Here is a 70,866-nt window from a genome sequence, read left to right as displayed (position 1 = left end):
TCTCTTTTAAACAAGATTTTCATGAAATATTAATAAAAGACTTTTTGAGTAGGCCGGGCGTGGTGGCTCATGCCTGTAATCCCAACTCTTTGGGAGGCTGAGGTATGAGGATCACTTGAGCCCAGGAGTTGAGGCCAACCTAGGCAACATAAAAAAAATTAGCTGGGTGTGGTGGTGCACATCTGTAGTCCCAGCTATTTCAGAGGCTGAGGTGGGAGGATCACTTGAGAGGGAAGTTGAGGCTGCAGTGAGCAATGGTCCATGCCACCGCACTCCAACCTGGGTGAAAGAATGAGACCCTCTCTCAAAAAAACAAAACAAAAAAATATAAACCAGTCTGGGAGTGATGGATCATGCCTATAATCCTAGCACTTCGGGAGGCTGAGGCGGGGGGGGTGATGAGGTCAAGAGACAGAGACATTCTGGGCAACATGGTGAAACCCCGTCTCTACTGAAAATACAAAAATTAGCTGGGCGTGATGCTGGGCACCTGTAGTCCCAGCTACTTGGGAGGCTGAGGCAAGAGAATTGCTTGAACCTGGGAGACAGAGGTTGCAGTGAGCCAAGATCGTACCACTGCACTCCTGCCTGGGTGACAAGAGTGAAACTCTTGACTCAAACGTATAAATAATATTTTAATGTTCATGCTGGTCAGCTGGGCCTAAACTCCAAAAGGGAGAAGGTATCATGAAGTGTATCTGACCTCCCTTCCCGTCATGGCTGGGAATTCCATTTTTCAGGTTTCTCAGGGATCCTCTTGGCCAAGAGGGGATCTATTCAGTTGGATAGGGGGCTTAGAATTTTATTTTTGGTTTACAAGAGAGTTGGAGAATGACTTGGTATAGGCAACTCACACAGTTGATGTCAGAAGTGTTGTAAGAGTAGAAGGAATGTATTTTTCTTTATATGGATTTCCTACCAGAGTGATGTTTTCTAATTTATAATTATTCCAATTTGAAGAGATCCCACTAGTATTAAAAATGCTGGACCAGGTGTGGTGGCTCATGCCTGTAATCCCTGCACTTTGGGAGGCCGGGGCAGGCAGATAACTGGAGGTCAGGAGTTTGAGACCAGCCTCCAACATTGCAAAACCTCCTCTCTACAAAAATATAAAAAAAAATTAGCCGGGTCTGGTGGTGGGCACCTGTAATCCCAGCTACTCAGGAGGCTGAGACAGGAGAATTGCTTGAACCCAGGAGGCAGAAGTTGCACTGAGCCGAGATGGCGCCACTGCACTCCAGCCTGGGCAACGAGTGAAAATACCATCTCATTAAAAAAAAAAAAAAAAAGTGCTGGCCGGGCATGGTGGCTCACGTTGGTAATCCCACCACTTTGCAAGACAAGATGGGAGTATCACCTGGGAGTTCGAGACCAGCCTAGGCAATATAGCAAGACTCCATCTCCACAAAAATAATTTTAAAATTAGCCAGTCATGGTGGCACACACCTGTAGTCTCAGCTACTCAGGAGGCTGAGGTGGGAGGCTCTCTTGAGCCCCAGGACTTCGAAGCTACAGTAAGCTATGATCACACTGTTGAACTCCAGCCTGGGTGACAGAATGAAACCTTGTCCCTACAAAATTAAAATTTTTAAAAAGAAACACCGTGTGAGGTCTGCCAAGCTCAAATAATTTAGTAAAGTTTTTGATCCTAAATATAAAACAGGGTCCTTTTTACATTTTGTCAGGGAGCACACTAGTAAGCCTGTGAAACCCTTCATAGCTCAGCTTTTTAGCCACCATTGTAGGTTTTTACACGAATTTTTCAGACCTTCCTAATTGTACTGTCAGAAGGATGCATAAATAGAGCTAGTTAAATTAAATATTTATGGATTGAATAAAAGCTTGGATTTGATCACACTAGCAGATCTTTCTTCCTTATTCATCAAAAATGACAAGCCCAGAAATAGCCCTGGTTGGAAATCAGTATTATTGTGCTCATAACTTTGGTTTGAGGATAAATTGAGGCCTTGCATAAATACTCTGTCTTCATTATAGCATTGACCATCTTAGCTATATTTTACAGATTCTTCAGATGGCCACAGTGAATGGTTTGGTCATGAGTGTGTTCCTTGGGAAATAAACGTACAGCTGGAGATCCCTATGAGGCTGAGGACATAAATAAATCAATGTTTTCTAGTTTGCACTGTAGCTCCAACATGTTAAAAGAAGAGAAGGAGGTGGAGGAGAAGGAGGGAGGGAAAGAGGGACGGGAGGAAAAAAATACAGAGAAGAAAATACTCAAATCATAAAAGAAACTTTAACCCAAAATATATGTGGATTGGAAAGTATTATGAATAAACCCTAAACATAGTTCTTAAAACTGGAAATTTGGCTTGGCATGGTGGCTCACACCTGTAATCCCAGCACTTTGGGAGGTTGAGGCAGGCGGATCACCTGAGGCCAGGAGTTTGAGACCAGCCTACCAACATGGCAAAACCCCATCTCTATAAAAAACACAAAAATTAGCCAGGCATGGTGGTGCATGCTTGTAGTCTCAGCTACTTGGGCTGCTGGGGTGGGAGAACCGCTTGAGCCTGGGAGGTGTAGGTTGCAGTGAGCTGAGATCGCACCACTGCACTCCAACCTGGGTGATAGAGTGAGAATCCATTTCAAAAAAAAAAAAAAATCTGGAAATTAATAGGGGCATTCAGAGTGCTCCCTAGACACTGTGTGTGCCTGATAAAACCAGGAGCCCGTGGGTATTTCCGCCTCTAAGCAAACAGGAAACAATAACTGCTTGGGATGTAGAGGCCTTCTTGCCATGACGTGTCCCCTGAGCTTGAAGTTATGCCCAAAGGTCTCATTTCCTCAGAAGAGATGAAAAAAAAATTGTAGGTGGCTGAATGAGGCAGAGAGGGAAGTTGATATAAGAAGAAAAATTGTTTAGGATTGTCAACCTAAAGGAAAAAACAGAAGCACTGCCGCCACGAGTAGCTATAAATTGATCGAACAATGCTGCACACTGGACACCATAACTCATACCCTATAGTTCAAAAATGAATAGCCAATCATCAATCAATGTTATTTCTGTAAATCAATGAGAATTCCTAATAAACAACTTTGCTATCAACCCACTCCTTGTGCCCCCTTTTGCCTTTAAAAACCAACCAGAGGGCCGGGCATGGTGGCTCATGCCTGTAATTCCAGCCCTTTGGGGAGCCGAGGTGGGCAGATCACAAGGTCAGGAGTTTGAGACCAGCCTGGCCAATATGGTGAAACCCCGTCTCTACTAAAAATACAAAAATTAGCCGGGCATGGTGGCACGTGCCTGTAGTCCCAGCTACTCAGGAGGCCGAGGCAGAATAATCGCTTGAACTCGGGAGGCAGAGGTTGCAGTGAGCTGAGATCGTGCCACTGAACTCCGGCGTGGGTGACAGAGTGAGACTCTGTCTCAAAAAACAAAACAAAACAAAAACACACACACACAAAAACCAGCGAGAGCTCATATCAAGGTTGCTTGGGTCTGAGTCTTCTGGGCAGCCGTCCTTACCTCTGCCCAAAGAAACTCTTTAAAATTATATTTTGTGCCTCTGTTTTTTCCTTTAGGTTGACAATCCTAAACAATTTTTCTTCTTATATCAACTTCCCTCTCTGCCTCGTTCAGCCACCTACAATTTTTTTTCATCTCTTCTGAGGAAATGAGACCTTTGGGCATAACTTCAAGCTCAGGGGACACGTCATGGCAAGAAGACCTCTACATCCCAAGCAGTTATTGTTTCCTGTTTGCTTAGAGGCAGAAATACCCGCGGGCTCCTGGTTTTGTCAGGCACACACAGTATCTAGAGAGCACTCTGAATGCCCCTATTAATTTCCAGATTTTTTTTTTTTTTTTTTTTTTTGAGATGGAGTCTCACTCTATCACCCAGGTTGGAGTGCAGTGGTACTATCTCAGCTCACTGCAACCTATACCTCCCAGGCTCAAGCGGTTCTCCCACCCCAGCAGCCCAAGTAGCTGAGACTACGAGCATACACCACCATGCCTGGCTAATTTTTGTGTTTTTTATAGAGATGGGGTTTTGCCATGTTGGTAGGCTGGTCTCAAACTCCTGGCCTCAGGTGATCCGCCTGCCTCAACCTCCCAAAGTGCTGGGATTACAGGTGTGAGCCACCATACCAGGCCAAATTTCCAGTTTTAAGAACTATGTTTAGGGTTTATTCATAATACTTTCCAATCCACATATATTTTGGGTTAAAATTTCTTTTATGATTTGAGTATTTTCTTCTCTGTATTTTTTTCCTCCCGTCCCTCTTTCCCTCCCTCCTTCTCCTCCACCTCCTCCTCTTCTTTTAACATGTTGGAGCTACAGTGCAAACTAGAAAACATTGATTTATTTATGTCCTCAGCCTCATAGGGATCTCCAGCTGTATGTTTATTTCCCAAGGAACACACTCATGACCAAACCATTCACTGTGGCCATCTGAAGAATCTGTAAAATATAGCTAAGATGGTCAATGCTATAATGAAGAGAGAGTATTTATGCAAGGCCTCAATTTATCCTCAAACCAAAGTTATGAGCACAATAATACTGATTTCCAACCAGGGCTATTTCTGGGCTTGTCATTTTTGATGAATAAGGAAGAAAGATCTGCTAGTGTGATCAAATCCAAGCTTTTATTCAATCCATAAATATTTAATTTAACTAGCTCTATTTATGCATCCTTCTGACAGTACAATTAGGAAGGTCTGAAAAATTCGTGTAAAAACCTACAATGGTGGCTAAAAAGCTGAGCTATGAAGGGTTTCACAGGCTTACTAGTGTGCTCCCCGACAAAATGTAAAAAGGACCCTATTTTATATTTAGGATCAAAAACTTTACTAAATTATTTGAGCTTGGCAGACCTCACACGGTGTTTCTTTTTAAAAATTTTAATTTTGTAGGGACAAGGTTTCATTCTGTCACCCAGGCTGGAGTTCAACAGTGTGATCATAGCTCACTGTAGCCTCGAAGTCCTGGGGCTCAAGAGAGCCTCCCACCTCAGCCTCCTGAGTAGCTGAGACTACAGGTGTGTGCCACCATGACTGGCTAATTTTAAAATTATTTTTGTGGAGATGGAGTCTTGCTATATTGCCTAGGCTGGTCTCGAACTCCCAAGTGATACTCCCATGTTGTCCTGCAAAGTGGTGGGATTACCGACGTGAGCCACCATGCCCGGCCAGCACTTTTTTTTTTTTAAATGAGATGGTATTTTCACTCGTTGCCCAGGCTGGAGTGCAGTGGCGCCATCTCGGCTCACTGCAACTTCTGCCTCCTGGGTTCAAGCAATTCTCCTGTCTCAGCCTCCTGAGTAGCTGGGATTACAGGTGCCCACCACCAGAACTGGCTAATTTTTTTTTTGTATTTTTGTAAAGAGGAGGTTTTGCAATGTCGGAGGCCGGTCTCAAACTCCTGACCTCCAGTTATCTGCCTGCCTCAGCCTCCCAAAGTGCAGGGATTACAGGCATGAGCCACCATACCTGGTCCAGCATTTTTAATACTAGTGGGATCTCTTCAAATTGGAATAATTATAAATTAGAAAACATCGCTCTGGTAGGAAATCCATATAAAGAAAAATACATTCCTTCTACTCTTACAACACTTCTGACATCAACTGTGTGAGTTTCCTATACCAAGTCATTCTCCAACTCTCTTGTAAACCAAAAATAAAATTCTAAGCCCCCTATCCAACTGAATAGATCCCCTCTTGGCCAAGAGGACCCCAGAGAAACCTGAAAAATGGAATTCCCAGCCATGACGGGAAGGGAGGTCAGATACACTTCATGATACCTTCTCCCTTTTGGAGTTTAGGCCCAGCTGACCAGCATGAACGTTAAAATAAAGATTATAAGCTGAGAAAATGAACTATGGCAGTGAGATGCCAAATTCCAAGTTGACTGGTGTAGCATGACATGACAGATGGCAAACCCTGAAGGAAATAAAAATATTTTACTCCAAAGTAGATGTCTTTGAATATTTTGAAATGGTCCTACAAAGCTGTCTTTTGGGGTGGGAGTGGGATTTGCATCTGCAGAGAATTTTCATTAATGCAGCCAGGCCTTCCCTTTCTAGGCTTTTCCTGGACCTAGGAAAGACTAAATGAGGGTCTTGACACCTTTAAGATCTGAAAAGAGACATTCACCATCTATTCTATCTGAGGGCTGCTACCTAGGAGGCTTCATCTACATAACAAGAACCTTGGCCTCCACAACCCACCTTATCTTAATGAAAGCATTTCTTTCTACTGAGACAAAGCTTAGCTCTTTCAACCAATTGCCAATCAGAAAATCTTTGAACGTACTCATGACCTATAATAGAGTCCCCACTTCAAGACATCCCACCTCTTTAGTCTGTATACACTGATTTATGATTTTACCTAAAATTCCTGTCTCCCTAAAATTTATAAAACCAAACCATAACCCAACAACCTTGGGCACATTCTCAGGACTTTTTGAGACTGTTCCCCAAGCCATGGTCACTCGTATTGGCTCAGAATAAACCTCTTTTAATATTTTAGTGTTTGGTTTTTCTGTTAACAGTCTGCATACAACAACTGGGTCTCCCACAATTTAATTCAATTTTACACTACCCAGAGTTAGGGGAGACCCCACAGGTTAGGAGCTTACTTCCCACAAGACTGCCCCCCCTTCAGATGATGACACAAGTAGTGGGTCCCCAGGTGGCCCACAGTTCCATCTGACATGGCTATAAATCAAGGGTTCCCCTAAGCCCCCTTCATGTTCAATAATTTGCTAACAGCTCAGACAACTCAGAGAAACACTTTACTTATGTTCACCTGTTTATTATAAAGGATGCAAATGAACGGTGAGATGAAGAGGTACACAGGGCAGAGGTCTCTGGAAAGGTCCCAAATGCAGGAGTGTTTGTCCCTGTGGAATTTGGGGTGTGTCAACCTCCTGGTTCGTGGATGCATTCACCAACCTGGAAGCCCTCTGAACCCCATCTCCATCATTTAGGGTTTTTATGGCAGCTTCATTACATAGGCATGATTAAGGAAAGCACTGATCATGAGTGATTCACTACATCTCCAGCCCCTCTCCCTTCCCTGAAAGTCATGGGGTGGAACTGAAAGCTTTAACCCTTTAATCACGCCTTGATCTTCCTAGTGATGGTATGATGTGGCTGTGTCCCCACCCAAATTTCATCTTGAATTGTAGTTTCCATAATCCCCACATGTCATGGGAGGGACCTGGTGGGAGATAATTTAATCCTGGTGATGGTTACCCTCATGCTGTTCTCGTGATAGTGAGTTCTCATGAGATCTGATGGTTTTATAAGGGGCTGCCCTCCCACCCCCTCGCTCTCATTCTTCTCCTTCCTGCCACCAGGTGAAGAAGGACATGTTTGCTTCCCCTTCTGCCATGACTATAAGTTTCATGAGGCCTCCCCAGTCCTGTGGAACTGTGAGTCAATTAAACCTCTTTCCTTTAGGCCAGGCAAGGGGGCCGAGGCAGATGGATCACTTGAGGTCAGGAGTTCAAAACCAGCCTGGCCAACATGGTGAAAGTCTGTCTCTACTAAAAATACAAAAAAATTAGCCAGGCATGGTGGCAGGTGCCTGTAATCCAGGCTACCTGGGAGGCTGAGGCAAGAGAATTGCTTGAACCTGGGAGGCAGAGGTTGCAGTGAGCCGAGATCGTACCACTGCACTCCAGCCTGGGTAAGAGAGGGAGACTCCATCTCAAAAACAAACAAACAAAAACCACCAGCAACAACAACAACAAAATACCTCTTTCCTTTATATAAATTACCCAGTCTCAGGTACTTCTTCATAGCAGTGTGGGAATGGACTAATATAGGTGACTACTCACGTGTGGCAAATGCAGACAAGGGCACTCTGTGCTATTGGGATGCTGAGGTGGGGGTGTGATAGGAGTTCGGCAGGACTTGTTTCCAAAGACATAGGTCACAAGGACCCCCCTGATAAAACAGGATGTGGTAAAGGAGCCAGCCAAAACCCACCAAAACCAAGATGGTGATGAAAGTGACCCCTGGTCCTCTCACCGCTCATTATACACTAATCATAATCCATGATTTGTCCATGCTAAAGGAAACTCCCACCAGAACCATGACAGCTTACAAAAGCCACGGCAACATCTGGAAGTTACCCTATATGGTCTAAAAAGGGGAGGAACTCTCGTTTCTGGGAATTCCCTGACCTTTTCCTGGAAAATTCATGAATAAGCCACCCTTGTTTAGCATATGAGCAAGAAACAAACATAAAAATAGCAACCTGCAACTCTCACGGCTGCTCTTCCGATGGCATAGCCACTCTTACTCCTTTAGTTTTAAAATAAACTTGCTTTCACTTTATTCTGTTAACTCTTGAATTCCTTCCTGTGCAAAGCCAAGAACTCACGTGGCCTCCTGGGCTGAACTCCAATGTGGGGGTTCATCCTGTGACAGGTGGATGGGCTTGAGTCCAGGAGTTCGGGTCCAGCCTAAGCAACATAGTGAGACCCCCATCTCTATTTTTTTCTCAGACAGTATAAGAGACAGATGAAGCAAAGTGCATAAATGGCTGTGAGGAGCATGTGGTTTGTCAAAGCTGGAACTTTATTTACAAACAAGTTCCAGCATTATCTGAGTGGGTGCTGCTAACAATCATAGCGTGTTCTTTAAAACTGCAGACTGGGATTAGACGGTTTGCCAAAAAGCTACTGAGTACACGAAAGCGAGAATTCTGATTTCTCAGTTTATCTTCAGGTTTATCACTCCCTCCCTCTGTGCCCTTCTCTGCATCTGCTGTATGTGAGTATGGAGAGTCCATACAATGTCAGTCTGCACCAGTGGTCTAGGTTTTCAACTACATCTCACTGGTCAAGGATGTTTGCATTCACAGAAAGAACCCTACCCCCATTTTTGTTTTCCTGTTTTATTTTTAGTACATTTTAGGCCTTAAGAATGTAGGGTTTTTGTTTTGTTTTGTTTTGTTTTTCCTGTGAGGCGGGAGTCTTGCTCCATATCCCAGGCTGGAATGCAGTGGCATGATCTTGGCTCATTGCAACCTCCCCCTCCCAGGTTCAAGAGATTCTCCTGCCTCAGCCTCCCACGTAGCTAGGAATACAGGCACGCACCACCATGCCTGGCTAATTTTTTTTTAATTTTTTTTTATTTTTAGTAGAGACGGGGTTTCACCATGTTGGCCAGGCTTGTTTTGAACTCCTGACTTCAGGTGATCTGCCCACCTTGGCCTCTCAAAATGCTGGGATTACGAGCATGAGCAACCGTGCCTCGCCAAGAGTGCTTTATCATACAGAAATAGAAATCACAAATCTCTCAGAAGTTCTTTGGAAGTGCAGCTTTAAAGACATACTTTTTGACCCCCACTGTTTTCTTTTGCCCAGCTTGGATATGTGTTCTGCCTTCATTATCTCTTCAAGGAGGCATTCACAGGCAGCAGAGTTCTTTTGTGGAGGAACTTTTATAACATTGTCAGTTGCTTTAAGCAGATGTTCTCAAGGCTGATCTGTAGGCTGGATCCAGTGGCTGACAAGGATTTTACTGATTTGTACAAAATGAGAAAAATAAGAACAATGCAATGAGTTTTTCATAAAGGATTTTTTTTTTTTTTTTTTTTTTTTTTGAGATGGAGTTTCACTCTTGTCGCCCAGGCTGGAGTGCAGTGGTGCAATCTTGGCTCACTGAAAACTCTACCTCCTGGGTTCAAGTGATTCTCCTGTCTCAGCCTCCTGAGTAGCTGGGATTATGGGTGCCCACCACCATGCCTGGCTAATTTTTGTATTTTTAGTATTGATGGGGTTTCACCATGTTGGCCAGGCTGGTCTCAAATTCCTGACGTCAGGTGATCCGCCCGCCTTGGCCTCCCAAAGTGCTGGGATTACAGGTGTGAACCACCATGCCCAGCCTCATAAAGGAATTTATTTGTGTCACTTTGATGTATTCTCAGATTGCATGCCCTCTTCTTTTTGAGTTTAAATGTCTTTTATAATAGTAGGATAATAAGGGATAGGTGTTAAAAAAAAAACCCATATATATTTACTTAATAAAATTAACTCAAAGTTAATGCTTAAACATATTTGCAAATTTTGCTACTCTGTGAAATCCAAAAGTCCAGAGAACTACCATTTTAATGAATGCAGCTTGAGATTTAATGTGATATAATGGATTTAATAAGATTTAATTAAATTCCATTCTGATGAGAAAGGTTTTAGATAATCCAACTCTCCATATTCAGAAAAGTCAACCTACCAGCCCAATTTAATGCTTAGATCCACCACAGGGAAGCAGAAATCAGTCTGGATAATGAAGACCAGAGAGCCAGACTCTTAGACCTAAAGGAACTTCAGAGATCACCTCTCATTATACAGCTGAGAAAACAGACTTGACGGTTTGTATTCCTGGTCCTACCATTTACTTGCCATTGCCTTGAGCTAGCTACTCACCACAACTGCAAAGGGTCCCTTCAGGTCTGAAATTCTGAAACTTAACAAGTAACATATTAAGAAAAAGAGATGAGGCCAAGCACGGTGGCTCACGCCTGTAATCCCAGCACTTTGGGAGGCTGAGGCAGGCAGATCGCTTGAGGTCAGGAGTTCCAGAACAGCCTGGCCAACATGGTGAAACCTTGTCTCTACTAAAAATACAAAAAGTAGTTGGGCTACTAAAAATACAAAAAGTAGTTGGGCGTGGTGGCGCATGCCAGTAATTCCAGCTACTTGGGAGGCTGAGGCAGGAGAATCGCTTGAACCTGGGAGGTGACAGTTGCAGTGAGGTGAGATTGCACCACTGCACTCCAGCCTGGGTGACAGAGTGAAACTGTCTGAAAGAAAAAAGAAAAAGAAAAAGAGATCGATCCTCATGGGTAAGGGGTAAAATTCAGGGAAATTCAAGCTGATGCAGAAAACAACAAAATACTCATTTTTTTACTGCCCCAAATGGCCACGATTTATAAGGCTTTATTGTAGCTTGGTATGGAGGGGAAAACCAGATTCCTTATCCCACCCACCTGCCTCTTACTTTCCTAATAAAGGTGTCACGGTATTTCAAGGCCTGCGGGTCAGTGGATCCAAATGCGAACAGTTACTGCCCCCTAGTGGACTTAACAGTATGGTGCTCATTTATAAATTCAGATTAAAGCTTGACTCCCCCGTTGCTGAAAGAATTCATCCTTGGCGGTGGAGGGACCTTAAGAAGCCACCTTCATTTTTATGTCTTAAAATGTTTTAATGCCCTCATTCTGCAGATGGGGACACTGGTCTTCTAAGTCACATAGGTGCCCCAGGGCTTTTTGTTCCAAGTCCGGGGCCCACGCCACTGCACCACAGTTTCACTAGGCTGCACGAGCTCCAGCTATTTCTGGAGCTGCTGGGGAACCTACCATGACCCGTCCTTCTGTGGCAGGCAAAGCAAGATACCACCTCATGTTTGGTTTGCCTCCCACTGCGACTTTTGCTGTGGAGGACACCTCTGACACAGCTACCTGACCTAGTAAGGCACACAGGGAGAACGCCGTGGGATCATGAAGGCAGATTTTCAGCAAAACACCAGAGCCAGGCCAGTGTGGTAGCTCACGCCTATAACCCCAGCACTTTGGGAGGCGGAGGCTGGTGGATCACCTGAAGTCAGGAATTCAAGACTAGCCTGACCAACATGGTGAAACCCCATATACTAAAAATACAAACATTAGCTGGGTATGGTGGCAGCGCCTGTAATCCCAGCTACTCGGGAGGCTGAGGCAGGAGAATCATTTGAACCCAGGAGGTGGAGGTTGCAGTGAGCCGAAGATCACACCATTGCACTCCATCCTGGGCGACAAGAGTGAAACTCCATCTCAAAAAAGAAATACAACAATAACAACAACAAAATACCAGAAGCCACGACAGCTGCACCGAACAGATTCACCCTTATGGCTCTCAGAAGGGACTGAACCAACCAACACCCTGATCTCAGACTTCTGACTTCCACAATCATGGGATTACACATTTCTGCGGTCTAAGCTGCTCCGTTTGTGACACTGTTACAGCAGCTCTAGCAAGTGAATACAGATTTTGCAGAGATTTATCCCTCAAACACTTTTCAGTGGTTACTTTGATTTTGCTGAACCAAATTAAGTTGACTTCCCCAAAGCAGCCAACGACTGGAAAACTTCAAATTGTAAGGATATGTGAACTTCGAATCTCCAGTCCAGTGACTCATCCTGAGCAGGAATTCCTTATACAATGTCTTTGTCAGCCAGGGTAGAAAAGGGTGCTGTGCCCTTACAAAGAAAGTATGACAAAGAAACAGAGAAAGCTGGACTGCCCACAGCCAGAAAAACTATTCTGTAATAGAAGTTAGGCTTAGAATGCAATGAAGAATTAATGTGCTCGACTGCCTTCGATATTTGGAGCTACAGAGAGGTGCTCCTAATGAAGCTGGAAATGAGGAAAACGGAAAACAAAATTGTCACCTGGGAGCTCAACTCTGAGATCACTTATAAGGGATCAGAGCAGAGACACGCAAGGTCACCTGAGCAAAGCAAAAGGAAAGTCAGAGAGGCAAATGTTGGCATTTCCTATCCAAGCGCTGTATAAGGGAGAATGAGTTTCAGTCACCAAACCTGAAGTATCTCCTGTTCCAAAGGACAGGTTCTCCTTTTAGGTGGAGATAGATGGAGGGAGTTATAGCTGGAGGACTTCATGTATTTCTGATTCCATCGGCAAGACTCTCTCTGATATAAGTGGAATGCACTAAGCTGTCATAATTTGATGCCATTAACCATTCCTCAAATTGGCCTTCTTCCTTCGTGATCACATGGCATTCTCCCTGTGTGCCTTACTAGGTCCCTGGCTGTGTCTGAGGCATCCTCCATAGTTTGATGCCATTAATCATTCCTCTAATTGGTAAATATTCCTCTAAACTATTAGCAACCCCATGCTAACTCCGTGAGTACTGACAACCTTCAGATTATCCGTGGCTTCCGTTGTGCCTTAGAGAGAGAACACACTGGATTGCCCCCAGGTTAACTGGCTACTCATGACAGTAATTCTTCACACTAAACCCTCAATAAAAGCCTCTGGCCAGGTGCAGTGGTTCACGCCTAAAATCCCAGCACTTTGGTGGGCCAAGGCAGGAGGATTAGTTGAGGCCAGTAGTTTGAGACCAGCCTGGGCAACATGGTGAGACCACATCTCTACAAAAAAGTAAAATATTACCTGGGTGTGATAGCATGTGCCTGTAGTTCCAGCTACTTGGGAGGCTGAGGCAGAGGACTGCTTGAGCTCCAGAGGTTGAGGCTGCAGTGAGCTATGATAATGCCACTGCACTCCAGCCTGGGTGCCAGATTGAGACCCTTTCTCTGGAAAAAAAAAAAGGGCTGATTATGATTTTCCTCATGTGCTCTGCTTATGAAAGAGACTGAACAATGATATGCACACGAACATTCTAGTCTGATGAAATTTTATTCTTTACTGCAAGTTGATGAAAGGCACTCTTTTTTTTATTTTAATTTTTATTTTTTATTTTTTTTTGAGATGGAGTCTTGCTCTGTCGCCCAGGCTGGAGTGCAGTGGCACGATCTCAGCTCACTGCAACCTCTGCCTCCCGGGTTCAAGCGATTCTCCTGCCTCAGCCTCCCAAGTAGCTGGGACTACAGGCGCCCACCACTATTCCCGGCTAATTTGTTGTATTTTTAGTAGAGACGGAGTTTCACCATGTTAGCCAGGTTGGTCTCCATCTCCTGACCTCGTGATCCACCCGCCTCCGCCTCCCAAAGTGCTGGGATTACAGGCGTGAGCCACCGCTCCCGGCAAAAGACACTCTTATTAACCTTCCGTCTGCACATTTTTTAGTTAGTGTAAATGAGCCTCTCAGCCATCATCATCATCATACGGCAACAACTAACAATAGGGAGCCTTGGAGACTTCAACACACAGGCCCTCAAATAAAATACAGTACGGGTGACTTCTGCTATCATCTATGATGGAGGAACCGGTACAGAATTAGCCTTCCCACCATAAACAACAGAAAAACTAGATGAAAAATATGAGGCAACTCTTCCAGGCACTGGATCACAGGAAGAGAAAGACTGTAATTCTGGAAAGAATGGGGTTTGAGACCAGCTTGGCCAACGTGGTGAAACCCTGCCTCTACTAAAAGTACAAAAATTAGTCCCGTGTGGTGGCAGGCACCTGTAATCCCAGCTGGGAGGCTGAGGCAGGAGAATCCCTTGAACCCGGGAGGCGGAGGTTGCAGTGAGCTGAGATTGCGCCACTGCACTCCAGCCTGGGTGACAGAGGGAGACTCCTTCTCAAAAAAAAAAAGTCCTGTAGAGCTGAGGAGGCAAAAGATGCCAGACTCGAGAGCAGACAGTAGGCTACATTATTATAAGTATTATTATTATTATTATTTTGAGACGGAGTTTCGCTCTGTCACCCAGGCTGGAGTGCAGTGGCACTATCTCGACTCACTGCAACCTCTGCCTCCCAGGTTCAAGCGATTCTCCTGCCTCAGCCTCCTGAGTAGCTGGGATTACAGGTGCCTGCCACCATGCCCAGCTAATTTTTGTATTTTTAGTAGAGATGGGGTTTCACCATGTTGGCCAAGCTGGTTTTGAACTCCTGACCTCAGGTGATCCGCCCGCCTCGGCCTCCCAAAATGCTGGGATTACAGGCGTGAGTCACTGCGCCTGGCTTATTATTATTATTATTATTATTATAATATTTTGAGACGGAGTCTCACTCTGTTGCCCAGGCTGGAGTGCAGTGGCGCAATGTCGGCTCACTGCAACCTCTGCCTCCCAGGTTCAAGTGATTCTCCTGCCTCAGCCTCCCAAGTAACTGGGACTACAGGCACATCCGCCACCACGCCCGGCTAATTTTTGTATTTTTAGTAGGGACGGGGTTTCGCTAAGTTGGCCAGGCTGGTCTCCAACTCCTGATCTCAGGTGATCCACCCGCCTAGGCCTCCCAAAGTGCTGGGATTACAGGCGTGAGCCACTGCGCCGGGCCATAAGTATTATTTTAAAAGCAAACTAAACTATAATGCTTAGGGATGCTGCTTGGATGGTAAAGCAATAATATGATTACCATATTTTTAATTTAAGGAGGGCGGGTATCGGGAGGGCTCAGGAGGCGTCTGGGAGGGTATGGAAGCTTTATTACTTGACCTGGGAGGTGGTTTTTCAGGAATGTTTTTGATAAAGTAATAAGCTGCTTAACTGTTTTGTGCACTTTTTAAAAGATGTGCTCTGTATTTCGCAACACAAATGGATTTTTTTTTTTTTTTTAATAAAAAGAAAACTTCATTCGGGATAAGCTGGGGGTGTCCGAGAGAAGCCAGGACCCACTCCCAGGCACATCACCATCTGCAGCCCGACCCCCTCCTCAGGCCGGGTGAGTGGCCTCGCGGGTCGCCAGACTCCCAGAACGACGGCTGCAGGCCCCAGAGTCCACGAGGGTGGGTACAAATCCCCTGGGCATAAACAGCCCGGGATGGACACCATCCAGCTCTGCACCCCCTCTTCCAGCACTCCGCTGGCAAACTCAGTAGCCTCGGACCGTCTGCGCCTGCGGGGACGACTCTGCTGCGCATACGCCCTCTGCCCCGCAGGAGCTGTTAACAGTAGCTGCAGTTTAAAGAGAGGCTGGCTGTGGGGTTGGGACTGCAGTCATGTGTCCCTTGGACTGCGCTGCAGGTTCCTAAAGGGGCAACTATGTTCAGTTCTAGAAATGTTCCTTTTTTTTTCTTTTCTTTCTTTTTTTTTTTTTTTTTTTCCTGAGACGGAGTCTTGCTCTGTCGCCAGACAGAAATGCAGTGGCGCGATCTCGGCTCACTGCGACCTCCGCCTCCCGGGTTCCAGCGATTCTCCTGTCTCAGCCTCCCGAGTATCTGGGATTACAGGCGCGCGCCACCACGCCCGGCTAATTTTTGTATTTTTAACAGAGACGGGGTTTCACTATGTTGGCCAGGATGGTCTCAATCTCTTGACCTCGTGATCTGCCCACCTCGGCCTCCCAAAGTGCTGGGATTACAGGCATGAGCCACCGTGCCCTGCCCCCCTTTTTTTTGTTTAGACGTATTCTCCCACTGTCACCCAGGCTGGAGTGCAGTGGTGCAATCTCGGTTCACTGCAGCCTCCTCCTCCTGGGTTCAAGTGATTCTCCTGCCTCAGCCTCCCCACTAGCTGGAATTACAGGTGCACCACCACACCTGGCTAATTTTTGTATTTTTAGTAGAGACTTTCGCCATGGTGGTCAGGCTGGTCTCGAACTCCTAGCCTCAAGTGATTTAACAGTCTTGGCCTCCTAGAGCGCTGGGATTACAGGCGTGAGCCACCGCACCCTGCCAGTTCTAGAAGTGTTCTAGCGCTGGGGTTAGCAGACTTCTGTAAAGGGTGAGATAGTAACTATTTAGATTTTGTGGGCCAAGAGACAAAATCCAGGACACTTAAGAGAGAAAAAATTGCCACAATTTTTTAAATTGATGAAATTAAAAATATTATAATAGAGTACATATATTTTTAGTATAGGCCTACTAATGAAAAGTATGGAATTCTTTTTTGGGAGTGGGGTATGGAGGATAATATTTTCCTTAATAGTGGCTCAAAGTTAGTGTTCTCTAGCTCTAAAACACAAATTGATTGCAATGTTCATCTGTTAATACAGATTTACTGTGAGATTTTACCCACTTCATTTTTTAAATGTCCTTTACTGCCAAAAACTGGTATGGGGCCCCCAGCATATGACTTCAATTGATCATATGCATCGCCAGGATAGGAGAGAGGCATTTATAGAATTCTATTTGATTCTTCTCTTGATAGTTGGCTTTTTGCAGGTCATTATATTGCAGATTAATCACTGCCAATAGAAGGTTAGGTGGAAGTGTGGTAGGAAGTGGAACTCCAGAGGTGGGGCTTGGACATCAGACCTAATTGAGGACTAGTTAAAACAGGGATGGGGCAAAAGCACCACCCCGTAAGACACACCCACCAGCAAAGGACATGAACTGACACTTCTCAAAAGAAGACATACCTGTGGCCAAAAATCATGAAAAAAAGCTGAATATCACTGATCATTAGTGAAATGCAAATGAAAACCACAATGAGCCATTCTCACACCAGTCAGAATGGCTATTATTAAAAAGTGAAAAAATAACAGATGCTGGTGAGGTTGTGGAGAAAAAGGAAAGTTTTTACACTGTTGGTGGGAGTGTAAATTAGTTCAACCATTGTGGAAGACAGTGTGGGTGTGGCAATTCCTCAAAGACCTAGAGACAGAATTACCATCTGACCCAGCAATCCCATTACTGGGTATATACCCAAAGGAATATAAATCATTCTGTTATAAAGACATATGCACATGTATGTTCACTGCAGTACTTTTCACAACAGCAGACATGGAATCAACCTAAATGCTCATCAATAATAGACTAAAGAAAATGTAGTACATATACACCATGGAATACTCTGTAGCCATAAAAAGGAACAAGGTCATGTCCTTTGCAGGGACATGGATGGAGCTGGAGGCCATTATCCTTAGCAAACTAACGCAGGAACAGACAACCAAATACTGCATGTTCTCACTTGTAAGTGGGAGCTAAATGATAAGAACACATAGACACATGGAGGGGAACAACTCACACTGGGGCCTACCAGAGGACGGTGGGTGGGAGGAGGGAAAGGATCAGGAAAAATATCTAATAGATATTAGGCTTAATTCCTGGGTGATGAAATAATCTGTACATCTGTATTAGTCCGTTTTCACACTGCTATAAAGAAATACCCAACACTGGGTAATTCATAAAGGAAAGAGTTCCACATGGCTGGGGAGGCCTCAAGAAACTTACAGTCATGACAGAAAGTGAAGGGGAAACAAGCAGCTTCTTCACAAGGTGGCAGAAGAGAGAAGAGCGAAGGAGGAACTTCCAAACACTTATAAAACCATCAAATCAGGTGAGAACTCACTCACTATCATGAGAACAACATGGGAGAAACCTCCCCCATGATCCAATCACCTCCCTCGCTCGACACAAGGAGATTACAGGTCCCTCCCTCAATACGGGGGGATTACAATTCGAGATGAGACTTGGGTGGGGACATAGAGCCAAACTATATTAACAACAAAACCCCATGACACACATTTACCTATGTAATAAACCTGCACATCCTGCACATTTACCCATAAAATTAAAACACATGCCCACCAGTGTGCCATGCCAGTTGACCATTGCCATGGCAACACCCCAAAGTTCCTGCCCTTTTCCATGGCAGAGAGACAACTGGGAAGTTACCACCTTATTTCTAGAAATTTCTGCATAATCTGCCTCTTAATTTGCATATAAACAAAAGTGGTTGTAATTATGACCGCAGAACTGCCTCTGAGCTGCTGCTACTCTGGGTGCACTGCTTATGGGGCAGCCCTGCTCTGCACACTGCCACTTCAATAAAACCTCTGGCTGGCCCTTGATTTGTTTCCTAGGCAAAGCCAAGAACTCTTCCAGGCTAAGCCTGCCCTGCATTAGAAGCTCCTCAGTTGCACAGTTGACTGGAACTGTAGCTTAAATTTGAAAAATGTATCTGCTGCGAATTTGTGTGGGAATGGAGATTTTGATTCTTGTTTTGACTTTTGACATCATAAGAACCATGTAAAGCAGTTTGACTTGTGATTCAAACAGTGTAGCCATCATAAAAATGACATTACCGCAGTATAAGTTTTGCATATTAGTGCTGTTTTGCCTGGTAATTTTAGGTTGAATTCATTAAGAAACATTACCAAGTCTATAGCAAAAGCTAATTTCCAAAGCCACTCAGTGTTCCTTAATAAGGGTTGAGGGCAGTTCTTATTCAGAAAAAAATCAGCTCTGAGCTTTAACAATCACTGTGAATCCCTTGAACTGCTGTGTAATAGGGCAAGCAAAGATATTCAGTTTCTATTTGGACAAAAATTCGTGGAGCTGAAGACGGCTACGGCACGAGAGTGAATTAAATTTCCTGTTGAAACTACAGGTTCAATAACACATGATAGATTCAAATATTTTCAGGAAAGTATCTACTGATATACAATATGATGAATAATCATAGGTTTTTAACACCTTACACTGTCACAAGGTTTGTAAATTTGTCCAATTAACCTTTTATCTGCTCTATACATTTTTACCACCATCAATTGTAACACATCCTAGCAGATTCCACTACAGGTTGTACTGAATTAGTGTTTCCTCAACTTCTATGAAAATATTCCCTCCTATAGTTATTCCATGCAGTCTATTCATAGAGGCTAACCCTGCAGTCATGCCAGCCTCAGCACTGACTCCTCAAGTAAAAAACAACTGAGAAGTATCAGTAACATCTGTCAATTCATGAAGAGCCAAGAAAAACCACCTAAAATCACTTTACTTGTTTTTTTAATTAACTACTGTATTAGTTTCCCAGGGCTGCTATAACAAATTGCCACAAACGTGGTGGCTTATAACGACATTCTTCTGGAGGCCAGAAGTCTGAATCATGGTGTTAGCAGGGTCATGCTCCCTCTGGAGGCTGGGAGGCAGAATTCTTCTTTGCCTCTTTCAGCTTCTGGTGGTTGCTGGTTTCCTTGGCTTGTGGCCACATCACTCCAATCTTTGCCTCCATTTTCACATCATCTTCTCTTCTTCTCTATGTCTCCTACAAGAAAACTTGTCATTGGATTTAGGACTTACTGAGGTTATCCAGGATGATCTCATCTCATGAACCTTAACTTAAATACATCTGCAAGCGTCCTTTTTCCAAATAAGGTCACAGTCACAGTTTCCAGGGATTTGAAGTGGATGAATTTGACATGAATATATATTTTAGAGGGCTTTTCTTTGGCCCACCACAACTATTGATATTGCTCCCAATGTCCTCAACTCTCTGAGCAACTGTTCTCACCGAAAGGCTAATAGTTTTATTTTTTTAGAGGCAAGGTCTTGCTCTGTCACCAAGGCTGGAGTGCAGTGGCATGATCATAGCTGACCACAGCCTCCTGGGCCCAAGTGATCCTCCTGTCTCAGTCTCTCATGTAGCTGGGACTACAGGTGTGTACTACCATGCTCAGCTAATTTTACCATGCTCAGTTTTATTTTTTGTAGAGATGGAGGTCTCACTTTGTTGCCCAGGCTGGTCTCAAACGCCTGGCTTCAGGTGATCCTCCCACCTTGGCCTTCCAAAGTGCTGGGATTACAAGTGTGAGCCATCTTGCCTGGCCTGGGCTAAGAGTTTATTTTCTCTGGACACATTACTTGGCTGCTGCAATCAAACACAATTTAATCAAATTACCTGCAGAAAACAGTTTTCCTTGCTTGGTTAACAAATGAGGCACTAGGAAACTTACTTTGGTTGCACTCAAATTTTCATTTTTTATTTCTGTGAAGAAATTCTACCATGATAAGATATAATGTTTTATATTTTATAATTTTTTGAACACTGCTTTCCTGTGAGTTGGGAATATTATAAGTGCTTAGTCTGATAATGCTGCTATATATCGTATTCCTTTAGCACAGCTTACTATCATTGCCTAATAAACACACTGCTTTGCCATCTAATTAGATAAAATAATCCACACTCCACTATTCCTTAATAGCACAACATTCTAAATCCACTTTTTTGTTTTGTTTAGGCTGATGGGTTTGCACTGGTAATTTTAAAATACTGTAGTATGGCTGGGTGCAGTGGCTCACGCCTGTAATCCCAGCACTTTGGGAGGCCGAGGTGGATGGATCACGAGGTCAGGAGTTCGAGATCAGCCTGCCCAACATGGCGAAACCCCCTCTCTACTAAAAATACAAAAATTTGCTGGGCATGGTGGTGAGAGCCTGTAATCCCAGCTACTTGGAAGGCTGAGGCAAGAGAATTGCTTGAACCCAGGAGGCGGAGGTTGCAGTGAGCCGAGATCATGTCACTGCACTCCAGCCTGGGTGACAGAGCAAGACTGTGTCTTGGAGAAAAATAAAAATAAAAATAAACAAAAAAAAAACCCCGTGGTACGGTAATACGTGTGGCACTTGAAATGCTGTTGAATTATAACTATGCCACTGCAATTTGTAGTGCACCAAGCAGCAGTTCTAAATGATGCATACCAGAAATGGTCTTTACTGCACCTACTCAAAAGCAGCCATAGGTAGTACAGCATTGTCTAATATTGGCTGTGTTCCAATAAAACTTTATTTATGGATGCTTAGAGTTTTCATCTGTCACAAAATATTCTTGTTTTGATTTTTTTTTCAACCATTGAAAAATGCGAAAACCATTCTCAGCTTGTGGGCTATACAAAAACATGGTAAGCCAGATTTGACCCACCTGCTCTAATTTTTGGGCCCTGGTTCAAGATCTAAACTAGGAAAAGAAATGTGTCGGTGTCTTAGCCTCTTTTCTGTTGCTTATGACAGAATACCTGAAAGAGGGTAATTTATAAAGAAAAGGAATTTATTTCTTGACGTTATAGAGACTGAGAAGCCCAAGGTCAAGGACCTGCATCTGGTGAGGGCCTTCTTGCTGATGGGGACTATCTGCAGAGTCCCAAGGTGGCACCGGGCATCATATGGCAAGGGGGCTTAGCACAATAGCTGAAGTCTCTCTTTCTCTTATAAAACCACCAGTCCTACTCCCATGATAACCCATTAATCCATTAACCCATTGATCCATGCATACATGAATGGATTAATCCATTCACGGAGTAAAGCCCCCTCATGACCCAGTCACCTCTTAAATATAGTCTGAGCTCAACTCCACTAACCAAAAGGTGGGAGTGCAATGCTGCTATATATTGTACATATGGTTTTTGTTTGTTTGTTTTTTTGAGATGGAGTCTCACTCTGTCACCCAGGCTGGAGTGCAGTGACACGATCTTGGCTCACTGGAACCTCTGCCTCCCGGGTTCAAGTGATTCTCCTGCCTCAGCCTCCTGAGTAGCTGGGATTACAGGCGCCTACCACCATGCCCGGCTAAATTTTGTATTTTTAGTAGAGATGGGATTTCACTATGTTGGCCAGGCTGGTCTCGAACTCCTGACCTCAAGTGATCCACCAGCCTCAGCCTCCCAAAGTGCTGGGATTACAGGCGAGAGCCACCGTGCCCGGTTGGGTTTTTAAGTGCTGGAGTAAGCTAAAAGAAAATTTCCGGAGCATATGAGGAGGGAGGCTGATCAATGGGATGTGTGAATTGCATTGAGTTATTCCACACTTTGCAAAGGTTTTTCTCTGTGATTAGGCCATCTGTGTTTGTTAATCAGCACCCATTGAAGTGAGGCAGGGGTCCTTCCAGACTCTGGGAGATAGGGGTGCTATCTTTCTTGATGGTTATATTTCAAAGAGATGGTACCCATGTTTTTTTAAAAAAATCTTTACTTAACTTTTAGGTTCAGTGGTACACGTGCAGGTTTGTTACATAAGTAAATCGCATGTCGTAGGAGTTTGGTGTACAGATTATTTCATCACTCAGGTAATAAGCATAGTACCTGATAGGTAGTTTTTCGATTCTCTCCCTCCTTCCACACTCCAGTCTCAAGTGGGTCCTGGTATCTATTGTTCTCTTCTTTGTGTTCGTGTGTTCTCAATGTTTAGTTCTCATTTATAAGTGAGAACATGCAGTATTTGGTTTTCTGCACCGGTGTTAGTTTTCTTAGGATAATGGTCTCCAGCTCCATCTATATTGCTACAAAGGGCACGATTTTGTTCTTTTTTACGGCAGCATAGAATTCCATGGTGTACCACATTTTCTTTATCCAGTCTACTGTTGATGGGCATTTAGGTTGATTCCAGGTTTTTGCTATTGTGAATAGTGTTGAGATGAACATATGGGTCATGCGTCTTTACAGTAGAATGATTTACATTCCTTTGGGTATATACCCAGCAATGGCATTGCTGGGTTGACATCTCACACCAGGCACCCATGTTTTTGAGAAAGACATTCTTAGGTTGTAAAACAGACAAGAGGCTTTTAAAATTATTTACATATCAAAGCAGCACAGAAAGAGTCTACACTTCTTTCTTTATAAAGGTTTTTTTTGTTCTTTTTTTTAAACCGTGTCTAGCTCTGTCACCCAGGCTGGAGTGCAGTGGCGCAATCTCTGCTCATAGCAACCTTGGCTCACTGCAACCTCTGCCTCTCCAGCTCAAGTGGTTTTCCCACCTTGGCCTCATGAGTAGCTGGTAGTACAGACACATGCCACCATGCCTGGCTAATTTTTTGTATTTTTTGTAGAGAGAAGGTTTCACCGTGTTGCCCATGCTGGTCTGAAACTGCTGGGCTCAAGTGATCCACCCTCCTCAGCCTACCAAAGTGTTGGGATTACAGGCATGAGCCACTGTGCCTGGCCCATGACTATAATATTGATGGGACATTCTAAGTCCATAGGCTGTGCTGGGGACTCTCTAGCTTAAAGGTGGGGTGGCTCCGTGGCCCACATTCCAAGAGTCCGGTTACACATTACCTACATATTCTTTCTGGTCCTGGAAGTCTGTATCCTTCAGCCAGGTGCCACAGACAGTTTAACCAAGCCCAGAGGGAGGCGGACACAATTCTAGCCTGGTCTTCCGGGCTTACTTGGGCTTATGTGCTTGCTCAGGGCTATTCTCGGCTCAGTGGTCAGACAAAAGTTTGACTGTGGTGAACCTTTGCAGCTTTTACCCCAGAGGCCCTCAATGCAAGGGGGATGTTGCATGCAGTCCACTGGTCTGCAAATCAAGAAATACGTCCCCCACTGCAGGTAGAAAGAAGACTTTGGGGAAAATAAAAGAAGAGTTTTAAGGGAGTCAATTTCATATTCTCTTAGGTGTGTCGTGTATGCACTTTTTCTTTTCTGTTTTTTTTGAGATGGAGTTTCACTCTTATTGCCCAGGGGGGAGTGCAATGGCACAATCTCGGCTCACTGCAACCTCCACCTCCTGTGTACAAGCAATTCTCCTGCCTCAGCTTCCTGAGTAGCTGGGATTACAGGCGCACGCCACCACACCCGGCTAATTTTTTTTTTTTTTTTGTATTTTCAGTAGAAATGGGGTTTTATCATGTTGGCCAGGCTGGTCTCGAACTCCTGACCTCAAGTGATCCGCCCGCCTTGGCCTCCCAAAGTGCTGGGATTACAGGCATGAGCCACTGCGCCCAGCCTGCACTGCACTTCTTCTATCTGCTTGTGAATGTACCTGCCATCAGCTAGTTTTCCTTTCCCTCAGCCCCCCTCCTTTTTTTTTTTTTGAGATGGAGTTTCACTCTTGTTGCCCAGGCTGGAGTAAAATGGCACAATATCGGCTCACCACAACCTCCGCCTTTCAGGTTCAAGCGATTCTCCTGCCTCAGCCTCCCAAGTAGCTGGGATCACAGGCATGTGCCACGATGCCCGGTTAATTTTGTATTTTTAGTAGAGACAGGGTTTCTCCATGTTGGTCAGGCTGGTCTTGAACTCCTGACCTCAGGTGATTCACCCACCTTGGCCTCCCAAAGTACTGGGATTACAGGCGTGAGCCACCACGCCCGGCCCCCTCAGCCCCTTTTATAGTTGCTCTTCTCTCTCTTGAGAAAGACTTAATCCCCTCGGAAACTTGCTAAAGTGCACTGCACAGGGTAGAAAACTCTCCAAGGTAACAATCAAATAAACAATTTGAGATACTCATGTCAGAATTAATAAAGAGAATGATTAATGATTGGGTAACATATCCTTTTATGATTCAGCTGATTTCCAATTATTTACATTCTTCAAAGAATAACTCAGAAATGTTTAGTTAATTTGCTCACAAATTATTTACTCACATATGATGGAGTCAGTTGGTAAACTGAGTAAAATAACAAAGGCAAAAACAGAATTGATAAAGAGAGGGAAGAAGGGGAGAGGAAAAATACTACAGACGACCTGGGAACAGGGTAAACTATCTGTTGGTAGCTGATCGTGGATGTACAAATCTCTTCAAGATTTAACTGCCTTATTTTACAGGTAATAGCAACCTTGACTCACAGAGTAAAGTGACTTTGTCTAAAGCAGTTTCTCAACAACAGCAATTCTGGTATCTGGGGCCGGGTAATTCCCTGCTGTGGGGACTGTCTTATGCACTAGATGGTGTTTAGCAGCATCCCTGGCCTTTACCCACTAAATACCACTAACCCCTTCTCCCAAACCCAAATGAATTCACGCACTGCCAAATGTGGGGGGCGGAGGTGAGATAAAACCTCCTCTGCATGAGAACCACTCCTCTCAAGAAACGTCCAGTACCAGGGTAGGTGACCAAGGATTCTGTTGCCCAAGAGATGACAGAAGGCTCTAGATAAACGCGCACTCCGTTGCCATTCACAAGGCGTTTTGTTTTTACTTCTCAAAAGCGGCAGAGATTTTTTTTTTGAGACGGAGTTTTTTGCTTTTTGTGGCCCAGGCCGGAGTGCAATGGCGCGATCTCGGCTCACTGCATCCTCTGCCTCTCGGGTTCAAGCGATTCTCCTGTCTCAGCCTCCCGAGTAGCTGGGATTACAGGCGCAAGCCACCACGACCGGCTAATTTTTTTTGTATTTTAGTAGAGACAGGGTTTCACTGTGTTGCCCAGGCTGGTCTTGAACTCCTGAGCTCAGGCAATCCACCCGCCTCGGCCTCCCAAAGTGCTAGGATTGCAGGCGTGAGTCACGGCGCCTGGCCAGAGATTCTTTATAGGACATATTAGTCCTTGTCATTTCCCCCCCAAATTGGAAAGATGAACTAATTGAAATATGACTTAGTAAAAACATTGTGCCAACTTGAAACCTTGATTTAGTAAAAAATGTCAATGTTTAGATCCTTTGTCCAATGGTAGTATTTATCAGATGTATTCAGCTTGCTCAGAAAACCAAAAGGGCATTACAACCACAAAAGCAAAGAAAAATAAAACGTCCCATGTTTGGATCTTGTTCTACTTGTAAAGACTAAATTGAAACGATTAGGCTTTTCGATTCATGAGCCAAATACCGTAACACCCTGGCCTTTCATGGGTTTGGATTTTTAACATTACTCGTGGGATTTCAAGAAGTGGGGTTACAGTTACACTCCTCATAGCTGCTAAGTGTATTAAGTTGAATGTAAGGATGCATAATATTGTTTGAATTGAGCCCCACTACCAATTCTTTAAAAAATGGCATGAATTCTTATACGTAAATGATTTGGTGGAACTATCCCCATCATAATTTCTAAATTGTTTATATACCAAGGTAGCCTTAATTTGTATGTTTCAGTACAATGAAATTTTACTCTCTCTGGGATGCTGTTTGGTTTGTATTTTGAGGAATGTTTTTCTCATGGGACGAGGAACCTATGACTTCCGTACCTAGATAATTTGTTACATTAAAAAGCTGCTCTTTCAGCATTGTAAGTATATACATACATGTTTTTATGAGGAAAAAAAAGCAGCAGAGATCAGAAGACTGCCACCGTGCTTGGAGAAAAAAGAAAGCCGCGCGTGGCATTCGCAGCGCTCGCCGGGACTCGTAGTTCCGGGTCTGCGGGCTCCTCCCAGGCGGGGGTCTACTTCCTCTCTCCGCCGCGGCCGCAGCTCCCGGAAGCTGAGGGGACTTAAAGTCTTTCGCTTCCTTTCCACGCCTCTTAGTCCCGCAGATTGCTAGTCGACATAGCCAATAGGAGGGCTGACTTGTACTTCCTGTTATTTGATTGGCTTAAGGTTTTGCAACCGCCCGGACAAACTTGCCGAGGATTGGCTGAGCCTTCAGTTTTGAAAATCATAGATTTCGCCCGCGCTGCGCCGCCTGGTTGCTCCTCCCGAGCGGTGAGTCCCGAAGGCCCGGAGCCGAGTAGGTCTGGGCAAGCGGGGCTTCAGCTAGGGATACCACCGGACTTGGATCGGAGCAGCCTTCAGGGGACGTGGCGCAGTCGAGTGAGTGCGCGTGGGCGTGGGGATTGGGGGGTGGTTCGCGATTTTTTCCCCGGTCCTCTGCTCCGTCCCTGTCGACTCCGGACCGGGGTCGTGACTCCCCACCCCAGCCCCTGACTACCTGGGCATATGAGGGTCACCTCTTCCAAGTGGCGAGGTCGCCTGCCTTGGTTCTCGGGCCCGGGATGCCTCCCACCCCTTCCACCTAGGCCCTCAGCTTCCTAGAGCGTAGCCCCGTCCCCTCCACTCCCGGCTGCCTGGCACCTTGTTTTGTGCCTGTGAGGATTATTGTTGACTTGGACGCGCAGGAAGCCCGAAACCAACCCGGTTGTTTGACGGAATGATGCCAGATGGCATTTCTGTGCAGTTAAACCCCTCTCTCAACGCCCCCGCCCCCAGCCGAGCAGCTTTTTAAACTGACCATTTCCGGAGGCTGGGCCGCCTCTTGTCACTCCCCAAGCCTGTTCGCTGTCAGCGGCTCAGTCTCGTTCAGCTAACATGGGTTGCTCGCGGGGTTGCCCAGAGCCAAGACTGGGCGCCTGCCTTTCAGAGGTTGATATCTAGAAGGCGGTATAGCCAGTGGTTAAGGGCACGGTTCTATTTATGCCCCTGATTTACCGGCTGATTTTGACTTGTCTTTGCCTCAATTTCCTCATCTGCCCATGCATATCCTCAAGGTTGTGGTGAGAATTAAATGAGATGATGTCTGACTCGGGCATGGAGTAGGATTCAGTAAATGGGAGCAGCTGCTATGCGCTTTCTGCACAGAGGTGTGGTAGGCGCCCAACTTACAGCACCCTGAAAAGGACAGGAGTCATAGATGAGGACGATGGGGCCTTCAGTCTGGTGTATGGTGTGGAAGAAGTATTGGAGAGGAGGAAGACTGGAGAGTGTCTCCCTCGGTGAGGTGTTGAGTGCTCTTTATCTGTGTGCAGGTGCTTACATGGGTTGAAGAAGAGATTTTTGCTGCTCTTCCAGGAGCCTGATTCTTGGTGCACTGATTCCTTCTTTTTCAGGGTCACCTCTGTTTTAACTTACGGTAACCCTTTTTAAATGGTTGTGCTAAGGTCTGCTAGAAGCAAACTTCCCCATGAAAGAAGTTCAATTGCTTTCATGGACTTTGTGAAAGAAGCTCTCATCCACGTTGCTCATTTGAACAAATACTTTTTAAAAAGTTAGCCAGTTGTTGCTTTTCTCTGCAAACCTTTGGCTTCCTTAAACAGTTTTCTCTTTTCTGGCCTGAGGTCCTGCACTTTGCCAGGGCTGTGGTCTGGGTGCAGAAGGGTTAGGGGAAGGTGAGGGAGGGCAGTGAAAAGGGCTTGCCCATGATTGGCTGGCTGCAGAGCCCAGGTTTCAGCCCAAAGCCTGTACGATCCTGCCCATTTGGCCCTGCCCCGATTATTGCTGCCCTTGGCATCTAGGAACAGGGGTTTTGAACATGTGTTGGTCAGTTCTAACCTGTGCAGATTAAGTTTATTTGGTGCCCTTTGTGTGGTGGGATGAGCACCTATAGGATGTTTATTTCTAGGTGTAGAGTTGATGGGTGGATTAATTCATTTAACAAATATTCCTTGTTGCCAGGCACTGCTGTGCTCTGGGCATTCAATGATGAGCAAGACAGACAGGGGTTTGCCCTCAGAGAGCAATTGTTTAGTGGGCAGGGATAGGCAGTAAGCAACAGGTAAACAAGCACAAAAGTGCTCTGCAGAGAATTACAATCAATGAATGGGATCGTGGCTGGGGCTACTTTAGATTGGTGTTCAGGTTTTCCTGAGGATCTGAGATCCAAGCCATGAGGAGAGAGCCATACAAATTGCGAGACAATGTTCCAGACGCAGGGCAGAGCTTGTTGAGGAACAAAGATTACTGTTACTGTGTCCCTGAATCAAGCCTGAGGAAGTCCCATGAGACTGAAACCTGACCTGGTGCTACGCCCTGTGAGGGATCAAGGGGTCAGCAATTTATCCCTTCCTTCCAAGACCTTCCATTGTAGGTGGGAGGCCGAGCTGTGCATGGTTCTTGTTTTTTTTTTTGAGACGGAGTCTCCCTCTGTCGCCTAGGCTGGAGTGCAGTGGTGTGATCTTGGCTCACTGCAGCCTCTGCCTCCCAGGTTCAAGTGATTCTCCTGCACCAGCCTCCTGAGTAGCTGGGATTATAGGCGTGTGCCACCACACACGGCTAATTTTTTTGTATCTTTAGTAGAGACTGGGTTTCACCACGTTGGCCAGGCTGTTCTTGAACTCCTGACCTCGTGATCTGCCCACTTCGGCCTCCCAAAGTGCTGGGATTACAGGCGTGAGCCACCGTGCCCGGCCGGTTCTTGGTTTTAAAGAGGTAAGTCAGGATGGTGGATCACTGCCATTGACTTGAGGCATGCAGTCTGTTGTTATGGCTTATGACCACCACCCATTCATTTGTTCTTTCACTCATTCACCTGTTGGGATGTTTAATGAGCCCCTATTGTGATGCAGTAGAATATGGTTGTCTCTTGGAATCCTCAGGGAATTGGTTCCAGGACCTCCTTTGGATACCAAAATCCACAGATGTTCAAGTCCCTGATATAAAATGACATAGTATTTGCATATAACCTACACACATTCTCCTGTATACTTTATATTGCTCTATTACTTATAACACCTAATATGATGTAAAAGCTATGCAAGTAGTTGTTATACTGTATTGTTGGGGAATAATGACAAGGGAAAAGAGTCTATACATGTTCAGTACAGATGCAGCTCTTTTTCAAATATTTTCCACTGGTGGTTGATTGCATCCATGGATGTGGAACTCACAGATATGGAGGGCTGACTGTACTTCTTCCTTGCTTGAGGTTTTTGTAATGGCTATCAAGTTGTTTTTTGTTTTTTGTTTTTTGTTTTTTTTTGAGACAGAGTCTCGCTGCTACGCCCAGGCTGGAGTGCAATGGCGTGATCTTGGTTCACTGCAACCTCCACTTCTTTGGTTCAAGTGATTCTCCAGGCTCAGCCTCCCAAGTAGCTGGGATTACAGGTGCACACCACCATGACCGGCTAATTTTTTTTGTATTTCTAGTAGAGTCGGGGTTTCACCATGTTGGCCAGGCTGGTTTTGAACTCCTGACCTCATGTGATCTACCTGCCTCGGCCTCCCAAAGTGCTGGGATTACAGGTGTGAACCACTGTGCCTGGCTGGTTATCAAGTTTTAAGGAGGATACTTGAGCTGCTAGTTTTATAAGAAAGTGAGAAAAAACTGTTTTTGTGTTTTCTTTTGCTCAATGCTTGTAGGCAAGTTTTCTTAAAAGCAAGATATTGCTTACTGTTCCCTTCTTGTTCTATTTATGCTCCATTTGGAGGGCGTTTCAGCTCAAGGGAGAGGGGTGTGGGAGGCCCCTTGAGGGCATATCTCTGGATCACTACTTTCTCACTCATTTCTTTGGAACACAGAATCCCTTCTGCTCACTGGCCTCTTAAAGAGGCAGTTGGGTTTGATGTTCTTTGGCCTGATGTCTGGAGTCAGCTTGTATGTAGTGCAGGGTGGCTGTGTCTTAGCCCTTATTTAACCATGAGCAGTAAGATGAGGGCCTACTGGAGAGCGAGAGCAGGACTGTGTTTGGGCAGGGAGTGAGGAGCCCTGGGGTGGCCAGGAAGGCAGATGGCAGTGCCCTGTCATCTTAAGCCCAGAAAAGGCCATTTATAAGGAGGACCGTCAATGTCAGAATTGGCTGGGAACTGTGGACTTATGGGGACAGTCATGCTGGCGGGGGTGGGGACAAGGAGGTATTTGAAGAGTGTGAGTAGAAGGGCTTCTCTTTGTAGAGACGAGGCTAGGGGATGAGTGTTTGGAATTCTGCAGCTCTGGGGAGTGGCTGTGAGCAGAGAGGGGCCCTGGTTCGGGCACTGGGTGTTTGTGGTGGTTGTGGGTCGGGTGGGTATTGCAGCTTGGAGAAAGCCCCAGACCCCTACCCTGGGCCCCTAACTTGTGCCTCTTGTCCCTGCCTTCACCAGACAGAGCCACCATGGGGACGACAGCCCCAGGGCCCATTCACCTGCTGGAGCTATGTGACCAGAAGCTCATGGAGTTTCTCTGCAACATGGATAATAAGGACTTGGTGTGGCTGCAGGAGATCCAAGAGGAGGCCGAGCGCATGTTCACCAGGTGAAGACAGGGGCATGGTGAGGGGCTGGGAACACCAGGGCCTGTCTGGGCTGCTTTGGTCTTGGGGACACAACAGCCCCTCGTCCCCGCCTACCTGGCAAAACAGACAGCCTGTCAGGGCTCCCTGCTGTATACTCTGTGCAGTGTGCTAGGGGCCTGACCTAGTATCATGGGAAGAGGCAGCAGGAGAGATCCAGTCCCTTGCCTATTTGCCATCGTTGCTGGCTGGGTCTCTCAGGGTGTGGAGCAATGGATGTGTGCCTGGGAGTTTGCTTCCCTGCCGTGTCTCCAGTAGGAAGCCCTGAGTGCCCGCAGGTGACTTGCACATGGCCTTGGAGAGCTCGCTCAGTGCTGGACACTCCAGCTTGACCTGTCGCTGCCAGGAAATGGGCAGGGGCCAGGCTGGGTGGGAGAGGGGACCAGCGGTTCCCAGGCAGCCTCGAGTGACACCCTCCTTGTGCCAAACAGAGAATTCAGCAAAGAGCCAGAGCTGATGCCCAAAACACCTTCTCAGAAGAACCGACGGAAGAAAAGACGGATTTCTTATGTTCAGGATGAAAACAGAGATCCCATCAGGAGAAGGTAGGAGGGGTTGGGGGAGAGTGAGCTGAGCACTGGGCTCTGTGGAGGCTTGGTGCCATCTGGGAGAGTTTGATTCTGAAGGTGTTGATTTGGAAGTAGCAGCCTGTAGGAGGGGTGGTGGGTACCACCGCGGGTACTGCGTAGGCCATGCTGAGAGGGGTTGGGATGCCACAGGGAACTATAGCTTGACCCAAGACCCTGGAGTCCAAATCTGTGGCTGTGTGTTGGGGGTGGGGGTGTTTGATCTGGGCCCTGGAGAATGGGAAAGATTTCCGTAGGTGGGGTGAAAAAGAGAAGCCGTCCTTCTGTTAGGTGAGTGTGACCAGGGGTGTAGACCACGTGCCTTGTCCCAGCCCTCATATTGTCATGCCTGTTTTAGTCCCCCTCAGGAATAACTGGGACTGCAGAGTGCTAGGGAAAGAGGCTGGATCTTGGGGTTAGGCTTGGGTGTGAACCCCAGCTCTGCCCCTTAGCAGAGCAGTATGGCTTTGAATTGAATTTCTGCCTCTCTGAGCCTCCGTTCCTCATCCTTAAAATGGGAATAGTGGTCTCTACCTCTCAAGGGCGTGCTCTGGATTAAGGCAGAGTGTGTGTCAGGCTTTCAGCTGGGGCTCGGTGCGGTGTAACTTCAGTCAGCCAGAGGTTTGGATGAATATAATCTTCCTAGCCAGTTCTGTGAGGACTGTGGCATGATCCCCAATTTACAGGTAGGAAGACTGAGGCTTAGATAAGAATGGCCTGGGGCTTCATGGCTAGAGGTGGCAGAATCTGGGCTTGGAACCCAGATCTTTTGCCTTCACATTCTCTCATCATACTCCATCCAAGCTGGTGGCTCTTGGAGAGACTGGGTGCCACCCTGTCCTGCTGCCCGTCTCAGCCTCTGCCCTGCTGCCCCTGCCAGGTTATCCCGCAGAAAGTCTCGGAGCAGCCAGCTGAGCTCCCGACGCCTCCGCAGCAAGGACAGCGTAGAGAAGCTGGCTACAATGGTGGGGGAGAATGGCTCCGTCCTGCGGCGTGTGACCCGTGCTGCGGCTGCGGCTGCCGCGGCCACCATGGCATTGGCTGCACCTTCTTCACCCACCCCTGAGTCTCCCACGATGCTGACCAAGAAGCCCGAGGATAACCGCACTCAGTGCCAGCTGGTGCCTAAGGTGGAGATTGGCATCGGTGAGCGCCAGAACGCTGAGCAGCATGTCACCCAGCTCATGTCTGCCCAGCCTCTGCCCCGCACTCTGTCTCCGACTCCGGCTTCAGCCACAGCTTCAGCCTCCCAGGGCATCCTGACATCGGATGAGGAATCAACACCTAAGAAGTCAAAGGCCAGGGTACTGGAGTCTGTCACAGTGAGCTCCCTGATGGCTACACCCCAGGACCCCAAGGGACGAGGGGTCGGGACGGGGCGGTCTGCGTCTAAGCTCAGGATTGCACAGGTCTCCCCTGGCCCAAGGGACTTGCCAGCCTCTCCAGACTCTCCATGGCGGGAGCGGGTGCTGGCTCCCATCCTGCCGGATAACTTCTCCACGCCCACGGGCTCTCACACGGACTCTCGATCTGTGCAGCGCAGCCCGATTGCCCCGTCTTCCCCGAGTCCCCAAGTCTTAGCCCAGAAGTACTCTCTGGTGGCCAAACAGGAAAGTGTTGTCCGCAGAGTGAGCAGAAGGCTTGCCAAGAAGACTGCCGAAGAGCCAGCTGCCTCTGGCCGCATCATCTGTGAGTCTGGGGGCTTGGCAGTGGCGGGTGGTCCTTGGTGCCAGGCTCAGATGGAGGCTTTCTGAGGGATCATCCAGCAAGGAGCTGTCCAGAGAGCTTTCTGCAGTGAGGTAGATGTTCCACATCTGTGCTGTCCTGGGTGGTGGCCGCTAGCTGGCCTCATCTGGCGATTGTGTCCTCAAAATGTGGCTAGTCTGATTGAGGAACTGAATTTTAAATTGTATTGCATTTTACTTCTTTTAGATTTAAATAGTTACATGTAGCTAGTGGCTTGCACGTTGGATGGTGCAGATCTGACCCAACCTACTTGCTTTACAAGTGAGGAAACTGAGCTTCAGGGAGGTTGGCCATCGTGTGGCCGTGGTTACTGGCCATGTTGAGGCTGGAGCCTGGGCCTCTTCTGCAGGGCCAGCTCATTCCTCCCAACCCTGTGCTGCAGAGGCCGCTTAAATTCACCGGGTTTGTGCACCGCCTAATAGCGACACTGTGTTTGATCTGGAGGAGGGAATTATGTCTGCAGGTTCCTTCTGGGAGATCAGATGACTGGGCATCTGATGGGAGCCAGGAGGGGGAACCAAGCTGACTCTGGAGCTGGCCGGCCTGGGTCTGAGTGCCAACTCAGCCATTCACCCACCCTGCAGCCTGGGGCAGGTCCTGGAAACTTCACGGGCCCCCACTCCTCGCCTGTCAACTGGGGCTAATCGCGTCACTTCAAAGAGTTGTTGTGAGGTTTTCTTTGGTCACCCCACACAGGGAGTTTAGAAGGGTGCCTGGCATATAGGAAGGACTCGGTAACGTTAGCTGCTCTCAGATCTCAGCTTAGGGGGCCATTGCCCACTGGAGCAGGTGTCTGGAGGGGCGGGCTGGCTGCATGAGGAGGTGAATCTGAGCTGGGAGGGTTCTGAAGGATGGCTGTACCTTTGCTGAGTGGAAAAAAAAAATGCAGAGATATGTATTATTGGCAGAGGGAACAGCTTGTACTAAGACCCTGATGCCTAAAGCAACAAGTGATGGGTGTCTGGGGCTCATGCTCACACAAGAGCTTGAACTTGACCCCACTGAAGCAAAAGAAGTGGCCTGATGATGGAGAGGGGAGGGCAACAGGGAGACCAGATAGGAGGCTGCTGTAAGGATGCAGGCAGAGGACGGGCGAAGCAGTGGATTGGTGGCGAGGATAGGCCAGGATTTATCTTTTTTTTTTTTTTGATACAGAGTCTCGCTCCATTGCCCAGGCTGGAGTGCAATGGCACGATCTCGGCTCACTGCAACCTCTGCATCTCAGGTTGAAGCAATTCTCCTGCCTCGGCCTCCCGAGTAGCAGGGATTACAAGCGCCCGCCACCACACCAGGCTAATTTTTGTGTTTTTGTTTTTTAGTAGAGATGGAGTTTCACCATGTTGGCCAGGCTGGTTTCGAACTCCTGACCTCAAATGATTCACCCGCCTCAGCCTCCCAAAGTGCCGGGATTACAAGTGTGAGCTACTACGCCCAGCCCAGGTTTTATCTCAACGCGTATTAAATAGTAGCTGGCATCTGCCTGGCACTTTAAGATTTATAAAAGGAAAGGTTATTTCATTTGGTCCTTACAGCAGCACTGTTAGCTTGTGAGGAATTTTTCACTTTACAGAGGAGGAAACTGAGGCTTAAGGAGGCCATAGAGTCTGTAAATCGGGAAGCTGGGGCTTGAGCACTGCGTGTTTCATTCTGTCCAGAAAGTCAGGTGCTTGCAGAAGAGGCTTTGTGTAAGGCCCCAGGGCAGGGCCTGTCAGGCAGGGGAGGGCACCTCATCTTGGCAGCTTTCTCTCTGCCTGAGTCACACTGCCTGGGGACGGGCCTGCTCCAGAGTTTGGGGTGACACACTGTCGGGCGTGTGCAGATGTGCAGTCTGGCACACTGTCTATTTCTGGATTCTCAGAAGGATCTAAATGGTTCTGATCTGTTTTGGAGATTTTCTCAGGCCTGGATCTGATCTTGGGAAGGGGCTTCAAGGGGGCAGGTGAGCCTGGGCCTGTAGAGGGAGGGCCAGGCAGGGTTACAGAGAATCTCTGGAGACCTTTGGAGCAGACATCCAGATCTGCAGCTCTCATGCCCTTCCCTCTCTATCTACCCTTTCCCTGCCCATGAATGGGCTTCTGATTTGACTGGTGCATGTTACCTAGGTCTGTCTGACTCGCAGCCCAGCATCATCTCTCCTCTTGAGGTGGGTGGAGGAGAGAGAGGAGGATACAGGATCTAGGATCTGGAGTCACACAGACCCTGGGTGACCTTGGGCACACCCCTTCTCTCAACCTCAGTTTTTCTGTGAAATGGTAATAACACTTGCTTTGAATGTGAATAGATAACTCATCTTGGTGCTTGGGTGTAGTGGATACTCAGTACATCTTATTTGAGAAAACTTACCAACGGCTGATGCTCAGTTTGGGTGTGACAAGGCCGACCCCTAGTGAGGAGCTGCAAGGGTGTCAGGGAGTGGGGCGATGACAGGGGAGGAGGCTTCCCAGGGGGTCTTCCTGATACCAGGCTCTGGGAGAGGCTCTCGGGCAGCTCCGAGGTGGGGTCTTGGTTTGGATTTTCCCCACAAGCAGCCCTTGACACAGGGATTTGAGTTCAATTGGTTAATTTTTGGGAAATTAACAAATTTAATTTCCCAAAAATTAAATTAGGGATGGGAAGGAAACACCTGCACCAGAGGAATGAGAAAATGAGATGGGGAAAAAAAGCCAGCAGTCAGGGTGGGCGGAGGGGGCCTCTGGAAGCCAGAGTGTGGCCCCGGGGCGTGGAACTGCTGTGTGTCAGCAGGAATCCCCTGCCTCCTGGCCTGGTGCGCACCTGCCTGCGGGGCCCGTCGTCGGGCAGCAGTTCTGAAGTGGATAGGAAGGGACTGGCCCACTGCCTCAGGGCTCCACCTTGGGGCGTTCGAGCCACCTCTGCATTGGAGAAGAGCCCTTCCGTCCCTTCCATCCCTCTGCCAGTGCTTAGGCCACTTCCCTACCACCAGACCAGCTCTGAGGCCCGAATGGCGTGCAGATGGCACTTAGCATTCCAGAGAACGCTTGTGCTGGTGGGAGAGCCATGTAGTCACATGGGCATCTTCATCAGGGAGCATGTGAGCTGGGATGACACAGCATGGGGAGATGAGGGGGATGTATCTTCTGGTATAGACCCCTTAAATGGGGGTCATCACCACCCGTGACTGTCAGTCCAGCCCTGCAGCTGCTCCCACCACCTCCCCAAACCTGGCTGCTATACCCAGGAAGGGTCCCGGCTTCCCTTCTCTGTGCCTGGCCTGTTGTCTTCCGTCTTTTCCTGTGCACCCCAACCTCCCACTGGCCACCTCCCAGCCTGGACTCTGGCCAAGCCCCCATGGCTCAGGATGCGCCAGCTCAGCTACCTTCTCTCTGTTCCCCAAAAAAGCCTCTTTTTTTCCTGCCTCGTGGCCTGGGCCCTCCTTTTCCCTAGACCAGTGGCACTGGGAACAGGCATGCTCCCAGCTGGGAAGAAGCCAGGGACATAAAGCTAGCAGCTGTGGTGAGGATGCCAGGGTGAGTGCTGAGGGTGAGGGCCCCGGGCTTCCTGTTTTTAATGATTAAGCCTCAGCCTCAAAAAGCTTTTGACAGCCTGGACAACATGGCCAGACCCTATCTCTACCAAAATGGAAAAAAATCAGCCAGGTATGGTGGCATGTGCCTGTAGTCCCAGCTACTCAGGAGGCTGAGGTGGGAGGATTGCTTGAACCCAGGAGGTCAAGGCTGCAATGAGGTGAGATTACGCCACTGCACTCCAGCCTAGGTGACAGAGTGGGACTCTGTTAAAAAAAAACAAAAAAACAAAAAGCTTTGATTATGAGGTTATATCTATTGATAGTTACTGTATTAGAAATTAAAACTGAGGAGTTTAAAAGTATTTTAAATATTAATATTTTTATATGCATATTTAGTACTTTAAAGATTTAAAAATATTGTTTAATATTTTAACATTATAAAATGCAAGTACCAAGCCTATCATCTGTTTACATTAAGACTTTTTGTGAAAAAATAACTTTTCCAAAACAAAAATGTACAGAAGAGACTGGCATTATTCTACATTTTGCAAATCTCTTTATTGTGTGACTTTAAATAAGCCACATTCTGCGTTTGATCTGTTGTTGCATTGCGCTGTTTGGGTTAAAGTAACTGAAGAACTGGATGGGCGCGGTGGCTCACACCTGTAATCCCAGCACGCTGGGAGGCTGAGGTGGGCGGATCATGAGGTTAAGAGACTGAGACCATCTTGGCCAACATGGTGAAACCCTGTCTGTATCGAAAATACAAAAAATTATCTGGGCGTGGTGGCAAGTGCCTGTAGTCCCAGTTACTCGGGAGGCTGAGGCAGGAGGATTGCTTGAAACCAGGAGGTGGAGGTTGCAGTGAGCTGAATTCACGCCACTTTACTCCAGCCTGGGTGACAGAGTGAGATTCTGTCTCAAAAAAAAAAAAAAAAAGTAGCTGAAGAACATCTGGCCTCACACAGACGTGTAGTTGGGAAAGGGAGGAGTGTCTTCATAGCTTTTTCAGATAATTGTGCATATTCTTTGTTATCAGGACCAGTGCAAGAAGTGGTAGTTCTTAAAGGTTTGTTGTGGTGTGGAATCTGAAACCATGTTGCTGATTCCACACGGGTCTACCTTGCACTCTGTTTTTTTTTTTTTTTTGAGATGAAATCTCACTCTGTCACCCAGGCTGGAGTGCAGTGGTGCGATCTCAGCTCACTGCAACCTCTGCCTCCCAGTTCAAGCGATTCTCTTGCCTCAGCCTCCCGAGTAGCTGGGATTACAGGCGCCCACCGACGCCCAGATAATTTTTGTCTTTTCAGTAGAGACGTTTTACCATGTTGCCAGGCTGGTCTCAAACTCCTGACCTCAAATCATCCATCCGCCTCAGCTTCCCAAAGTGCTGGGATTACAGGCGTGAGCCACCATGCCTGGCCACACTTTGAATGGATCTTTTAGATGTGTGTGATTTCATAAGCACATACATCGATCATTTGGAAAATATTGTTTCACCAAGTTATGCATGTCTTCCAAGTGTTGACACCCTTCATTATATAATATTCTAAAAAAGCACATTTGTTTTCTGACCTCATCAGAAAAGTCCTTAGGTATTAGGATACTGTGACCCTGCTGGTGGTGGATACACGCTTTTCAAAATTCTATTCTTGGATTCTTTTTGGCTCAGTTTTTTTTTTTTTTTTTTTCTTTTTTGAGATGGAGTCTCGCTCTGTCGCCCAGGCTGGAGTGCAGTGGCGCAATCTCAGCTCACTGCAAGCTCCACCTCCCGGGTTCACGCCATTCTCCTGCCTCAGCCTCCCGAGTAGCTGGGACTACAGGCACCCGCCACTACGTCTGGCTAATTTTTTGTATTTTTAGTAGAGACGGGGTTTCACCGTGGTCTTGATCTCCTGACCTTGTGATCTGCCCGCCTCAGCCTCCCAAAGTGCTGGGATTACAGGTGTGAGCCACTGTGCCCGGCCTTGGCTCAATTTTTAAATTATTGTCAGCACATGATGTTTTATTTTTGTGATGGATTCACTTCATTGACTTGTGAGAAAATGTCTTCCAGATACCCAAGATTGAATAACCATTGTTTGTCGGTTGTTCTTTTAATTAATAATAGTGTTCCAGGTGAAAAAGTGGCTAGTGCAGCTGGCAGCTTGGAGACTAGCGCTTTTCACGGAGAGTTGGGTTTGCAGCAACAGGCATTGTGCACACTTCCCACCTCAGCACACAGAAGAGTAGAACGGCATGTACTTGAATTTAGATTTAGTAAAATTAGGACTTTTGCAGGCGCGGTGGCTCATGCCTGTAATCCCAGCACTTTGGGAGGCTGAGACAGGTGGTTCACTTGAGGACGAGTTCAAGACCAGCCTGGCCAACATAGCGAAACCCTATCTCTACTAAAAATATTAAAAGTTAACTGGGTGTGGTGGTACGTGGCTGTAATTCCAGCTACTTGGGAGACTGAGGCACAAGAATCGCTTGAACCCAGGAGGGTGGAGGTTGCAGTGAGCTGAGATTGCGCCACTGCATTCAGCCTGAGTAACAGAGTGAGAGTCTGTCTCAAAAAAAAGAAAAAAAAATTAGTACTTTTTACACCTTCATCAAGGACATTCCTCAGTGAAACTGGACATCTCTCCTTCCCGTGAGTGTGTGGTCTGAGGATAGTGTTTGATGCTCTGGCCTTGACTGGGGCTGAGGCTTCAGCAGCTTGTTCCTCATTGCTTTTGTGCCATCAGGGCAAATGTCAACATAGTGAAAGGGGAAAGTAACATTTTAGTATCATGATTTTAGTATCATGATTAGTTATGACCTTGTGGATCCCCCACAGGTCTCAAGGATGTCCAGAGGTCAGAGGATGCAAGCTGAGAACCACTGGCCTGGACATCCTCCTCCTTTGTCTGTAAACTCCTCCAGGCCAGCTCAGGTCCCCCCATCATAGGCTTTTAAAATTCTCTGCTCTGGACCAGGCACGGTGGCTCACGCCTGTAATCCCAGCACTTTGGGAGGCCGAGGCGGGTGGATCACTTGAGGTCAGGAGTTCGAGACCAGCCTGGCCAACATGGTGAAACCCTGTCTCTACTAAAAATACAAAAATTAGCCGGAAATCGCTTGAACCCAGGAGGCAGTGGTTGCAGTGAGCTGAGATTGTTCCACTACACACCAGCCTGGGCAACAGAGCGAGACTCCGTCTCAAAAAAAATAAAAGAAATTTCTCTGCTCTGTTCTATCATTGCCTGTGCCGGTGTTGTTGATAGGACTATTTGATGATTGTTATCTAGACCAGATAGTGGTTCTGTTTTGCTCACCACTGGGGCCCTGGGGGCTGGCCCAGGTCCCAGTACACTGTAGGCACTTGATGAATATTTTGTTGACAGAATGAGTTGCTTTGTGTTGGGCCCCATGCTGGGAGTTTGGGGCCTGGAGCTGCAGCAGACATTGTCCCTCTTCTCAAGATATTCCCAGCCCAGTGAAGGTACCCAGCTGTGCTCTCAGATGGGCATGGGAAGACTATCTGGGAAGCAGCAGGGGACACGAAGCCAGCAGTTCCGATGAGGACACTAGGATGAGTGCTGAGGGGAGGGTCCTGGGCATGGCGGGGGCTCTGCGGCTAGTGATGGGAGCAGTGGCCAGGCCCTTGCTGGAACCCGGTCCCCTGAACCCCTTATAGTGGGACCTGTGTGGTCTCTGATGAGATCTTTTGTGCCTTTCTTTTCCCCCTCAGGTCACAGTTACCTGGAGAGGCTCCTGAATGTTGAGGTGCCCCAGAAAGTTGGGTGAGTTCAGTTCCAGGGCTTCGCAGGTGGGCAGGGTACACCAGGACAGGGAGCTAAGGTGAGCACCAGGGCTGGAAGCAATTCCTGGGCTGAGTCTTCCCCACTGAGCCTTGACCGCCCAGGGGCTGCCTGTTTTCCCTGTCTGACCAGGCAGTGAGTGATGTGGGTGTTGGCCGCCTGGTCTCCTTGCAGCGCCCATCAGCGTTGCTGGTTGCCTGGCCAGACCTGACCCTGGGGCATGGGCTTCAGAGGTTGGGGGTGAGGCGGGGCTGCCAGGAAGAGCTACATTCAAACTGGCTGGGGTAGGATAGGGGTGCTCCAGGTTTACACCCAGTGCTTCGGGCCAGGACACAGACTCCTTTTCCTGGAGGCCGTGTCCTGCCGTCACTAAAACCAGCCCCTTCCCTCCTTGCTGCAGAGCAGAGGGTTTGTTCTTGGGATGGGGAAACAGGGTGACTGGGCAGACCTGCTGGCCTTGCCAGCCCCATGGTGAATAGAGAACAGACCACAAAAGAGATGCAGCTCACCTGGGCCCAAGAGGTGGAGGCGGAGCTGAGGACAGGGCTCACATCCTGAGCCAGCTCTGTGGTGGGGTGCCGGGGAGATGAAGCCACATTCTGAAGCTGACATCCCTCGTCTGTCCATGGAGCCATTGCCGGGAGCTGCCATCCTCCCATCCCGCAGGGGGCTGTGGGTTGGTGGCCCTGGAGGGCACCTTGTGTTGACCTCTTGGGTCCCCATCCCTGGAATGGGAGAGGGACTCCTTAGGGGGAGGGCTTGGACTAGCTGGGCAGTCCCCTCAGAGTCCCCCTTCTGTTTTCAGTTCTGAGCAGAAGGAACCCCCCGAGGAGGCTGAGCCTGTGGCAGCAGCTGAGCCAGAGGTAAGACGGCTGCCTGGGGAAGGGAGGACTTACCTCTGGGGCTCCCGCTCTGCCCTACGGCCATCCTGAGCCTTGGGTTCCAGGTTGAGACCCCTAAAGCCTTGGTTCTTTCCACAGGTCCCTGAGAACAACGGAAATAACTCGTGGCCCCACAATGACACGGAGATTGCCAACAGCACACCCAACCCGAAGCCTGCAGCCAGCAGCCCGGAAACACCCTCTGCAGGGCAGCAAGGTGAGGCTTCCTGACCTGCCGTGTGCAGTGCCCGGAGCCACAGTGGGCCTTGGTGGTCTTGGCCTGACCTTCTCTCTGGGGATAAGGAAGCCCCATTTTCTGGGCCAGTAGGCTAAAGAGAAATTAAACCTAGGGTTGCAGAGATCCCTTTTGAGTCTGTAGGCTTCACCTCCCACCGATGGGCTGGAGCTGTCACTGAGTGCAGCATGGGGGGCTGTGGCTGGTTGGGACAGGAAGCAGAGGAAGGGGCTGCATCGGGCTATGGATATGAAGAGGCCAGGGCAAGGCCTTGACCTTGACTCCAGGGGCCAGTGGAAAGAGCCGCGGGCTGGGGATTGAACCCCCACCTGGCCTCCTGCTTTGCCTCCCCCGCCAGCTCCTTTCTGACCTTTGTATGTCTATCCTTGTCTAAAGAGGGCTGGAGAGCAGTGGGTTTGGGAGTGTCCCAGGGTCCTGCTCACATCTCTCTGAGAAGGGTGCCTCTCTCTGGTGGAAAGTGCACTGTAGCTGTGAGATCTTGAACACGGCCTCTTCCTCTTTATGACATGGTCAAGGACAATGGTCATGCCAGCCCCACAGCCCCAAGGGCTGCTGCGAGGAACTTTTGGAGTAAGGTGCACCTTCTCCTAGTAGTGAAACAAAACAATACTCACCCTACACCCTGCATGTTGACCCTGCAGCAGGAGCTGCCCCCTCCTCCTGTCATGGCCACACCAGCTGCATGGCCCAGGAGGGGTGGGATTTAGAAGCCATGCAAGGGTCTTGGAGCTCCTGCTTCTACAAGGTGTCCACACACCGTTCTAAGTGTCAGAGGTCGGTGGGGCACGTCTGGGGCCGCCGCCTCAACAGGACTGTCCTGCCCTGCCTTGCCTACCATAGAGCCAGGCACTCGCGGGGAGGTGTTCATGAGCTGGGGGTAGCCAGGCCCTGGCATCTGTAGATTTGTATTTTTAGTAGAGGCGGGGTTTCACTGTGTTGGCCAGGCTGGTGCTGAACTCCTGATCTCAAGGGATCTGCCCGCCTTGGCCTCCCAAAGTGCTTGTAGGTTCCTCAAGGCTAGTCAGGGTTAAGGCTGATATGTCTGCGTTTGGCCACCCCGGAGCTGCCAGGAAGGGAGCCTTGCCTGCTGCCAAGGCTGCTGCCCAGGGACCCCTTCCCCCTACAGCCCCATTCCCACCCTGCTGCCACCGTCATTTCTGCAGCCTTGCTGAAACTGCTGTCTTCACAGAGACCAAGACGGACCAAGCAGATGGACCCAGAGAACCACCGCAGAGTGCCAGGTTTGCATCAGGGAGGGGTGTGTGGGCAACTCTGAGGGCCCTGGAGGACGTGGCCTTGTGACCTTGCTCAGGGAAGGTGGATGTGTGCTCAGGGGCTTCAGAGCCTCTCTGTTGGGGTGTGGCCTGGTGTTGTGACTTAACCAAGGAGGCAGCTCCATGCTGTGGATAAGCGCAAGCCTGGGAATAGGGCGACCCAATTGTTGACCCCGTCTTAGTGTGGTCTCCTGGCCATGTGACTTTGGACTGTTTACCTCCCTTCCTCTGAGTGGGCAGCAGAGGGTTGCTTAGGCTCTGCAGCCTCTTTCAGTCTAGAGGCCTGTGGCCTGGGCCCGGTATTGTTCACCGGGGTGACTTTTGATGGGGTGTGGCTGGGCTGTGGCAGGCTGCCCTGTGATGCCGCCGCCCGCGCCTTGGCAGGAGGAAGCGCAGCTACAAGCAGGCGGTGAGTGAGCTGGACGAGGAGCAGCACCTGGAGGATGAGGAGCTGCAGCCCCCCAGGAGCAAGACCCCTTCCTCACCCTGCCCGGCCAGCAAGGTGAGCCGGGCGCCTGCCCTGTCCTGTAGCCCTGACCCCCTTCGGTACCCTGCCCCGCCTGCCCATTCCTGACCCTGGTCTTTGTCTGCAGGTGGTGCGGCCCCTCCGGACTTTTCTGCACACAGTGCAGAGGAACCAGATGCTCATGACTCCGACCTCAGCCCCACGCAGCGTCATGAAGTCCTTTATTAAGCGCAACACTCCCCTGCGCATGGACCCCAAGGTGAGGGGCCTGTGCCCAGGCCGGGCTTTGTGGGAGCCGGGCAGTGTGGCTGAAGGTCCAGTCTGTCCCCTAAGATACTGGAAGTAGTGTGAGCCTGGGTGGAGGCAAGTGTGGCCTGGCACTGTTAGGGGCCAGCTGAAGCCTCTGTGGCCACTGGCTGTCTTGACCTCTGGGGGCACTGTCCTGCACTTGACCTTGTGGGCTCTGGATTGCAGCCTGGAGGCTCGGCCGGCTCGGTGTGAGCCCTGGGGATCTGTGTGGTTAAGGTGAGGGGTACTTGTGGACACCTCCACCATTGGGGTGAGGGTTGGGTGACAGGAGAGGCGGTGGGGGTGCTGCTGGCAGGAGGGCAGGCCCCACGCAGGCTTGCTGGCACAGCTGGGCATGTGGCCTGCCTGGCAGGATGCTCCCCGGCCTGGCATTAACTCTCGCCTTTTCCCTTGTCTCCTCTCCACAGTGCAGCTTCGTCGTAAGTAAAGCCTTTTCCTGTTGGTAACCTCGCCCCACCTAGCACTTACCCGCTGTAGCCCCTTCCCTGCGTAGCTGACAGCACCTGTAGATGCACTAACATTGTAAGCGGGAGGGGAGCCTTAGGAAGAGAGTGGGACGGTGAGGGGTGCACTGGCTGGAGGCACCCAGCAGTTCTGGGCCCCAGCGTCCTTCTCTGCCCTCCCTGCCCTTGACTCTGCTCCTAGGAGGAAGCAAGGGGGTGCGGCTTTTCACCAGGGCTACAGCTTGATGTGTTCTCCACAGCCACCTTCCCTCTCTCCTCCCCTGCACCAGGCCCCGTCAGGGTCTGTGGGTCTTTGAAGAGAGCAGACAGATTGTCTGCGGTCCCCAGAGCCACTGAGATTTATTGGTTCGCAGACCTGAGCAGTAGCCTTGAGGGAAGGGGGCGATGGGGGAGGGCAAGTGTGGGTCTGAACTGAGGTGGAAGTTCCGGGTCTTGCTATGCTGGGTGACAGTGGAACAGTGGGTGGCAGCATCTAGAAACAAGTCGCAGAAGCTGTTCTCTTCTCAGACACCTCAGAGCTGAGCTGAGCCAGGCTGGCCCTGAGCAAGGACCCTCAGATGGGGACATGCTTAGCCCGCAGCCCCAGCTCCCCATGCCATTTGCCAAGGCCACAGTCGCCTCATTCCTTTAGTTCCTACAAGCCTTCTGAAGGGTCCTCTGCAGCCACACAGGGACACCTGTGACAGCCGGGAGGGCTTCTGCCTCCAGTTGAGGGCCTCGGCAGGTGAGAGGGGCTTCCCAGCAGCTGGCCAGGTGGGCCCTGAACTGGCTTCTCCTCATGGAGGCCTGTTCCCCTCTTGTTGGAGAGGGTGACTGACAGTATACCTTCCAGTGGCTTACCACCTGTGCCGATTAGAGCCCTGCAGGTCTCACAGGGTGATAGAGAAGACCGGGAAGTGGTCCCCTTTCCTGCTTTGGGGATCCCAGGTCCCTGCACAGGGCATCTAGTGGGTGGGGACAGTCCATAGTTAGGAGACCAGGGGCCTATGGAGTCATTTCAGACCGCATCCTGAACATTATGCTGTGAGCCTCTGGGTCTTGTTTAAATCTACGGACAATGTTGATATTTTCTCAGCATTGCAATTTAGTAGCAATTGACCTGGTTAGGTTTAGGCTGCAGGTTCTCATCTGCCTTCTGTGGACTGTGGTTCCAATGTTAGTCCCAATTTTGAAGATGGCAGTGCTGTTTGGACTTCTCCCGGGTGTGTGCCAGTCAGCAGTCAGCCTGGGACTTGGAAGGTGGTCTGTTAGTTTAGTTCTCAGCCTTTGGTGTGGTAATTAGGGTCAGATCCTAGCATCTGCAGCTTGGAGCTGAGCCTAGGCGTTTGTCAATAACCTGCAGTATCATTTTCGCGATCTCTGGGGTTCCCTTTACTGTCCTCCAGCCGGGAAGCTGGGGCTTCAGTTACCTTGTTCTGCTTTGTGTGCTTCTACGACTGTGTCCAGGGCCACCTGCCAGGGGGACAGGGAAAGAACAATACACAGGATTTGGCCAACACTTTTGGGATCACAGCTCCTCCTCTGAGTTTTGACTTGGCAGCTTTCTCTCTTCAGGGTCACCTGGCAGGGGGACAGACAGAAGAGCAACATACAGGGTTTGGCCCACACTTTTGAGATCACAGGTCCTTCTTCGAATTTTGACTTGGCAGCTTTTCTTCAACTGCTGCTGCCCCTGGTTGTCGTAGGACTGCTTGTGGGCCGGGGCACAAGGCAAAGAAGAAAAGAGAACAAACAAAAATGGGGTTTCTGCCTTCTTTGAGCATTAGATACTCCCTTTCTGCTGCTTGAGTCAGGACTAGAGGGCTTGTCCTGGAATTCTTTCTGTCCGTGCCCCAGTGACTCCTTTGGAGTTCCAGGCTGTGTTGAGTTAGGCTGGAGGAAAACAATGGGGAACTCACTGCTGGTTGGCTGGTGCTTCCAAGTCTGGTCTTCTTCCCCATCTGCCTGCTCCTCTTTAGTTTTCAGAGGCCTCAAGTAGCCGCTCCTTGCATTCTGTCCAGGTTTTGTAGCTGTGTTCAGTGGGAGAGAGAGGTGGAGTGTGTCTACTTCATCTTACCCGTTACCGGGACCCGTTCTCTCCGTCTTTGGGAGGATGGTATTACCTTGGAGCCAGATTTCTTGAGAGTGCTCCTCCAGTTAGGCTCAGAAGGCAAGGAGAAATCGATAGTAACCAGTACAGGAAGAGGGGGCAGCTATTGGACACTGTGCCCAAAGATGGGAGTCTACTGGGGGCCAGGTTGGGGTGAGGGGTGTGGGGCTTCACTCTGGGTCCCAGCCTCCACCCAGCCCCAGACTGTTCAAGGGGAAAGCACCAGCCTTGTCCTTGGCCAGGGAGGGCTTGGAGCCCCTGCCCATCCCTGCTGGCTGTGCCCCTGGGACTTTCTGTGTCTGCCCAGGAGGGGGTGCCAGCATCAATCAGCTTTTCAGCCAAGAGTACTTTTTAAAAGTTGCCTTAAAAATGAACGTAGCCGGCTGGGCATGGTGGCTCACACCTGTAATCCCAGCACTTTGGAAGGCCAAGGCGGGTGGATCCCTTGAGGTCAGGAGTTCAGCACCAGTCTGGCCAACATAGTAAAACCCCGCCTCTACTAGAAATACAAAAACTAGCTGGGTATGGTGGCAGATGCCTGTAGCTCCAGCTACTCGGGAGGCTGAGGCACGAGAATCGCTTGAACCTGGGAGGCAGAGGTTGCAGTGAGTCGATATCGCGCCATTGCACTCCAGCCTGGGTGACAGAGCAGACTCTGTCTCCACAAAAAAAAAAAAAAAAAGTACATAGCCGTGTCACAGGAAGTTTGGAAAATAAAAGAAAGTTAATACCATCCCTAATCCATCTCAGTAGACTGTTAGCATTTGGCAATATTTCCTTTTATTTTTTTCAACTATTATGAAATAGTTGATATACGCAATAGAATGTATTATACATATAGTATGGATATTATAAAGCATGATAGTAGCAAGTTAACCCTTGTGTCTGCACCACCCCCTTACTGGAACATTCACCATGATTGGGAGAGCTGCCTTTCTGCTCCTCACCCTTCCAAGCTCATCCTTCATTTTCTTTTTCAATGCACAGTTTATGTAGTTGTCATCAGCACATAAATCCTATTTGGAGCCTGACTTTTGTGCTGCCCAAAACTTGGCAGGGCTCAGTGGAGGACACTGTGGCTCAGGCCCTCGCGAGGTAGCTGAGTGCTCCTGGGAGGAAAGACGGGAGCTGCGGGCCTTGGCTTGGGTGCTGTTGGGGCCACGTTGGGGACACCTCTGCCTAAGAAGCATTCTGATGCTGCCACCTACGTGGCTGCAGGCTGCTGGGGACTGTGGGCAGCTTTTGGGGCTGGGTGGGGGTTGTCCTTGCTCATGTCCCATCTCCCTCGCTCCCCGCCACCCCAGGAGAAGGAGCGGCAGCGCCTGGAGAATCTGCGGCGGAAGGAGGAGGCTGAGCAGCTGCGCAGGCAGAAGGTGGAGGAGGACAAGCGGCGGCGGCTGGAGGAGGTGAAGCTGTAAGTGGCCTGGCTCCCTGGACTGTGGCCTGTCCCAGCCTTGGTGGGGCTCCCCATGACTGTCCTATGCCCCGCAGGAAGCGTGAGGAACGCCTCCGCAAGGTGCTGCAGGCCCGCGAGCGGGTGGAGCAGATGAAGGAGGAGAAGAAGAAGCAGATTGAGCAGAAGTTTGCTCAGATCGACGAGAAGACTGAGAAGGTGGGAGCCTGGGCTGTGGGGGCCCAGGCAATTCAGACTTGGGCCAAGGGTTAGGACTGGACCCCTCAGGAAATTGCAGATTTGTCACTGTACCCCTGTACCCATCTCCTGTCTGCCCCACGGGCCCTGGAGTCCACTCGGCTCTGGGTTTCCCTGGCAGCCCTTTGTGAGTGGGATCTGACACTCAGGCAGGACTGGCTTCTGGTGTCCTCTCCCTGGGCGGTGGGAACAAGCCAGGTGTGCAGTGGCAGGTGGGGCCTGCCACACAGAGTTCTGGGCCCCACTCTGCAGGATTGAATGTGGGTGCTCCAATGGGCACATGTGGGTGGGCTCTGCAGGCCAAGGAGGAGCGGCTAGCAGAGGAGAAGGCCAAGAAAAAGGCGGCGGCCAAGAAGATGGAGGAGGTGGAAGCGCGCAGGAAGCAGGAGGAGGAGGCGCGTAGGCTCAGGTGGCTGCAGCAGGTGCGAGCGCAGGTGGGCCTCAGGGAGGAGGTGGGCGGGGTGGGCGCTGTCTCAGCACCATGGGGCCCTACTGGGGGCACCCCACCTTGTGGGGTTGACCCAGACCGTCTTGTTGCTTCATGCTAAGAAGGAGGTTTCCCAGAAGCCTCCAGGGCGGGGATGGTGACCAGAACCTGCCTCTCATCTTCTGTAGCAGCAGTAATTTGAGGGTTAAGTGCTTGTACTTGGAGCCAGACTGCCTATCTCAGCTCTGCCATTTATTAGCTGTGTGACTTTCTATAGGCTGCTTGACCTCTCTGCTTCCATGTCTTCAAGTGGCAGTGAGAGTTAAATGTGTTAATGTCTGTAAAATGCTCAGTAGTGTCTGATGCCTGCCAAGCGTTCTATACAATTGCTGTTATGGTCCACCCCCTGACTGTTCTGCTTATAAGCGTGAGGGCCCACCTCTTCCCAGTCAATCTTAGGACTCTAGAGAAGGCAAATCCATCATTAGGGGTTATGTGACTAGTCACCAAGGTCAGTTATTTACTGTGTGCTAGGCCCTGTTCTAAGTGTGTTGTGCATATAGACCCAGCAACCCCATGAAGTGTAGGAATAACTGCCGTCTCCATTTTATAGACTAGGAAACAGGTCAGAGGGTTTAAATGCTTGCCCGTTGTTTCATAGCTAGCGAGTTTGGCTCCGAGGTTCCTTTCTGCTAAATCTACAGCAGCAGCAGCTGTCACAAGATGCCTTTTCAGGCTGCTACTGGTGGTTCTGGCAGAGCCTTGCTCGGGATGTCCCACGGCGCCATTCCTGTGTTGTCCGTGGTGGTGGCTGATATGAGGGGCACCTGGGCTTCGGGGGAGTAGGGCTGCTGTCCTGCCTCTCTGGCCCAGGCCTGGCCACAGCACCTGATCTTGCTCTCCGTTTCAGGAGGAGGAAGAGCGGCGGCACCAAGAGCTGCTGCAGAAGAAGAAGGAAGAGGAGCAGGAGCGGCTGCGGAAGGTGGCCGAGGCTAAGCGGCTGGCAGAGCAGCGGGAGCAGGAGCGGCGTGAGCAGGAACGGCGTGAGCAGGAGCGGCGCGAGCAGGAGCGGCGCGAGCAGGAGCGGCAGCTGGCAGAGCAGGAGCGTCGGCGGGAGCAGGAGCGGCTCCAGGCTGAGAGGTGAGGGACCTGCTGACCCGCCTGCCTTCCCTTCATGTGTGTGGAAGAGAGAACCTTGCCTGGACACAGCCCCACCTGCACGTGACGGTTTGCAGGTGCTTTCCTTGGCACCAAACCCAGAGGCCTACAGCTAGTGGCCCACCTGAATACACTGCCCACTGGCTATGGGAGATCTAAGGAGTGGTAGGTGGGCTTGCTTAGGGCTTGGCTTGGTTCTGCCTCCAGCTGCATGTGCTGACCTCTTAGGTGTCTTTTTGTAACTGGCAGGGGTGTGGTGCTCAGAGGATGAGCTGATATTTCTCAGCAGGGCCACCATGAACATTTTGGGCAGGAGAGATCTTTGTGTTACATTGTAGGATGTTTGGCATCCTTGGCCCCTGTCCCCACTAAATGCATCTCCCCTGGTGAGGATGATAACTCAGATTGCCCCCTATGGATATTTTCAGACTGTTCCCCTGCCTTGGGAACCGTGGACCCAGGAGCCCTGGGATCTTCCAGCTCTGCAGATGCAGTGGTCTCTGTACAATAGACAAGAGTTCCATGTTTAGTTTGACAGGCATTTGTCCCAGGCCTACCCTGTGCCTGGTTGTTCTGAGAGTCGTAGGGATGCCAAGGAGGAAAAGCCACACTCACTGTTGGTCAGGAGATATGTGGGGTCCTGTGTCTGTGCGTGCAGAAGTAGAGCACAAGGCCCGTGTGCGTGAGACACGCAGGCCCCGTAGCTGTTTCCTCTCCCGCTCTACCTCCTGGGAAACACCAGGCAGCACTTTTTTTCCGTGTTCATCTTTGTGGGTGGCTTCAGGTTTATCAGAGAAGTGAAGAGTCACAGCCAGAGGTCTGTACTGCGTCAGGGCTGCTTGATGGGGACAAAGCTGTCCTTGGTCCTCTGGGCAGAGTCTGGGAAGGCGAAAAGGCATAGGGTGCAGCTAATGTGCAGGGTGCTGGGCAGGGCAGGGGGCTTTGAGGGTGGCAGTGTGATAGTCATAGTGTCGGCAGCTTTGGTGGGTACCTGAGCTGCATGTTTTACACCTGTTTCCTTTTTAGTCCTCAGTTGAAGCCCATGGTGGCGTGGGAGGCATCAGCTCCACTTCACACAGGGGGAAACGGGTCCAGAGAGGTTAAATGACATGTTCAAAGTCATGAGCCAGTGTGTTGTGGAGGTGACTTCAGAACTCATCCACAGCCCCTTGTTCATGCTTGGAGCCGGTGTCTGTCCTGAAGGTTAGGATAATAAGGGGTATTATGGATTATCCCATTTGATTCTCATGTTGACCCTGGAGGGAATGTGTTATGGTCTCCATTGTATAATAGTGTTATGAGGCTCAGAGACCTGAGTTACAAGGAAAAGCGGGGGCCAAATGTTGGGCTCCAGCTTGCGTTCCCTGCACCCTCAGGTGTGCACGCTTCTAGCCCTTGGGGCAAAAGCACAGCTCTTAGCTCTAAGCTGGTTGCCCATTCGGCAATCCCACTTTCTAAGGTGTGTCCTACTGGCTGGGCCTGGCTTCCCCAGCAGGTATGGGAACAGGCCTTGGGCTGGGGCTCCACTTCCTGTCCTAACAGGCTCTTGCTGGGTCCTCAGGGAGCTGCAGGAGCGGGAGAAGGCCCTGCGGCTGCAGAAGGAGCGGCTGCAGAAGGAACTGGAGGAGAAGAAGAAGAAGGTGAGGGGGACTGGGTTGCGGGCTCCCCTGGGGTCTGCCCTGAGCTGTGGGCCAGTCTGGACTTCTGCGGCAGGGGCTGCCTAGGGAGGGGAGGGAAGGGGAGGAGAAGGGAGAGGAGAGAAGGGGAGGGGAGGGAAGGGCACCTGCACAGCTCCCTAACACCCCGTTGCCACCTGGGTTCCAGGAAGAACAGCAGCGTCTGGCTGAGCGGCAGCTGCAGGAGGAGCAAGAGAAGAAAGCCAAGGAGGCAGCAGGGGCCAGCAAGGCCCTGAACGTGACTGTGGACGTGCAGGTGCAGCCTGGGCCCCAGTGGAGAGGCCCTCAGGTGGAGGGGCCCACTCTATTCTCTTCCCAGTAGCTGGAGGCACAGGCTATGTTAGGCCCCTAAGGAAAAGGACAGATACACTTGGCCCGATTGTTTTTACTATTTTTTACATTCTTTGTTATTCTAAAAGTAGAATTTGTTGAGGTTGGGGATAAAAAGGAACTAAACTTTATAAAAGAGTATAAAGTTTTTAAAAAAGGGACCCTCAGGAAAACTCTACTAAGCCCGTTGTATATCTTTGTAGATTTTTACATATGTAACCCTTTTAACACACACACAGATATCCACTCTCTCTCTCTCTCTCTCTCTTTCACCCATACACATACATGTTTAAAACGGGCACATACCATTTGGTGGCTTGATTTCCAGCCCCCCAGCCCCCACGGTTTTTTTTCACTTAGTATATTATAGACATCTGTCTATTTCAACACAGGTCAATTTCTTAGTTTTGATGGCTGTGTACCTTAATTGTGCTGGAATTCAGCCGGCTCCTCTTGATGAGCGTTTGATCTATTTTCACTTCACTGCTGTTACCAAACAAAACAATGTTTTCACTGCAGCATAGTTAAGATGTGAAAAACTTGGAAGTTAGTATGGTATCTGTCAGTGATGGATGGTTAAGTTGCATATCCTGGAGTCTCCTCAGCGGTTCCCAGGAGGATTCTAGACACACTGACCTGGAAGAAAGTTTACAATACACCTTAGCATGAAAAAAGGAGATACAGAGTAGTGTGTGTTCTGTGACTTTTTAAAATTAAAAAGTAGGCCTGGTGCAGTGGTTCTCGCCTGTAATCCCAGCATATCGGGAGGCCAAGGGGACAGATTACTTGAGGTCAGGAGTTCGAGACCAGCCTGGTCAACATAGTGAAACCCAGTCTCTACTAAACATACAAAAAATTAGCCGGGTGTGGTGGTGCACACCTGTAATCCAGCTACTTGGGAAGGCTGAGGCATGAGAATCTCTTGAACCTGGGAGGCGGAGGTTGCAGTGAGCTGAGATCGCACCACTGCACTCCAGCCTGGGCGACAGTGAGATTCTGTCTCAAAAAAAAAGAAAAAGTGATCCTGCACCTTTTGTTTCTCCTGTGAAATGGGAGGAGGTGAGCAGTGCCCCAGCACTCCTCGGAGGTGAGAGATGGGAATGCCGCGGAGGGAGCTGACGGCCACGTTTGTTTTTCCAGTCTCCAGCTTGTACCTCATATCAGATGACTCCGCAAGGGCACAGGGCCCCTCCCAAGATCAACCCAGATAACTACGGGATGGATCTGAATAGCGACGACTCCACTGATGATGAGGCCCATCCCCGGAAGCCCATCCCCACCTGGGCCCGAGGTAAGCAAAGCCCACAGCTCCCTGGGAGACTCAGGCCCTCCCTGGTCCTCACCTTGGGAGCCCTGGCAGTAGTGGGTTGGCTGCTGCGGTGTTGGGAGGCTGCCGTGTGCTTGAGTTGGCAGCTCGAGGCTCTGGCCTTGGGCATGCATGTGCCCTGGGGAGTGTGGGGCACCGTGTGGTCATTGTGCTTTCCTGAGGACCAGACCTATGAGGTTGGGTTCCTTTGTTCTCAACAAATATATGAAATTGCGCTGGGCTCGGGCATGGCATGTGCTGCTGGGTGTCCTGACTTGGACTAGGCCCCTCCTTAGAGTCCCATCCAGCAGGGCTGAAGAGACTTGGACCCAAGTAAGCCACCTGGGGCAGGGGCAGAGCTAGAATGGGGAAGGGTTTAGGCAGAACACCAAGCTGGAGCCTGGGGCTTCCGGCCAGCTGGGGGAGGCAGGAAAGGCCCTGAGGAGTGCATGAGGCACTTGAGCAGGATGTGACCTGGAGTTTACAGGCCCCAGCATTAAACCAGAATGTGGGTGAGCGTGACTGCAATGTCTCAGGCCTGAGTGCAAGGCCACCTTGAGTGAGCAGGGTAGGTGCTAGAAGTGGGTGCTGCCAGAGTGGATGGGGCCCATGGGTACTGTGGGTGCCTTGCAGTGGTTGCTGAGCTGGAAGTCAGGGAGGGGCGCAGACGCCCCAGAGGGAAGGGCCTGGAATCCCATAGCTGGTAGGCACTCTACAGAAACTTGTTTTTGTGAGTTTCACCTCATCTGAACCCTACAGTAACTGGCATGTGCTTTAAGCCTCTCAACTACTCGTGTCAAGTCATTTCGGAGACGGCAGTGAGCAGGAGCCAGCTCGCTTGCAAAGCCATCTAATTGGAGGTGACTTCGAACAGCTTACTTAAATAGTTTCCTCATCTGTGAAAGGGGGGTGAAGACAAGACCCAGCTGAGGAGTTCTATTGAGAGTGACATGAGTGAGCTCACGGCTGGCCCTTAGAGCCGCACCCGGTGCTGAGCAAGTGCTGGTGCATGTCTGGCCTCCTGATCCCCTGGGTCTTCCTCAGCCCCGTTGTCAGGACTGTGCCCTCCCACATCCACTGCCCAGAGGCCCCCTCAGCACTGCGCCAGGGCCTGTGGGGTCTGTGAGAAGCAGCTGGCCAAGGTGGTCGAGGATGGCATCCTATGCTTAAGCTCTGGAACTGGGCTTGTCTTCAAACATAGGCTCTGCCATTATTAGCTGTATGCCTTTGGGCAAATATGCTGAATGGGAGAATACAGAACCTTCCTCCCAGGTGGTGGTTGGAACAGGTTCAAGGAGTGCATGGCTCACGCGAGCTCTCGAGGACTTTGTACAGGTTAAGCTGCCAGAGGAAGGTTGGAAGGATGTGACACAAGGGCATTCTCTGGGTTTGGTGGTGGTGCAGGCAGGGGCAGGGCTGAAGAGGGTGACAGAGCTCTCTGTAGGGAGGTTGGAGAGGGTGACAGGGCTCTGTGGCGGGCAGCGGATGGGGAGGTTCATGGAGAGCCCCAAGGCAGTGTCTGGTCTGTGGTCTCCTGCAGGCACCCCGCTCAGCCAGGCTATCATTCACCAGTACTACCACCCACCGAACCTTCTGGAGCTCTTTGGAACCATTCTCCCGCTGGACTTGGAGGATATCTTCAAGAAGAGCAAGCCCCGCTATCACAAGCGCACCAGCTCTGCTGTCTGGAACTCACCGCCCCTGCAGGGCTCCAGGGTCCCCAGCAGCCTGGCCTACAGCCTGAAGAAGCACTGAGGCTGGCCTGCGGCCTTCTTGGCAGCCTCGCCTCCTGTCCGTGTCTGTCTGTCTGTCGGTCTCTGTCTTGGTCTGTTGCCCTCCTTCTTGGCATGTCGTCATGGAGGGCTCGGCCAGGTGTATATAAACGTCCTCTGTGCTGAGTGTTTCTGCTGCAGGTGGCAGGTGGCCCCAGGCCTGTTTGGAGGATGAGCTGGGTGGGTGGGTGGGGAAGAAACGGGCCCAGCCCCACATGGCCTGCAGACAGTGCTCTGTAAATAGTTGTTTTAATTTAGCTGAATGTTAGCATTTTAGTCTTTGGCATTTTAGCGTTTGGGAGGTAGATTAATAAAGTATATTCCTTCAAGCCTGCTGTTGATACCGTGAAGACTGGGCGCCTCAGCCCTGGCCCTGTAGCTGTGTGTCATGGGCCACCAGTGGCCTGCAGGACCAAGGTACTGTTCCGTCACCTGTGGTGTGCCTCAGGATCACCAGGTGCAGGCCCCCACCCTCGGAGATGCTGCTGCAGTGGGTGGTTCCACTGCCTGGATAACCCTTGAGGAACACTTCAGTTACTGTCACGATGGGGCAGGTGGAGCTCCTTCCTGTTTTTTGGGGTGCTCCCTGTTTGTAAAGGGGAGCTTGTTCATTGGGAAAGACCTGGGTCTTGACACAGCCCTGCCGCTTAGTCCCCTACCCTCTCCATTCCCCAGGCTCCACCCTTGCTGCTCAGGTGCAAATGGACTTGAGAACATCTATGTGCTGGTGAAGCATGAGGTCTGAGCAGAAAAGGGGTATCCCTTGAGACCACCTTGGGACCAGTGCTTGCAAGCAGCGAGATATTTCCCCAGCAAAACCAGGCAGCTGCTAATTAAATGCTTAGAACCAATGAAAGCTGGCTGTGGTCCTGCCTGTGAGCTGTACTGCTGCCTTCTGAATGCATACATCTGCTACTCTAGCCCTGGGTTGCCAGACTATGGCCTGTGGGCCAAATCCAGCCGCAGTCGGTTCTTTAAAGTTTTATCGAAACACAAGCAATGGAAATGCCTATTTCCATTGTTGTCTCCAGTTGCTCGGCTCCGAGGGCAGTGTTAAGTTGTGCAGCAGAGGCCCATCCATGCAAAGCTGAATATGTTTACTATTTGAACTTTTTCAGAAGTTCTGCTTAAGGACAAAATAAAGCCTAAATCCAAAAATACTTTTAAAAATGAGGAAATAGTGAACACAATAGATGGAAGTCTGGAAGTTTCTACCCATGCCAAGAAAAGCATTTTATGTTTTGTTCAAATATGTTGTGCAATTCAAATTTTTTTCCCTATATTCTCTGACTAGACACTTGTACTGAGTAAATTGGCGAGTGTGTCTGTCTAAAACCACAATATCAAAATATCACTTAAAGCATCTTTATATAGTGTGTTTAAGAAAAAGTTGTTATTCAGCAGAAAGGTAATTCCAATTGGTCTGCATATTTATCAGCACTTGATATTGTCTGTTTCTTATTTTAGCCATTCTGATAGGTGTGTACTGATATCTAATCATGGCTTTAATTTGAATTTCCCTAATGGCTGATGGTGAACATCTTTTCTTGTGCATTTCTGTCATCTGTATGTCTTTGGTGAAGAGTCTTCAAATCTTTTGTTCATCTTAAAATTGGATTGTTATATTACCGTTGGGTTTAAGAATCTACATATTATGGATACAAATATGGTGTCAGATATGTGCTTTGCAGCATTTTCTCCCAGTCTGTAGCTTGTCTTTAAAAAAATTTTTTTTTTTTAGAGATGGGATCTTGCTACGTTGGCCAGGCTGGTCTCAAACTCCTGGCCTGAAGTGATCCTTCTGCCTTGACCTCCCAAAATGCTGAGATTGTAGGCATGAGCTGCCATGCCTAGCCCAGCTTGTCTTTTTGTTTACTTACCAGTATTTTTCTCAGAACAAAAATTTTAATTTGATGAAGTCCAATTAATTAAATTTTTAAAATAGAGTGTGATTTTTTTTGTCATGTCTAAGAAACCATTGTCTAGTCCTAGGTCCTAATTCTTCTTTGTTTTCTTCTAAATGTTTTATTATTTTACATGTTACGTTTAGATTTATGATCTATTTTGAGTTAACTTTTTTTTAAGTATGAGGTTTATGTTTTTTGTTTGTTTAGGAGCATATGGATGGATGTCTAGTTGTTCCAGCACCATTTGTTGGAAAGACTATCCTTTCTCTGCTGAATTTCTTTTATATCTTTGTCAGGAGTTAGCCATATTGGTATGGGTCTGTTTCTAGACTTTTTATTTTCTCCCATTGATCTGTACATCTCTCCTTTTGCAAATACCACATAAGTCAAGATGACTATAGCTTTGTAATAAGTATTAAAATCTGGTAATATAATTCTTCCAATTTTATTTTTCTTTTAGAATTATTTTGACTATTGTATCAGTGTTACCTTTCCATTTAAATTTTAGGATCAGCTTAGCTACAAAAGTCCTGCTGGGATTTTGATTAGAATTGCATTAAATCTATAGATAAGTTTGGGGAGAATTCACATATTTGTGATCGCGTTTTAATCCGTGAACATGATGTGTCTCTCCATTTATTTGCATGTTTAGTTTCTTTCTTCGGCATTTTATAGTTTCAGCATACAGATCTTGTACATATTTTCTTAGATTTATAACTATTTTCTTGGAGCTGTTGTAAATGGTATTGTTTTTCTGATTTTTGGTTTCTACTTGTTCATTGCTGGTGTATAGAAATACAGTTGTCATTTGTGTCGGCTTTGTATCCCGTGATGCAAGTAAAGCAGTACTGAGGGAAATTTATAGGGCTCAATGCCTGTGTTAGAAAAAAAGGTCTCAAATCAGTGACCTCAGCTTCCACTTTAAGAAACTAGGAAAAAAAGACCAAATTAAAAGTGTACACAGAAAAGGGGAAATCATGCAAGTAGAGCAGAAATCGGACATTAGAAAGAGAAAATACAGAAAATTAATTAACCAAAAGCTGGTTCTTTGAGAAGCTCAAGAAAATTCTATTCAGACTGATCAGGAGAAAAGATAGATTACCAATGTCAGAAATTAGGTAGCTTCACTACAGATTCTACAGATATTAGAACAATAATAAGAGACTATTATGAACAACTTCTAGGAATACATTTGACAATTTAGATGAACCAATGCAGATTCCTTAAAAGATACAAATTACTTAGGAAGAAGTGGAAAACCTACATAGCTCTATGAAAGATGTGTTCTCACAAAGAAAACGGTAGACATAGGTAGCTTTAGTGGTAAATGTTGCCACGTATTTAAGGAAATAATACTAATTCTGCACAACCTCTCACAAGAAATATAAGAGGAAAGAATACTCAGTTCTGTCTCTGAGGCCAGCATTGCTTTGATCCCCAAATCAGACATTGCAAGAAAAGAAGACAATTATCCCTCATGAACATCAACACAAGAATTCTTAGAGTTTTATCAAGTCCAACAAGTTAAATAAAAAGGATTACACTTTTTGTTGTTGTTGTTGGAGGCAGGGTCTCACTCTGTTGCCCAGGCTGGAGTGCAGTGGTGGGATCTTGGCTTGCTGCAACCTCTGCCTCCTTGGTTTAAGCAACTCTTGTGCCTTGGCCTCCTGAGTAGCTGGGATTACAGGTATGCACCACCAGCCCAGCTAATTTTTGTATTTTCAGTAGAGATGGGGTTTTGCCATGTTGGCCAGGCTGGTCTCAAAACTCCTGGCCTCAAGTGACCCACCTACCTTGTCCTCCCAAAGTGCTGGGATTACAGGTGTGAGCCACTATGCCCGGCCAGGATAATGCATCTTGACCAAACAGAGTTTAGAATGCAAGGCAGGTTTAACATTTGGAAGTTAATGTAATTTGCTATTAATTATAGAGGAGGAAAATCATATGATTAAATTAGTAGATGCAGAAAGTCAATGATTTGATGATTCCACACTAGTAATTTAAGATAAAAGCTTTAAGATTTAAAGGGAATTTCCTCAGTTTGATAAGGCACTTCTACAAAACTCCAGCAAACACTTCCTGGTGAATGTCTAGACGCATTCCTCCTGCTACCAAGTCAAGTACGAGGATGCCCACTCTCACTCCTTTTGAACATTTTATGGTAGTTCTGGCAAGCACAGTAAGGCAAAAAGAAAAAGGCGTTGGGGAGGAAGAATTAAAACCTGCCAGAGACAACTTGTAGGAAATCTGATAGTATCTATCTAAAAGCTATTAGGATTAATACGGGCTTGGCATACAAGGTTAATATACAAAAATCTATTGTATTTCTATGTACTAGCCGTGTGCAACTAGGAATTGAAATTTAAGGAATACAGTTTATCATGTCCAAAATTATCAAAATCTAAGGAATAAGTCTGACAAAAGATCAGGAAAGCCTATGCAATACAGTGAGAACTTCAAAAGATGGCTGAGAGAAATCAACAAAGACTTAAGTGGGATATATATACTGTGTTCATGGATCAGAAACTCAGTATACTGAAGATGTCAGTTTCCCCCTAAAAGATTTAGCCCAGCCTTAACCAATTCCAAATGGCCTTTTATTTATTTATTTATTTATTTTGGAGAGTGTCACTCTGTTACCCAGGCTGGAGTGTAGTGGCATGATCTCTGCTTCCCGAGTTCAAGTGATTCTTGTGCCTCAGCCTCCCAAGTAGCTGGGACTACAGGTGTGTGCCATCATGCCTGGCTAATTTTTGTATTTCTAGTAGAGATGGGGTTTGCTGTGTTGGTCAGGCTGGTCTCACTCTAGTGATACACCTGCCTTGGCCTCCCAAATTGCTGGAATTACAGGCATGAGCCACTGCACCCAGCCCCAAATGGCTTTTTTTTTGGGGGGGGGGGGTAGAAATTTATGAAAAAATTTGGTTTTAAAATTTGTATTTATGCTGGATGCAGTGGCTCACACCTATAATCCCAGGACATTGGGAGTCTGAGGTGGGTGGATGGCTTGAGCCCAGGAGTCTGAGACCAACCTGGGCAACATCGTAAATCCCTGCCTCTACAAAAAATACAAAAATTAGCTGAGCACGTGTCTGTAGTCCCAGCTACTCAGGAGACTGAGATGGGAGGATCACGTGAGCCTGGGAAGCCAAGACTGCAATAAGCAGTGATTGTGTCACTGCACTCCAGCCCGGGTGACACAGCAAGACCCTGTCTCAAAAATTGTATTTAACAGCATAGGACCTACAATAGCTAAAACAACTTAAAAATAACAAATTTGGAGAGGTCACACTACATACAAGTCTCACTTCAAAGCTACAGGAGAAGATTGATTTGAATAACAATAAAACTCCGATCTCCCGCACAGCTGGCTCTGCATGAATTACTCTTTCTTTATTTTGATTCCCTTGTCTTGATAAATAGGCTGTGTCTAGGCAGCAGGCAAGGTGAATCCCTTGGGCAGTTACAAATTTGGGGGCTCATCTGGGATTGCCCTTGTGGCTACATGCTTATGGTTTGGTGGACCCCCTTCAGCGACGGATCCAACGTCAGCCCAAGCGGCTGCCTAGTTCTCAAAGCTCCAAGAATCAGGATAGTATATTGGTATAAAGGTAGTCATAGATATATGAACTTTTATGGAATCCAGAAATAGAACTACACATATATAATCACTTGGTTTTTGGCAAAGGTGGAAAGGCAATTCAATGTGGGCAGCAAAATTTTTTCAACAAATTGTTGTGGAACAATTGGATATGTTTTTAAAAAGCTCCAGCCCTTCTTAACACCATATATCAGGTTTAATTCCTAATGGATCATAGGCCTAAATGTAAGAGCTAAAAATACAACACTCCTAGAAGAAAACGGATTGCTGGGAAGATGGCCAAACAGGAACCTCTCCAGTCTGCAGCTCCCAGCAAGATCGACACATAAGGCAGGTGATTTCTGCATTTCCAACTGAGGTACCCGGTTCACCTCACTGGGCCTGGTTGGACAGTGGGTGCAGCCCACGGAGGGCGAGCCAAAGCAGGTTGGGGCATTGCCTTACCTGGGAAGTGCAAGGGGTCGGAATTCTCTGCCTACCCAAGGGAAGCCGTGAGGGACTGTGCCTGAGGAACGGTGCACTCCAGCCCAGATACTGCAGTTTTCCCACTGTCTTTGTAACCTGCAGACCAGGAGATCCCCTCCAATCCTATGCCATCAGGGCCCTGGGTTTCAAGCACAAAACTGGGTGGCCATTTGGGCAGACACTGAGCTAGCGGCAGGATTTTTTTTTCCCATAACCCAGTGGTGCCTGGAATGCCAGCGAGACATTACTCCCCTGGAAAGGGGCTAAAGCCAGGGAGCCAAGTGGTTTGGCTTGGTGGGTCCCAGCCACCACAGAACATTGGCGAACATGAAAGTGACAGGGAGAATGGAACCAAGTTGGAAAACGCTCTTCAGTATATTATCTAGGAGAACTTCTCCAATCTAGCAAGACAGGCCAACGTTCAAATTCAGGAAATACAGAGAATACTACAAAGATACTCCTTGAGAAGAGCAACCCCAAGACACATAATCGTCAGATTCACCAAGGTGGAAATGAAGGGAAAAATGTTAAGGGCAGCCAGAGAGAAAGGTTGGGTTATCCACAAAGGGAGGCCCATCAGACTAACAGCAGATCTCTCTGCAGAAACCCTACAGGCCAGAAGAGAGTGGGGGGCCGATATTCAACATTGTTAAAAGAATTTTCAACCCAGAATTTCATATCCAGCCAAACTAAGTTTCATAAGAGAAGGAGAAATAAAATCCTTTACAGACAAGCAAATGCTGAGAGATTTTGTCCCCACCAGTCTTGCTTTACAAGAGCTCCTGAAGGAAGCACTAAACACTGAAAGGAACAACTGGTACCAGCCACTGCAAAAACATACCAAATTGTAAAGACTGTCAACACTATGAAGAAAATTCATCAACTAACAGGCAAAATAACCAGCTAGCATCAAATTTGACAGGATCAAATTCACACATAACAATATTAACCTTCAATGTAAATGGGCTGAATGCCCCAATTAAAAGACACGGACTGGCAAATTGGATAAAGAGTCAAGGCCCATCAGTGTACTGTATTCAGGAGACCCATTTAACATGCAAAGACACACATAGGCTCAAAATAAAGGGATGGAGGAATATTTACCAAGCAAATGCTAAGCAAAAAAAAGCAGGGGTTGCAATCCCAGTCTCTGATAAAACAGACTTTAAACCAACAAAGATCAAAAGAGACAAAGAAGGGCATTACATGATGGTAAAGGGATCAGTGCAACAAGAAGTGCTAACAATCCTAAATATAAATGCACCCAATACAGGAACACTCAGATTCATAAAACAAGTTCTTAGAGACATACAGAGAGACTTAGACTCCCACACAATGAGAATGGGAGACTTTAACACCCTACTATCAATATTAGATAGATAATGAGAAGAAAATTAACAAGGATATTCAGGACTTGAACTCAGCTCTGGACCAAGTGGACCTTATAGACATCTACAGAACTCTCCACCCCAAATCAACAGAATATACATTCTTCTCAGCACCTCGTCACACTTATTCTAGAATTGACCACATAATTGGAAGTAAAACACTCCTCAGCAAATGCAAAAGAAAGGAAATCATAACAAACAGTCTCTCAGACCACAGTGCAATCAAATTAGAACTCAGATTAAAAAAAACTCACTAAAAACTGCACAACTACATGGAAACTGAACAACCTGCTCCTGAAAGACTACTGAGTAAATAACGAAATGAAGGCAGAAATAAAGATGTTCTTTGAAACCGGTGAGAATGACACAACGTGCCACAATCTCTGGGATACATTTAAAGCAGTATGTAGAGGGAAATTTATAGAACTAAATGTCCACAAGAGAAAGCAGGAAAGATCTAATATCGACACTGAAACATCACAATTAAAAGAACTAGAGAAGCAAGAGCAAACAAATCAAAAGCTAGCAGAAGACAAAAAATAACTAAGATCACAGCAGAACTGAAGGAGATAGAGACATGAAAAACCCTTCGAAAAAATCAATGAATCCAGGAGTTGGTTTTGTGAAAAGATCAACAAAATAGATAGACCACTAGGCAGACTAATAAAGAAGAAAAGAGAGAAGAATCAAATAGACACAATAAAAAATGATAAAGAGGATCCTACAGAAATACAAACTACCATTAGAGAATACTATAAACACCTCTACCCAAATAAACTAGAAAATCTAGAAGAAATGGATAAATTCCTGGACATATACACCCTCCCAAGTCTAAACCAGGAAGAACTCAAATCCCTAAATAGACCAATAACAAGTTCTGAAATTGAGGCAGCAATTAATAGCCTACCAACAAAAAAAGTTCAGGACCAGATGGATTCACAGCCGAATTCTACTAGAGGTACAAAAAGGAGCTGGTACCATTCCTTCTGAAAGTATTCCAAACAATAGAAAAAGAGGGAACCCTCCCTGATTCATTTTATGAGGCCAGCATTATCCTGATACCAAAACCTGGCAGAGACACAACAAAAATAGAAAATTTCAGGCTAATATTCCTGATGAACATTGATGCGAAAATCTTCAATAAAATTCTGGAAAACCGAATCCAGAAGCACATCAAAAATCTTATCCACCATGATCAAGTTGGCTTCATCCCTGGGATGCAAGGCTGGTTCAACATATGCAAATCAATCAAGGTATTTCATCACATAAACAAAACCAATGACAAAAACCACATGATTATCTCATTAGATGCAGAAAAGGCCTTCGACAAAATTCAACACCCTTCATGCTAAAAACTCTCAATAAACTAGGTATTGATGGAACATATCTCAAAATAATAAGAGCTATTTATGACAAACCCACAGCCAATATCATACTGAATGGGCAAAAATTGGAAGCATTCCTTTTGAAAACCAGCACAAGACAAGGATGCCCTCTCTCACCACTCCTATTCAACATAGTATTGGAAGTTATGGCCAGGCCAATCAGTCAAGGGAAAGAAATAAAGTGTATTCAAATATGAAAAGAGGAAGTCAAATTGTCTCTGTTTGCAGATGACATGATTGTATATTTAGAAAACCCCACCGTCTCAGCCCAAAATCTCCTTAAGCTGATAAGCAACTTCAGCAAAGTCTCAGGACACAAAATCAATGTGCAAAAATCACAAGCATTCCTATACACCAATAATAGACAGAGAGCCAAGTCATGAGTGAACTCCTGTTCACAATTGCTACAAAGAGAATAAAATACCTAGGAATACAACTTACAAGGGCTGTGAAGGACCTTTTCAAGGAGAACTACAAACCACTGCTCAAGGAAATAAGAGAGGATACAAATAAATGGAAAAACATTCCATGCTCATGGATAGAAAGAATCAATATCGTGAAAATGGCCATACTGCCCAAAGTAATTTATAGATTCAATGCTATCCCCATCAAGCTACCATTGACTTTCTTCACAGAATTGGAAAAAACTACTTTAAACCTCATATGGAACTGAGAAAGAGCCCACATAGCCAAGACAATCCTAAGCAAAAAGAACAAAGCTGGACACATCACACTACCTGACTTCAAACTATACTACAAGGCTACAGTAACCAAAACAGCATGGTACTGGTACCAAAACAGATATATAGACCAATGGTACAGAACAGAGGCCTCAGAAATAATACCACACATCTACAACCATCTGATCTTTGACAACCCTGACAAAAACAAGCAATGGGGAAAGGATTCCTTATTTAATAAATGATGTTGGGAAAACTGGTAGCCATATGCAGAAAACTGAAACTGGACCCCTTCCTTACAGCTTATACAAAAATTAACTCAAGATGGATTAAAGACTTAAATGTAAGACCTAAAACCATAAAAATGATAGAAGAAACTTACACAATACCATTCAAGACATAGATATGGGCAAAGAGTTCATGTCTAAAACACCAAAAGCAATGGCAACAAAAGTCAAAATTGACAAATGGGATATAATTAAACTAAAAAGCTTCTGCACAGCAAAAGAAACCATCATCAGCGTGAACAGGCAATCTACAGAATGGGAGAAAATTTTTGCAATTTATCCATCTGACAAATATCCAGAATCTACAAAGAACATAAACAAATTTACAAGAAAGAAACAAACAACCCCATTAAAAAGTGGGCGAAGGATATGAACAGACACTTCTCAAAAGAAGACATTTATGCAGCCAACAAACATGAAAAAAAGCTCATCATCACTGGTCATTAGAGAAATGCAAATCAAAACCACAGTGAGATACCATCTCACACCAGTTAGAATGGCGATTATTAAAAAGTCAGGAAATAACAGGTGCTGGTGAGGATGTGGAGAAATACGAACACTTTTACTATCAGTGGGAGTGTAAATTAGTTCAACCATCATGGAAGACAGTGTGGCAATTCCTCAAGGATCTAGAACTAGAAATACCATTCTACCCAGCAATCCCATTAGTGGGTATATACCCAAAGGATTTTAAATCATTCTACCATAAAGACACATGCATATGTATGTTTATTGCAGCACTAGTCACAACAGCAAAGACTTGGAACCAACCTAAATGTCCATCAATGATAGATTGGGTAAAGAAAATGTTGCACATATACACCATGGAATACTTTGCAGCCATAAAAAAGGACGAGTTAATGTCCTTTGCAGGGACATGGATGAAGCTGGAAACCATCATCCTCAGCAAACTAACACAGGAACACAAAACCAAACACTGCACGTTCTCACTCATAAGTGGGAGATGAACAATGAGAACACATGGACACAGGGAGGGGAACATCACACACTGGGGCCTGTCAGCATGTGAGAGGCTAGGGGAGGGATAGCATTAAAAGAAATACCTAATGTAGGTGATGGGTTGATGGGTGCAGCAAACCACCATGGCAAATGTATGCCTATGTAACAAACCTGCACATTCTGCACATGTACCTCAGAATTTAAAGTATAATAAGTAAAGAAATAAATAAGAAAACAGGAGAAAATCCTAGTGTCTTTGTGTTTGGCACAGGTTTTTTACATATGACACCAAAAGTGTGAACTATAAAAGCAAAAGTCAATTGGACTTCATCAAAATTAGAAGCTTTTGCTCTTTAAAAGTTACTGTTACTCAGCATCTTTCATTCTGTCCCGGGGTGGGATGGTACAAATAGCCCATCCTACCATATTCTCAGGTATAGGAAGGGGCTCGATCCTCACGCCTTGGTTAGGATGAAGATGAGAAAACCTAGCATCATCCAGGCTTTCTTGCTTCAGTAGGACCCATTTATGGATGCTAACCCCACCCCTCACTGTAGCCCACCCCGTTGCATGCCTGGCACACTTCCTCTTGTCAAGTACCTGCTAGCTACCCGCCATGTGAGGCTTTTCCTGTCTTCCTTAGGTAAACTAAGCCACAGCTTTTTTCTGTCTCCATCTGGGCTTTTCACAGCACGCGCCTAGTCAATGTGTTGCAGTGGGATCTGGGGCCTTGAGCTGTGAGTACCACCTGCTGCTGAGCAACTGTGGATGCTGGCTGAGCTCTGCGGGTGCAAGACCCATAGCAGCCTCTCTTCCCTCTGGGCTTCCATGGTGCAAACATTCCTCCAGGTTTAGGACGGAAGAAAGAGCAGGCATGAGAAGGAAAGTGGGCTGTAACCTGTATTCCAAGGGATTGCACACAATGCAGATTGCAGGTTATTGTCCTACCTGAACCTCTTGGAGCTTGATTCTGAGGCTTCCTTGGACATCTATAGAAACCTGGGTAGCAGCACTCAGAGCTAAGCTGAGTTACCTGATGCCTGAAGCACCTGCTCTGTACTCCTTACAGTGCTCACTGCTCTGAGCCAGCAAAGTAAAAAGTAACTTACACGGCCAAACCCAACCACATCCCCACTCCTGTCCAGTAATTTTGAATGTTCTCAACCAGAGAGATCTACACTGCATGCTGGAAGGAGGAAGTAAACTACAGCTTGCAAAGGGGAGCATTTTTTTTTTTTTTTTCCTTTCTGAGACAGAGTTTCGCTCTTGTTGCCCAGACTGGAGTGCAATGGCGCAATCTCAGCTCACTGCAACCTCCGCCTCCCGGGTTCAAGTGATTCTCCTGTCTCAGCCTCCTGAGCAGCTAGGATTACAGGCACACGCCACCATGCCTGGCTAATTTTGTATTTTTAGTAGTGATGGGGTTTCACCATGTTGGCCCGGCTGGTCTCGAACTCCCGACCTCAGGTAATCCACCCACCTCGGCCTCCCAAAGTGCTGGGATTACAGGTGTGAGCCACCACAGCTGGCCAGGGGGGCTTTTAAAGTGCCCTTTAAGTAGTCATTCCTTCGTGGGGGTATTTGCTTTTATTGCAGTTTATTAAGACTGAAAGAGCTGACATGAAGATGGATACTTTGACTCAGGTTGTTTGGTTGCCTGATCCATGAAGCTTTAATCTTATTTGCTCACAGATACACACACACATACCCCTACCTATATTACTTTGCACTTTAAATATGCCCATTCCTCTGCTATTAAGATATAGGAAAGTTGATAGTATCAGATTAATTTCAGGTGAACTGTTCTGGAGTTACCTATAAAAGAAGAGGAGCTGATAACCCATGAGTGCTATGATGTTTTTTTGGATCTCTATTCTTCCTGCCAGCTCTGCCCCTGGCCTGGCAGGATTGGTTTGAGTGGGCAATTGGTCCTTGAGAATTGGAGTAAGTGATCTTGAGGAATGTGTTTAGTGTCTTTGAGTTGTGATTTGAGAATAACAGAGGCAGAAGCCCTCTGCGGGGCTCCTGTCCTACTTGCCCCTGGGACACTGTAATAAGACAAGCATGGATTATCCCCAGTGAGGACTCCTATAACTAATTATTTAACTCAGAAAGTGCCCCAGAGGTGCTGGGGGTGCAGCAGAAAGGACTGGAGGGGTGCAGCCACTACTGCGGGAATGGTAGGGAAAGGGGCTAGAGGCCTCCTGCCCCAGTTATCTTATGTGTGTGTGGTTTTTTTTTTGTTTTTTGAGAAGGAGTCTCGCTCTGTCACCCAGGCTGGAGTGCAGTGGCATGATCTCAGCTCACTGCAACCTCTGCCTCCCGAGTTCAAGCTATTCTCCTGCCTCAGCCTCCCGAGTAGCTGGGATTACAGGCACCCGCCACCACGCCTGGCTAATTTTTGTATTTTCAGTAGAGATGGGGTTTCTCCATGTTTGTTGGCCAGGCTGGTCTCGAACTCCTGACCTCAGGTGATCCACCTACCCTCCGCCTCCCAAAGTGCTGGGATTACAGGCTTGAGCCACTGCGCCTGGCCTGAGTTATCTTACAGTGTCATTGTTTGCATGTTTGTGATGGCCCTAGACTTAACAGATTGAGAGCAGGCTCTATGGCTTAGAGAAAGACAGAAAAGAGACAGTGATTGATTTAGGGTATGTAGGTAATCTGTAAGCCCAGGGCAGTGATGGTGGCTTCATCCAGTCAGAATTTCATCAGAGATACCTCTCGGGGCTAAAAAAGACCAGACTTTTTTTTTTCTTTTTTCTTTTTTTTGCTACTTGGGCAACACTGGCTTGATCTAGGTGACCTCTACGTTCCCTAGATGGACAACTTGTGTGGCCCCCAAACCTCTCCCTCTTACCCCAGTACCTCTTATTACCCTCAGCTACCATGCCACTCTCTTCCACCCCAGCACCCAGTCCTCACCTACCTCTGTAGGAGACCTCCACAGGGAGGAGCCTCACCACAAAGGCTATTGCAGTTTTTTTAATGAAAGGGGCCAAGAAAAGGCGGCAACGAGGTCCTGCTTCTACGAGCGCCACTATCTGGATTGAGACAGTGACGATTGTGGGAGCAGGGGCCAATGAGGCCCAGTCCAAGGGCTCAGGTGAGAGAGCATCCACTGTGGCACTGCTGCGCTCAGGACCAGGTCCCGCTGGCCTTCAACAGTCATGTCTCACGTTCTACTGAAGCAGATTGAGGACAGTGACTTGGGCAGAGAACGTAGGGTGTTCTCCGTCTCCCTCCAGTAGACTAAGGCATGTTAGTCTACATGAGGTCAACATGCAGACTGCAATGGAAGGAATCCTCTCTCATTCCTCGGGTAGGAGGGCAGGGCTGGGAATTACAACAGGGACTTCTCCTAGTTGCCCCCCAGCTGCCTGGAGTCACTTAGTAAAAAATAAAAATAATGAAAACCTGTGTTTGGCCCTGATGTGGACTCTACAGCTCCTTTTGCCACTCCCTGTGTCAGGGCCAAGGAGATGGGGTTTGTTCTCCAGCTCTGTCTAACCACTTCCCAGGGAATAGTCTGGGAATATGGATGACAACTTTTAATCACAAAGCGCCTACTGTGTGTGAGGCACTGGGCGAGTTGAGTTGCATTGGCCATAACCTTCAATCGCATTTGCTGAGTTGACGGGTGATATAATCTTCATCTTCATTTTAAGCCTCTGGAAAGTGACTCAAAGAGTTAAAGCAACATCAAGCCCAAGGTTGTATGGAGTGTGCAGTCAGGCAGGAAGCTCCATTGGACTTCGAAGGTGTTGCTCTAAGGCAAGCCTGCTACGACGCATGTCAAGACATCAGAAATGTTAAGAGGCTTCCCTCCATTGCCTCTTGATGGCCAAAAGCACCCAGACTTTTCTGATGGCAGTGGGGACTTCCCAGTCCTTGCCCTGGCAAAGTTGGGCCCTCTCCCAGACTGCTATTTCCCACCCAGGGTTTCTGGCCCCTGGCCGCAGGACATGGGATCTGGTACCACTGATGGAGCTGTACAGATGACATATCCCAGAAGTGCAGGGAATTGAAGTTTATGGGGTGAACTTTGGCCAATGGGAAACAGGAGGCAGGAGGGGTCTGGGCAGGTGAATTCTGCCACCTTTGCCTCTCCAATGCTGGACCTCAGCATTGTTTCTCCTTGCAGCCCATCAGGAGAAATCCCACCTGCTGAGCAAACGACTGTGTCTCTTGATGCCTAGGTGTGAAATAACCATCACTTCACATTTTCTTCATATCTGTCCTGTCTCACTTCCCTTTTGTCAGGTTCCTGTGAGGCCAGGGGAGATGTGATGGGACAGGGGGAACAGCAGGGGTGCACAGAGTCCTGGGGTTTGGCAGAGAAAGGGAGTGGCCAAAGGAGCTGTAGAGTACATGAGGGTCAAACACAGAGTTGCATTATTTTTACTTTTTGCTAAGCGCCTCTAGGCAGCTGGGGGACTTTTGGGGCTCTGTAACTTTGGATATTGGGAACTTTACTGGTCAGGCCCTAATGGCCAGATTCTCATACCTGAGCTGCATATTGATAAGGCACAGTGAAGTGGATATCCTGCCCTTTGGGCCTCCAGGCCAGTTCCTCTCGGGGTTGTCCTGCCCAGGACTGAGCCCTGACTCAGAACATCACTGTTAGAGAGAAGCGCAGAGAGGGGCTCACTACCATTGACTGTTGCTGCTTTCTGCTCAGCTGGCTGGATATCCACCTCCTCTTTGAACTTCTTCAGACCCTTAAAATCAGCACCCTTGAAATCAGGGTCCTTGAAATCAGGAGTCTCAACACTGGGAGAGGACCCAAAAGGACCAGTAGCAGCTGGAAAGTCAGCTCTGGAGCCCTCAAAGAAGCTTTGCTTGACTCAACTACCTTTTTGCACATGGAGGTGGGAAGAAAAGAGTTAGGCACATTTATCGTGATGGGGGAATGGCCATCATGCCTTGTCCAGGGAACAATGCACACAGAGCATGAGCCCACCTGTGCAGCAAGATGCTGATATCCAGGTATCTGTGTCAGGATGGATGGGAAAAGACTTGACCCCATGAGCCCAGCAAATTAACACTGGTTGTATATGGGTGACTTCTCTGGGCTTTTCTTTATTTCCCCAAATTTATTTATTTAATTAATTAATTTATTTTGAGACAGGGTTGCCAAGGGGGGAATGCAGTGACACGATCACGGCTCATTGCGACCTCAGCCTCCCAGGCTCGAGCAATCTTCTTGCCTCATTTTTTTATTTTTTGTAGAGATGAGGTCTCACTATGTCACTCAGGCTGGTCTTCAACTCGTGGGCTCAAGTGATTCTCCTGCCTCAGCTTCCCAAAGTGCTAGGATTACAGGCGTGAGCCATCACACCCAACCCCGTATTTCCCAAAATTTCTAAAGAACGGTGGGCACAGTTCGAGACCAGCCTGAGTGACATAACAAGACCCTTTCTGTATTTATTAAAACAAACAAACAAAATAATAAAGTCTCCAAGACACACAACCTTGCCTAATAACTTTAATTTGTTTGGAAAAGCCCTGCCCTCTAAGTGAAAAGCTGTCACATGAAAAAAATTCCCATTACTTTGTTCAATTCTTTTATTTCAGTAAAGTACACAAAAC

At 47.8% G+C, this 70,866-nt stretch overlaps 1 protein-coding gene across 4 annotated transcripts; it reads left to right on the top strand.

Annotated features, from left to right (window-relative positions):
• Window positions 1-26,618: 26,618 nt before the first annotated feature.
• Window positions 26,619-59,784, top strand: INCENP (inner centromere protein). Of its 4 annotated transcripts, none has more exons than XM_054438223.2 (19): window positions 26,619-26,792; window positions 30,774-30,924; window positions 31,393-31,506; window positions 32,408-33,216; window positions 40,473-40,524; window positions 41,348-41,405; window positions 41,523-41,640; window positions 42,869-42,920; window positions 43,338-43,455; window positions 43,547-43,678; window positions 44,136-44,147; window positions 47,586-47,695; window positions 47,773-47,893; window positions 48,232-48,354; window positions 49,270-49,499; window positions 51,079-51,157; window positions 51,342-51,449; window positions 52,664-52,814; window positions 54,370-59,784. In XM_054438223.2, exons 2-19 carry the CDS (start codon window positions 30,785-30,787, stop codon window positions 54,582-54,584), a joined length of 2,742 nt encoding a protein of 913 aa, XP_054294198.1. In that variant the 5' UTR covers window positions 26,619-26,792; window positions 30,774-30,784; the 3' UTR covers window positions 54,585-59,784. The 4 variants fall into 4 exon arrangements, with proteins under 4 accessions (XP_054294198.1, XP_054294197.1, XP_054294201.1 ...); XM_054438222.2 differs by having other exon boundaries at window positions 48,232-48,366; XM_054438226.2 differs by lacking the exon at window positions 44,136-44,147.
• Window positions 59,785-70,866: the final 11,082 nt, after the last annotated feature.

The sequence above is a fragment of the Pongo pygmaeus genome, chromosome 9, assembly GCF_028885625.2.
Source record: "Pongo pygmaeus isolate AG05252 chromosome 9, NHGRI_mPonPyg2-v2.0_pri, whole genome shotgun sequence".
Taxonomy (NCBI): Eukaryota; Metazoa; Chordata; class Mammalia; order Primates; family Hominidae; genus Pongo; species Pongo pygmaeus.
The sequence above is the reverse complement of the archived record's forward strand: the minus strand, read 5'-3'. Positions and strand labels throughout refer to the sequence as shown.

Excerpts from the sequence above, each read along its gene's own strand:
- INCENP (XM_054438222.2), top strand. The coding sequence starts at position 30,785 with ATGGGGACGACAGCCCCAGGGCCCATTCACCTGCTGGAGCTATGTGAC. Across the intron at positions 30,925-31,392 it reads GCCGAGCGCATGTTCACCAG|AGAATTCAGCAAAGAGCCAG; the intron begins GTGAAGACAGGG and ends TGTGCCAAACAG. Across the intron at positions 48,367-49,269 it reads TGCAGCAGGTGCGAGCGCAG|GAGGAGGAAGAGCGGCGGCA; the intron begins GTGGGCCTCAGG and ends TCTCCGTTTCAG.